The 72,089-nt window shown below is 32.6% G+C and overlaps 1 pseudogene; it reads right to left on the bottom strand.

The window, feature by feature from the left end:
- Positions 1 to 11,641: 11,641 nt before the first annotated feature.
- LOC107845213 lies at positions 11,642 to 19,112 on the bottom strand (annotated as a pseudogene).
- Positions 19,113 to 72,089: the final 52,977 nt, after the last annotated feature.

Raw genomic sequence — 72,089 nt, forward strand, 5'->3', positions numbered from 1 at the left:
TAAGAAAGGTTGTTGGATTTGATATATCCTCTAGTTTTCCTTTTTCTTATCATCTTATGTCTATCTATCTATCTATATCCCTCTATCCTTTACTTTTTGTATTTTGATTTTATTAGTTTTTAGTTTTTGTGTTTGTTTTATCGTGTTCGTATTTAGATTCCATTATTGTAGTGAGAATCGTATCATGATGTTACTTACTTAGCCAGAAAGATTGTATGGCTATAAAAAGGAGTGGCAAGTTTCAAAGGAAAGACAGTAGCCGCAGACAAGCTTGTACAATTGAAGTTTGTCACAAATATGGGAACCTGGACACTTTATCAGGGATTGTCCTCACATCAAATGTATTATCAGTAGTATCTGAATTCAGGGGGCAGGCAAAGCGAAGAAAAAGGACCAGGTTGCTAATAAATCAAGAAGGAAAGTTGTAGCTAACTATATGGTGAAGCAAGAACTAGCTGTCTGGGAGATTCCTCAAGTGAGGCCAAAGATACAGAAAATCCTGAAGATGCAACCAAGATAATGAAACCTCCTATAACTCACTTTTTGCTCTTATGACTAAATAAGATGATAAAGGAGAGAATGAGGTAACTCCTTTTAGTATTAAGCATAACCTAAATAATTACTCCCCTAAAAAGTTAAAGAAACTTGAAAATATCTTGATAGACTCTACATGTGAGCTTAATGCTGTGAAGGAGTTTCTTGAAGATAAGGTAGAAAATTTAGAACATGAAAAACTTGCACTGACTATTCAATTATCTGATATAGGAGAACGTACTTTAAAATTGAAATCTAAAAATAAGGATATAGTGGAAAAATGAGAGTATTAGCTGAATCTGACGGTAAGGGGAAAAAGAAAGCTACCACGTTGCAAATTGAACTTGAAGAAAATTTTAAAAACTTTTAAAAGCTCCTTATGACTGCTCTTGAGAAGAATGATGAATTGAAAAGGAATGAGGAATTGAAAAGGAACCTGATCCGCATAAAAAAAGATTTTAACAAATCCATAAAACAGACCACCTCTTCATAGATTCTTACAAACATAACAAGTCAAGGTGTCAACAATGGTAGAGGTCATGGGTATCAGGACAACACTCATTCTCTTAAGCCCCACAGCAAGTATGTTTCTATTACTAGGAAAAATTGCAATAATTCTCTATGCACTCATTGTGGTAGAGATAGTCACAAAAAGGAGCACTGTCGGGGATGGCTTTCAGTTAAAATAAATTCAGCTAGTTATGCTCAGAAAATGCAATCATTTTCCAAGGGATCTATTTCCTTGACAAACTTTAAGAAGAACAAACTAGCTAGCTGGACCAAGAAAGTTGTGATCACTCCTTTATCTTCCTTTTGGGAAATCGGACTCAAGTGGGTTGCCAAATTTAATAGATGAACTTTGTATGTAGGTAGGAGTAAGGAAAAACAATCAAAGTTGGTTCATGGAAAGTGTATGCTCTAAGCATATGACTGAAAGAACTAACTATTTTTTGTCACTCGAGACACTTCAAAGCGCAGGTGTCTCTTTTGGAAATGGAAAGAAAAGCTATATCCATGGTGTTGTAAAGATAAGAAAATCCTCAAATCATGTGATTGAGGATGTTTATTATGTAAATAGGTTAAAGTACAGTCTTCTATGTGTGTCCTAAATCTATGACAAAGGAAATGAAGTGAAGTTTTTATCTGATGGGTTCTCTGTTTCTAACTTGAAGATTGAGAAAGTTATTCTCAAAGAGAAAGGATGCAAGAACATGTATGTGGTTGATTAGACACAGTGGATGAAGATGATTGACTTGCTTGAGTTCTCAAAGTGACAATGTTGATCTGTTGCACAAAATATTGGGACATGCAAGTTCCTCTCTACTCAACAAGTTGATCTCAAAGGACCTGGTCTGTGGTGTTCTAAAGCTATAATTTTCAAATAACACAGTTTGTTATTCTTGTGTCAAAGAAAAAAAAATTGGATCTTTCTTTAAGAAGAAGAAGCAGGTAAGAACCACAAGACCTCTTGAATTGTTTCTCATGGACCTATGTAGACCTGTCAAAGTCCAAAATGGAGGAGGAAAGATATATGTGTTTGTTATTATGGATTACTATTCCAGATTCACTTGGACCATGTTCATAAGAACCAAAGAAGAAACTTATCAAGTACTAGTGATCTTTCCTAAGTTAATTCAGGTAAAACTGAATATCAAGATCTACAAGAAAGAGATGCTACAATCGAGACATTTTATTGAGCATTAGATTGAATGGCACGTGAGATAAGGTATAGTTTCCTTTTGACATGATAACTGGAAAGGTTTGGTTGATCTATACACTATTACAGGAGAAGAATCACAATGGGATGAGTCTTACAAATATATGAACGATGTAGTAAAAGATGAGGTCTGGGATGTGGAGGTGTTGAAGACTATAATTCTTGAAGATTTGGTACAACATATAATCAATAATATTAAGGTACCAAAACTAGGTTGAGCAATTGATAGGCCGTATTGGATGTTAAATGCCAACGGGAAATTTACAGTCAAATCATCATGGCAGTACATTAGATACAAAGAAGAAGAAAATGTGATTTATAAATGGATATGGATAAAGGGGCTACAGTTTAAAATTTCTTTTTTTTATGTGGAGAGTCTGGAAATTAGAGGTCCTAGTTGATGATAGAGTAAGAAGATGGGGAATTAATAGTCCATCTAAATGTTGGTGCTGTGATACACCATCCCAAGAAATATTGTCATAAGTGTTTCTAAGGTCGAAAATCGCTAACAAGACTTGGTCCTATTTTTCTTCTTGTGTAGGTATAAATATTCAAGGACTATCTTTAAGGGAGACAATAATACAGTGGTGGGGAGAACAAGTTAAGAAGAGCCTGAAACAATACTTTAAGGTGGTACCAAGTATTATAGTATAGGAACTATAGAGGAGGCGAAACACTAGCAATTGTGAAGGAAAGCAGGCAAATGTTCAAAGAATAATGCATAATGTGGTTAAAATAATGCATATGTTGTTGAAAGTCAGAAATACCAAAAGAATATTCTAGGAAAATTGACCAATAATTCGGCAATTGACCAATAATTCTTAGGGAAATAGGAAGCATAAAGCCTAGGGTGAAATATACTACAGTGTTGTGGGAATTTCCACCAAGATGATAGGTCAAGTATAATACAGATGGGGCATTAAAAGGTAATCCTTGGTTAAGTTTGTATGCCTTTTGTTTTAGAGATGAGCAAGGAGATCGAATTTGTGCAGAAGCAGCTAAAGTACAGGAGACAACAAACACAATAACAGAAGCTTTGGCGGTATTGAAGGTAACTCAACATTGCAAGTAAGAAGGTTATAATCAGGTACTTATTCAGACAGATTCCTTGCTAATTAAAAAGTTTTAAACAGGGAACGAGAGTGTCCATGGTGCATTACAGACATTGTAAAAAATATTGAAGAGAACATACAAGGCAAGCAAAAAATTATACAACACATTTTCATGGAGGGAAATAATTAGCATATTATCTAGCTAATCATGCTCTAGACACAAATAATTACAGCTACGAATATTTTCACAGGATGGATTCAATAGGAATGAGAATAGTCAAAAATAATAAATTACAGTGCCCTTACATAAGAATTTCATCCAACAAAGGATAATAGGGCAAAAGAGGCTAATGGATATAGTTTTTCACAATTGATTAATTACAAACGCCACGGAGGCCACAAAAAAGTGAAATCCTATCTAGCCTAGGCTATATCAGCCTTCAAAAGGGACTTGACAAAATGGAAGGCGATAGGGTCAGTTTGGAATATGGAAACCTAATTTTTGACTACACCACTATAGGGAAAAAGTGTGAAGATTCCCTTGTACTTTACCATAGTTTTACCTGCACAAAGATAGAGTCAGATGTGTTTGAAGCAATCAACATAAAATTAGAACATACAAGCTTACCCAGTGATTAAAATCAACAATCAATGATGAGAACCCTAAAAAAAAATGAAATAGGCATGGCCATCTACCAGAGAACACAGCTAAAAGGAAAAAAAAGATTAAATCTTAGATATTTAAAGGTTTAACAAAAAAGAAGGAGGTTTACTTACTCTGAAAGCTGATAGAGTACATGATGATGGATACAGAGGGATAACATTGATGATCCACAGCAAGAGAAGAACAAGAGTTAAGTTCAAATGAGGAGGCAACATAGCCCAAGAGAGGCGGATGATTTAGGAAACAACATGGAAAATAGGAACCCTATTTCTTTTTATATGTAATAGCAAGAATTATGTAGACTTGAGCTTAGGCATTGAGCCATCTGGTAGATTAGGTTTTATTTCTTGTTTTTTTTATTCTGGGCTATTTGGTCTGAGTTTATAAGTTATTGTCATTTTTTCATTAGCAATGAAGCCAAAAATTTTCTTAAAAAACAAATAACAAGATTGAAGGATTCAGATCTGATCATGGAACTGAGTTTGAAAATGTCAAAGTTGAAGAATTTTATGCTAAAAATGCCATTGGTCACTACTTTTCTACTCCAAGAACTCCACAGTAGAATAGAGTGGTTAAAAAGAAGATATGACACTGATTAGAATTTCCAGGACCATACTGATAGTGGTCTTTCAAAAAGTTTTTGGGTAGAAACTGTCAATACTGCCTGATATGTCCCCAACAGATGCCTAATTAGATCTATCTTAAATAAAATTCTATATTAACTTATTTTCAACAAAAGGCCAACAGTGGATTATTTCACACCTTTTGGATGCAAATGCTTTGTTCTATATAATAGGAAGAATGATCTTGGTAAGTTTGACTCCAAAAGTGATGAAGTTATATTTGTAGGTTGTTCCTCGACTAGTAAAGCCTACAGAGTCTTCAAAAAAAGAACCCTGTGTGTGAAACAAAGTATGCATGTAGTCTTTGGTGAATCGGGAATGTTGAAAAATCCTACTGGAGGTGAAAATTCTGATATGAAGGACCTTATTCCTATTCAAAGGGATGGTGCAGCTGAAGCTAATGCTCAAGAACAAAATGATACAGTAGTTGATGAAAAAGGAGGTATTGAATTAGGTCCTCAGTTGCTAAATCCAAATATAGATAAGGTATATCAAGAAAAACCTAATCAAAACACTTAAAGGCCTGGTCCTAGCAGACCTCAATCAAGAAGATCAAATTGGAAGCACAAGTCATCTCAACCCTTTGAAAATTTAACCTCTCCCTTAAAGTTTGGGATGCAAACAAGGGCTAAAGTTAGGAATTTTATGGCATTCTCAGATTTTTTGTCCCAAGTTGAGTCTAAAAATGTAAAGAAATCCCTTAAAAATTCTGACTAGATTAATTTTATGCAAGAAAAACATCAACAATTTGAAAGGAACAAAGTCTGGCATCTGGTCCTAGAGCCTATTGACAGAATTATTATTGGGACAATGTGGGTGTACAGAAAGAAGCAGAATGAACATGGCACTATTAACAAAAATAAAGCAAGGCTTATTGTACAAGGATATAATTAGGAGAAAGTTATTGACTATGATGAGACCTTTGCTCCTGTTGCAAGGATAGAAGAAATTAGGATTCTTATTGTCTTTGCTACCTATATGGATTTCAATTCTTCCAAATGGATGTCAAGAGTGATTTTTTAAATATTAATCTAAAGAAAGAAGTATATGTCAAGCAACCTCTAGGTTTTGAGGATGTTGATTTTCCACATCATGTGCTTAAGTTGGATAAATCTCTTTATGGGTTGAAACAGGCACCTAGAGCTTAGTATGTGAGACTGTCAAAGTTTTTTCTGGAAAAAGGCTTTAACATAGAGAAAATTGACAATACCCTATTTTTGAAGTTTAAAGGTAATAACTTATTGATTGTGCATATTTATGTAGATGACATAATCTTTGGAGTAACCTGAGAATCCTTAAGTGAAAAAATTGCTAAATTGATGGGAAGTGATTATGAAATAAGTATGATGGGTGAATTGAGCTTCTTTTTAGGGCTATAGATTAAAAAAATCCCAAGATGGAATGATTTTTCAAGAAAAATACATCAAAGAGCTACTGAAGAAATACAACATGGGGGATTCCAAGCCAATTGATACTCCCATTGGAACTAGCTCAAAGATTGGTAATAATGAATCTGGTCCCTCAATCAATGAGAACGTGTACAAAGGAATTATTGGAACTTTGTTATATCTCACTGCAAGCAGGACTAATATTGTGTTTAGTATGAGTATGTGTGCTAGATTTCAAGCATGTCCAAAGGAGTCTCATTTGAAAGCAGCTAAGAAAATTCTCAGATATCTGAAAGGAACAGGGGACCTGGTTCTGTTCTATCCATATGGAGACAGTTTTGATCTAGTTGGTTATGCTTATGATAATTATGTTGGGTACTTGGTGGATAGAAAGAGTACCTTAGAAATGACTCACTTTCTTGGTTCATCTCTTATCTCTTGGGTTTTAAGAAGCAAAATTTAGTTGCTCTATGTACTGCTAAAGCAGAATGTATGGTTGCAATTTCTTGTTGTACTCAATTACTATGGATAAAGTAGCAGCTGAAGGATTTTGGGATAGTCTTTAATACTATTCCACTCTGTACGACAATACAAGTGCTTTAAATATGGCAAAGAATCCTGTGCAGCATAAGAGAACTAAGCACATTAATATAAGACATTATTTTTTGAGAAACAATGTTGAAAAGAGAACTATTTTTATGAATGTTCTATAAAATAGAAGACTAAGTGGCTGAAATTTTCACAAAGGCTCTTCACAGGGAATAGTATGTGAAGAATAGGTTGATACTAGGATTGAACAAAATGAATTGACCTATTTAGTGGATTAATTTCCCCATTCTGTGGCTATGATTAGGAGACAGATATTCTTGTTGCAATTTGTACATTTTGGTCTAACTCAGTACCATACCTTTGTAGGTATACACGCATGGTGAGCTACTTTGAAGGAGAACAGATAAAACAGACACAATTTAGAATTCCTTCAAGCAAAGAAGGGACCTGGTCCCATCCTATAGGTCAGTATCATTCATATGTGTTTTAAAATTACATAATTTTTTATCTGAAAAGTCATGTCCTTTCCCACCTGTTAGATAGCTATCAAATCCCCTGAAAAGTGAAAAGTTGCACCTATTAGGACCAGACATATCCCATGCCTTTAATTTTAAACATTGCACCTCTTCTCTTCTTTCAATAATAAAATCAAATCCCTTATTTCACTTATTTTTGCAAAAGTAGTTCTAAATCTCTCTCAAAAGAAAATCCTTCCTTCCCAAAAATTATCATTCCTTGTACGACAGTATTCTTCCAAAATACCAAATGGTAAATAAAACATCATCCTCAAACCCCACAAACGAAATTGAAAATGTTTAAACTTTTTCACCCCAATTTGAAAACCCACATATTGTGTCTTCTTCATTACCGGTCTCCATGGAGTCCGCCATGGATAAAACCCCCAAAATAGTAGAACCCACCACTGAAATGACTATAATCATTGATAATAGTGAAGGGTTTGGGTCAGTAATAGAGGTTGAGTTTTCTCAAACCTCCACTCCATCAGAAAATCCTGCCATGGATGCCCTTTCTAAAACTCATCAAGAACCAGGTTCTCCTACCCCCTTAGATTCAAACCCTATCTTTTTACAAATCTTTGAGGAAGATTTCACCTATGAAAAATTGAATCCTTCTAGAAGTTCATTATTATTGGAAGAATAGGTGGCTGAAAATCTAATATTGTTAGCCAATGACCCTAGAGAAAGCTTTGTAGGAATGGATGAAACTATAGGTGATGACCACTGTGTTCCACCATCAGACAAGACTGCTAAATCTACAAAAAAGGGCTTCTTTATGCAACCCTCTGTGGAAGATGAGTAGGTTGATGAAGATAAATTACCCTTAAGGTGGTTTGTGTAAAGACAGAGATAGCAAAGGAAAGAAGAACATGAATGAAACTGAAAATGTGACCAAATCTACACAACAAGGAGTGCAGAGAGAAAACTCATGGTAGACGCCATAAAGGCAAGTAAGTCTAAAACTACTAAAATAAAAAGTTTTAAAAAGGGGACAATAATTGATGAAGAGAATATGGAAGTGGTTGAGATTGGAGAAGGTGATGAAAAGATTGATATTGATATTGTGCTGCAATAGAAAAAAAAGGCTCAAGAAGGAAGGAGGAATAGTTTCTCTTAACCAAAATCAAAGAGTCCAACTCCTAAGAAACACATTGCTATGAATAAGAAGGTGATCGAGGGATCTGGTCCCAAGAAAAGAAAAGTTTCTAAAGAAGAGTCTGATAGTGGCTTTAAGAGAATGAAGATGAAGGAACAAGGAAAATTCAAACAAAGGAGGAGAGAAATAAGATACTGAGATCTCAGAAAGTCCTAACAGAGAGAGTATTTGATTCTAGGATTTTTGAAAAACCTAGAATAAGGGATTTAGTGAAATATGCAAGGCATCAAAGGTTGGTTGCATCTTTTAGATGAACTAGTTCCTTCTGTTTTTTAGAATGAAGTGAGGTAGTTTTTCTACACCATGAAGTTCTTTGATGATCGGTTGATTTTATCTACATTTGTTCAAGGAAAGAAAGTAAAGCTAGATGATAAAATCTTGGGAAAGATTCTCGATATTCCTGTAATTGGGTGAGGTCTGTTCTGAAGAAAAAACCCTCAACAGAATTTATGGTGGATGCCTCAAAGATAGGTGAAACATCTGTTATTGCTGGTATGAGAAATAAATTTCTCAAGGGGGAATTTTAGTTGGTCTTTGAGTTTGTAAACAAAGTGCCCTTACCTAGGACTAAGAAAAAGGCAATAGCCTCAGTTGTTGAACTATTTGTGATTGATTGCCTGAGTAAGTTTGAACTTATCAGTCTGCTTGCATTGATGATAGAACATATGTGCAAGGTTATACATGACAAGGAAGGAAAATATAGTATGCCTTATGGATATCTTCTTAAGAGGGTATTTGCTCATTTTGGAATTATTGGTGAGAATGTGCCTCCTTGAACTGCAAAATAGATGTTTACTTTGACAACTTTGATTGAGAATGGGTGTGTAGAAGGAAAAGTGGGAACCATGTCCCAAGTGTCAGAATTAATAATTGTCTAGGAGAAGTTGATCAAAGAGGTAGAGGAGATGGGAATTAATTTAGCTGCTACAGATGCTAAGATTCTGCACTTAAAGATAAGAAACCAACAACTTTCTACTGAAGGACCAGGTGCTGCTGAATTACTAAGAGCACAAAATGTAGAACTATAGACCAAGGTCATTGCACTCACAGAAGAGGTTCAAGGATTGAATGTGGAAGTAAAAGAAATCACCAGGTAGCCATTAAACTCTCATGCTGTAGAGAGTGCAAGGATGGAAATGTTGCTTAAATCCCTCTCTCCCAAACCTCTATCCACCTAAGCCTCCCTCTCGATTTCTAAAGTATCCCTTGTATCAATTTCTTTTTTTTTTCTATTGTGGCTTTTTAAGTTTAAAATTTTATGTTGTTTTATAATGAACTGTATGGTAGTTGCCTTGTGTCTATGAATAAAAATAATATTTTGTGTCTATCAACTGTCTCTCTTTTTTATAAGTTGTTCATTCATGTTAGTGTTTTTTAGTGGCCATGAGTTGACTTAAATATGCTTATTGTTATTTTGTTTTATTGTTCTTACTTTTTTATGATGACAAAAAGGGGGATATGATTTGCTATAGGTAGGTACCAAATACTAGGAGTGTTGATAAAATGGGGGACTGATGACATGGGTAACACATTGGCAGGGGGAACTTTGTGTATGTAATAGACTGAGGTTGTATATGTGAGGGTAAGTGATGAGATATTGTTGTTGATAAGGAAGATGCTTGAGTAGATTCTCCAAACTGATTCAAATTTGGGTGTCCTATGAACATGGTTTGTCAGCATAAAAAATGGGGAAACTGTTTTTCCATGTTTTAATGATGACTACATGATACTTAGGGACTATGTCCGTTCTTGTACAGCTGTCTCTAGAGGTGGGTGTTCGATATTCGGTTCGGTATTTTCAAAGTTTGAGTTCAGTAATTCGATAATCGGGATTTGAACGTAGATACCATATACCATACTTATAAACATCGATTCGGTAATCGGTAAACTAAATTTCAGTTCAGTACGGTATTTGGTAATACCATATTAAAGTTGGAGATGTACAAATTTATGTTTAAATTTCAAAAAGTATATTTAATAGAAACCTTATTTAGTGCTCTTTTTGTTGCTTTTTATGAATATATTACCAAGGTCCAAGAGATTTTTTGGGATGACTAATACTATTGTCTATTGGGATGTGTGTATGTGTATATATATATAAAATTCGATGTTCGATAAATACCGAATACCAAACGGTATTAATATCTTGTACCAAATCCAATTTTGAATACTGAAACATTGAAATTTTACTCCCAAATACTATACCAAATATTGAATTACCAAATTTATCGGTTCGATTCGGTTTTTCGATTTTTGATATGCCCAACCCTTACTGTCGCACTTTGTATAGTTTTATCTTGTAACACAACAATTGTGTAGGTTCACAATGTACCGGAATGGACACCAGGTCTAATCAAATTTCAAGCATATGGTTCTACATTCCAATATATACATAAAGATGATTGCAGCGTAATAGTTTTTGCAAATTCAAGTCTTCTAGTATGGCAGCAACAACCCTCATAGCTCAAGATTACATATTCATATTGTTCATAGTGTTGGTGTTCTTGAGTCAAGTCCTATAACTGATTTACTCTAAATATTGAGAGTAAAATTTTTGTTTTTGCTTTTGAGTTTCATAGGTAAAGTTACCTGAGGTTGTGCTGGCTAGAGTTAGTCAATTTTGAGAAAGTTTTTGACAGAGTTGTCAAGAGGAGATTGTGATAGATTTATTGCAATCAAGTGGAACTTAGATCTAAGTTCTAATGGAGTTTGTAATCACGATTCATTCTGATTATAATAGAGTTTAAGAGCCTGTGAATAGAGGCCGTGGTTTTCCTCATTTGAACAAGAAGGTTTCCATGTAAAAAGTGACTGTGTTCTCTATTTAAAGTTTTTCTTCTGCGTTTCTGTGTGTTGTCATATTTTATCTTTCAGGGACCTAGTCCCTTGGTGGTGGTTAATCCTTGCATTGAAACAAAACCAACTGGGAAAAGTTGATACATTCTACTCAAAATTACAAATTAAAACTTAAAAGCAGCGGTAGCACGGTAAAAACTTACCTATACTTGTGTATACCCACTTGGTATATTTTAAACATAATTTAGGTGCTTAATAGTCAACAACTTAAATTGAGATGTTTTTGGAAGCTTAATTTTCTACTCCAACTCCCCCACATTTACTATTTCTGGATTTGGAAGAGACGGTAATGGGTACTACGTTGTCTAGACTAGTCTCCTTATGTAATGACTCTTAATTATGTTTAATGAATAAATTCCTCACTAAACAAATAAAATGTAACAACTTCAATTGAGAGTCTAAATGAAAATACGTGACAACCTGTCATGTAACTTCCTTCTTTATTACAGGCATAACCCCCACCCCCACCACCACCCCACACACACTTATATAATCATCAAACAGTGGATCTTGAAGTTACAATAGCAAGAGTAACTTTGAACAAAAGCTCAAAATGAATGATGTAGCGTACTATCAAATGCTACCTAGGATTCGTCATCCTTAGCCTCCATCTTCATGAAATCAATGAACGATTTTCCATTAATTTTTCTTTTAGAAAAAACCTCCAGAGATTTTGCTAAGTTAGTTCTTCGAAAAATCAGAGGATTATTTGGTCCAATGAGGCTAAGTGCAGGTCCCAAATCAGAGTCGTTGTTAAAGGTATAGAATGTTGCAAGAGATAACCTTCTTTCATTTGAGTTTACAATTGCTCTGTGCACAATGCTTTTATAAACACCATTGCTCACTATCTGCGCAAAGTCAAATAACATGCATATGCAAACACTATTATAGACATTAGAAATGAGCTCTTTAATTTCTTACAAAAGTAAGATTATATAGCATCTATAGAAATTGCAACTTGCAAGTAGATGCTATAGTAATATTCATTCATCTTGACTTAATCCTAATTTCAATAACCTCCAATTTTTTCTTAGTAAGCAAGTTTAACCAAATTGGCCATATAAAAAAAAAAAAAAAAAAAAACCTATGTAATCCTACAAATAGGATCTACGAAGGGTAGTGTGCACATAAGACCGTCAACTCAAATATAACACGGTAAAAATCTCTAAGAAAGCGAAATATAGTAGTGAAGAAGCCCATACCAAAAAGGGGAGAAAAGGAAATAATAACAATTGGCAATAATAAAATTAAAGAATAAGATAGTAGGAGAGTAACAACAATAATAATACTGACAAGGAAACTCGACAACGCTCGACTACCTACAAGCTTTCTACCATAATCTTTGACCTACCTATCTAGGGAAATGTCCTTAGAGCATTTCAGTTACTCAACATGTTGAGAATCAGTGAAATCCTCACACTGGTTCTAATTGTAAAATCAATTTTGAGGAAGAAGACACAAAGTCGAAGCTAAACAAAGAGAAAAAAGGGAAGTCAAAATTAAATTGTGGTCGAATTCTCCTATGAACCTAACAAAGTTGCTTCGTGGATTATGTCAAAGCCGTAGATCAAAGATTGATAACGGTAGGACAAGGATTTTTTTGATAAAGTATATATTTATTATTTATTGCTACTAAAAGTCTTTATTATTGTAGTGATATTTACCTCCATCATATCGCCAATATTAACAGTCAAAGCATTTGGGAGGGGCTTTACGGGCACCCAGGTATCATCTTTTCGGACTTGAAGACCTTCAGTTTCATTCAAATGCATAAGGATGATGAGTGCATCACTATCAGAATGAGGGTTTAAGCCATATGTCCTGTCTGGCTCAGGGCAAGGAGGATAATAATTCATCCTCAGTAATTGCATACCATCAGTGTATAGATCTCTCATTTCCTTTTCATCCATCTTTAAAGCCTTTGCCATTTGATTCAGGATGCTTATTGCTAGGTTCTTGATTCTTGGCTGTGTGCTTCCAAGGTGTCCCTGCATTATATTAATTTCCAATCATATCATACAAATAATCATTAAAAGAGGAAGAGATCTAGTGAAGATCAAGCCACAATCACTACAACAGTAAAGATACTTTTAGCGACAATAAATATGCACTTTGACAACTGCTAAAACTTTTACCGACATTAGCTAATTGTCATTGGATCCAATGTCGCTATAAGTTTTAAGGGCATTTACAAAGATTGCTACCAACCGTAAAATTAGGGGTGTAGCGAATATGTGTGTTTGTTTTAGGTTTGAATCTTAATAATTTAAATCTCAAACATGAAGTAGGTTTCTTTTGCCGCTACTTACAACCATGCACTTAGCATATCTAAGAAACTCTGAATGATTAAAATCTACAATATCATTAAATGTCAATAAAAGAAGACATTTGAGGACTTTACCTAAGTGAGACAGGGAGCTTAGGAAATAAGTGAGGTTGTCTCAAATGGGCAGGGAGAGTAGTTATGTAAAACAAGTCAATCCAGTCTAACTTTTGCTCTTCAGAAAAAACTAAGTCGTGAGCAAATCCTTCAATTCTCCCTTCTTGTTGCTCAAACATCTTCTCTTCCAATGGAAGATCGAAAAATGCTTGGATTTCTGACTTCACTTTCTCCATCAACGATATACTCACCCCATGATTCACAACCTGCATGCAAGAGATCGACACATTAAGCGTACCGCTAATGTGACATATATTAATATTATTTTTCGGACTAACTAAAAAGTAAAGTGTGACTTTTAAATTGGAATAGGACTTAGGAGTACCTGGAAAAATCCCCATTCTTTGCAAGCAAAATGAAGTCTCTGAAGCTCTGAATCATGATCATGACCATGCAACAGTTGTTCCATGTCAATCACTGGGATTTGAGCCAATAACATGGAAGAACTATATGATGTCTTTTCTACATTATCTTGAATATATTGAGGAGGAATGGTTGCTAGTTGTTGTTTTGCCAGTTCTTGAACGTTAGGAGCTTTCAAAAGCCCACGTCCTAGCTTTCTCAACTTTGCTTCTTCCATCGATGACTTTCTTTCCACCTTCTTCTCGATCAAGAAAACTTTTTGATCGCTAAAATATGTATAGAACTGGAGACTAGTGAGTTTGTTATTTATTGGTTGCACTTTTAGATATCCAAAGGATGTATATATAAAGAACGGTGAATTTGTCAATTATTGGTTTTGCATTAAGATAACAAAAGTATGTATATGACCCTCCCCTCCCAACCCCCCCAACCCCCCACCCCACACACACACATATACACTTCCTTCGGCCCATTTTATGTGTCGCTATTTCTTTTATTTTCTGTCCCCAAAAAAATATCACATTTCTTTATTTGGTAACTATTTAAAGACAAAATTCCAATTTTACCTTTCTTGGTCCTACTTATAATAAGACTTCACTTAATTAAAAATAATAATCATATATTTTTTAATAAAGAATAATTTGATAAAAATCATCAAATTTTTTTTTATTTCTTAAATTTCGTATCCAATCGAATTATGACACATAAAATAAAATAGAGAGTATATATATATATATATGATCTAGAAGCATAAATTCACGTAAAACCCAACTACCCCACCTAGATATGCCCCTATAGCAACTATTTTTTTTTATTGAGATATAAAACTAAGGAGAAGTAGGATAAAATTCACGTACCGCTGATTATGTAATAAGCATTGACTCCTAATTATTTTATATGAAGTAAATAGTATTTAAAAAAGTTAATGAAAGCAAGAGTTACGTGAGTTACACCAACATAAAGAATAGGATAATGAAAGAATAAAGAATGAGTGGTTACAAGAAACTTATTTCTTCATTCTACCATCACTAACTATTGTAATTAAAGGCACATAAACCACAATGAAATGGGAGTTAGGGAGATGAAAAAAATACAACCATGCACGTGGGTTATAAGAGATAATTGGCATAATTGCCATTAAGTATAACTGTAGCACTACTAAAGAAAACTCCCACAATGTAATGCCTTAAAGTGCTATTATAATAATGAATTTTGCATTAAAAATAATATTAAAATGCTCACTCATTTTAATAGTAAATATAAGAGAGTCCACTAGTTGAAGGAAGACTACTATGCATAATGAAGGTGTGCTCTACATTGAACCTCCACTTAGTAAAACAATAATTTTTACTCTTGAGTCATAGTGGTCTCAGACTTGAACTATGACTGCTTAAGGGAAATAAAAAGTTACTGCTTACACATAATAGTCAAGGTATTGACATGAGCTTTATAGTCAGCACGTTATGGCCTTGTGTTATCCCGATTTTATGAGTGTTTTTGAGAATGAGCCTAATTCTCATAGGAAACGGCCTACCTCCACACTCACATAGGTGAAATCCGTCGAGAGTGTTCCTGTAATTTAGCACTCCACTCATAAGAACTACAGATTTTTATTAAGTGTTTTATAAACTCAACCTCACAATAATTACAGGCAAATGCACTCACACCATAGGGAGGGATAAAAAAATAGTACATTTTTCACAATAAGTCATCATGTGATTCATTTTTTCCATTGAACCTGATTATAGGATCTCTAGTCCCCATGTTGGGTTTCCTCACATATGACTCAAGATTTAATAGGCTTCAATCTCATCCCCCTCGATGTACTCCAGGCCTTTTCTCTTGCTAGGACCTTAGTCAATGGATCTGCAAGATTATCACTAGATTTGATATGATCAATATTAATGGTACCATTTGTCAAATATGATCTCACATTACTGTGTTTTCTCTATATAGGTCTGGATTTACTGTTGTAATAACGATTTGGAACTCTACTAATTGCAGCGGTGCTATCACAATGAATTAAATAAGAGGAATTGATTTTTCAAAATAAGGTGTATGAGATAATAAATCTCTCAACCAATTCGCTTCCTCACTAGCTGAAGCTAAAGCAATTAGTTCAGCTTCTATGGTAGAGTTAGCAATTATAGTTTGCTTTTTAGACTTACAACAAACAGCACCACCACCCAAAGTAAAAACATAATCAGTAATGGATAACGAATCACCTGATAAATTCTTCCAATCCGCATCACAAAAGCCTTCAAGTACAACAGGATATTTTTTATAGAACAAACCATAATTTTTTGTTCCAATTAAATATTTCATTACTCTCGTTATAGCATGCCAATGTTTATTACCTGACTTACTAGTAAACCTGCTAAGTACTCCTACTGCATATGCAATATCAGGTCAAGTGTAATCAGGCACATATCTCAAACTTCCAATTATGATAGCATATTCTTTTTGTTTTATTACATTATTTTCACTTTCAACAGGAAACAAGTGAACGCTAGAATCAAAAGGAGTTACAACATGCTTGCAATCAAGGAAATTATATTTTTTCAAAATTTTCTCAACATAATATGACTAGTCAAGGAAAATTTCATCACATGTTCTAGTAATTTTTATTCCTCGAATAAAATTTGCCTCACAAAGATCTTTCCTATCTAAATGGCTTCAAAGAATATATTTTAGTTTCACCAATAACATTCATGTTAGAGCCAAAGATCAATAAATCATCAACATATAGGCAAATAATAACATGCGGATTATTCCAAGACTTATGATATTGCACTTATTACACTCATTTGTTTTAAAGCCATTATCAATCATACAGGAATAAAACTTTTCATGCCATTGCTTTAGTGCCTGCTTCAAGCCATATAGGGATCACTCTGGGTGTTCCATGTAAATCTCCTCATTTAGGTCTCCGCTTTAAAAAAGTAGTTTTTACATTCATTTGATGAATTTGTAAATCAAAAATTGCTGCAATAGCAACTAAAAGTCTAATGGATGTAATTCTAGTTACCGAAGAAAAAGTATCAAAAAATTCTAGGCCTTCTAGTTATTTAAAACCTTTAGCCACTAGCCTAGCTTCGTATTTATCAACAGATCCATCCGGTTTTAATTTTTTATGTAAGATCCATTTACATCCAATTGTTTTACAACCCAGTGGTAAATCAACTAGCTTCCAAGTTTTATTAGAAACTAGTGATTCTATTTCATCATTTACAACCTTTTTTCAGAAAATAGCATCATATGAAGACAAAGCTTGTTTTAAAGTGATAGGGACATCTCTAATATTAAAAATATAATAATCAGGACCAAAATCTTTTTCTACTCTAGCTCGTTTACTTCTTCTTAACTCAAAATCATCATTTTCTTTATTTTTTTTAAGTAAAAGTAGAAGAACTAGGTGGAGACAAAATATTTTCTTTGGTCCTCAGACCCCCACTATTTTAGAATCAAAAGGGAATTTATTTTCATGAAAATAACATCACCTGATTCTATTATCACATTATCTTCAAGATTAAAAAACCTATAGGCCGTACTATTTGAAGCATAACCAAGAAAAGCACAAGTAGTAACTTGTTTACTCAACTTAGAGATTTAAGGATCCATTAACCTTACATAGGCTAAGCAACCCCAAACTCTTAGATATCCCAAATTTGGCTTATAACCTTTCCACAATCCAAAAGGTGTTAGTTTGGTCTTTTTATGAGGCACACGATTCAACAGATATCAAGAAGTCAAAAGAGCTTCACCCCAAAGATTTAAAGGTGCATAAGACTCAATTAATATGGCATTAGTCAACTCAACCAATGTTCTATTCCTCCTTTTCTCTACACCGTTAAATTCAAGAGAATAAGGAAGAGTAGTTTCATGAATTATACCCAGTGATCTAATAAAAGAATAGAATTCACGTGACTCATATTCACGGCCTCTATCACTTCTTATTCTTTTTATTTTTCTATTAAACTGATTTTCAACTTCATGGAGAAAAGTTTTAAAATTGTCAAATGCATCACTTTTATTTTTCATTAAGTAAACATATGTAACTTATGAAAGTGATAAAATATTTATTTCCTCCACGAGTTAAAATTTCACCAAGTTCACAAATATCACTATGAACTAATTCTAACAATTCAGTTTTTCTTTCAGCTTGAAAATGAGGCCTTTTTGTGATTTTGGCTTTACTACAAGCCTCACATTTTTCAAAGTTCTTTTTGATCACTGGAATTAATCCTAAACTACTCATGATTGCCACATAACGATCATTTATATGACACAAACGAGCATGCCAAAAATTAGTAGAAGAAAACATATAAATAGAAGTAGATGTTTTATTCATTTCAACAGTCAATTTAAACATAACATCACATGTATACCCCTTTCCCACAAAAATATTATTTTTAACAATTACATGCTGATCAGATTCAATAATTTGTTTGAAGCCTTCTTTATTAAAAAGAAAACTAGACATCAAATTTTTTCTTATAGAAGGAGTATAAAGTACATCTTTTAAGATTAATACCCTTCCAGAAGTAAACTTCAACTCAAAATCTCTCATTCTAAGTACTTGAGTTGTCTGTGAATCTCCAAGTATGATGGTTTTGGGCTCCTCAAAATTTGTATATTTCTTAAACCAGTCTATCATAACAGACATGACGGTTTGCACCAGAGTCAACCCACCATACATCAACATTCTCTACCATGTTAATATCTATTATCACTGCCATAAATGATTCTTCAATAATGTTTACCTGTGGTGTAGGCCCATATTTCCAAAATCTACACGATATTTTTTGTTGTACATGTTGATTTTTTGCTTGTTTTTTTCACCATTATTGTTCTTGGGATGTGTACCATCATTTTTCTTGAATTTTTTCTTCTTAGGCTTCAAAGTAGTATTTTTGTTAGATTTAGGGGTAGTATTATTTGAAGAAGTTAAATTTACCTTTGGTGTGATGTTGTTCTATTCTGTTTGTAAAAGTGCATCTTGGCCCCTTGCTTCTTCTTCCATGTGGATTCTTATTATCAAAATCTCAAGAGAGCATTGTTTTTTGAAATTCCTTCCACAAAGGTGGAAGTTTATCAATTATGCCACAAACAATAAGGTTATCTCCATTTTTGACTTCCTAAGACCTGAGCTCACCAACAATCATTATGAAATCCTGAGTTTGTTGTCCACCATTTGAAAATGGAAAATCTGCTAGCCGCATATTTTTTCGCTCCCGCCTTCTCAGTGTCATATTTACTCTGCAAAGCTTTCCAATTTTTTTTGCACTAGAGTAAGTTCTATCATAACAATCATAAAAATTATCAGAAATACAATTAAGTAAAAAGTACCAATACTTGTAGGAGTTACCATCGTATTTTTCAACTTTCTCTTGAAGAGATATAAGTTCTTCATCACTCATCGAAGAGTCATCTACTTTTTTTGGGTTCTTCTCAATTAACACCCTTCCACCTCTTGAAGTGAGTGTCGTTGAACCGAAATGGCTTGTTAAGATCTACCATCTTGACATCCGCGGATTTTTTAGTTGTTGCCATTGAATCTCCTTAAAATTATTGGTGAAATTACAATAAACTTACAACTGAAAATTACAAGTGAAGAAAATAAAAAGACAATCTTTTTCTTCTTCGGCTGAGGCGTGGATATCTCGCTCTCTTTAAGGAGATTCAAGCCCACTGCAGCAAATGTTTCACAGGTCCAGTAGTAATCTTCTTGACTTATCCCCTCTAGGATACAACAGCCTTCTCGCAATAACTCAATAATCTAGACAAGAGTTAAGGTCAAAGCTCCACAAAAAACACCTCCCTTCAACTATTAAACTCTCTTTTTTGCTAACTTTTGTTAACTCTTTCTTATCTTATGTTTATGCCAAAACCATGCAAGACCACCTCTATTTATAGGAGAGGAAGTCTTCCATGCAATGAATAAGAAGAACTAAATGAGATAGTAAAGATGGAATATAAATGGCTTTTAGGTTACATGAGTTACACTAGCATAAAGAATAGGATAATGGAGGAATAAATAGCGAGTGGTTACAAGAAACTTATGTCTTCATTCTACCACCACTAACTATTGTAATTAAAGGCACATAAACCACAATGAACTGGAAGTTAGGGAGATAAAAAAATTAAAATTTACATATATACACTAAATAAAATTTTCTTATTACATAATATACCAATTTGGTAAAGTATTTACACATATCCCAAAATATTTACACAAATCCCTTTATTTTCAACTTTCTCTCTCTTAAACATTATACATCTCTAAAAAGGTTTTCTCTTTCATATTTTACTCCCCCATATCCTCCCACAACACCCAATATTTACTCCATAGTTGAATCCCCTTATTCCCGACAAAATTCAAGAATCGTGTATCTGGGGGTTACAATTTGTAAGTTTGAAGATTTTTATTTATTTTTTCTTTTTTTTCAACTTTTTCAATTTTTTAAATTGACCATATATTTGTTGTCGTTTATGTTTGTTTTTACCTTATTTTGCAAGTGTTTTCAAGTTTCGTAGTTTGATTTTTATGTTTTCTTCATATAATACATTTTCGATTCTTGGTTTGTAGATTTTTTTTTCAAATTTACTTATTTTTATATTTTACAATTTATTTTATGAATGCATGTTTGGTTTTAAGGATTTACCACATTTTTCTAAGTATTTTCAAGTTTCGTAGTTGATTCGGGTTAATCAAATTACTAAAAAATATTGTTGATGGATTCTTGTCCTAGATTTAGTTTAGGACTTAGTCAGTTAGATTCTAAAAAACAAGATATACCTGTTGGGTTTGTTCCTGGTACATTTGATTTTGAAGAACCTGATTTCGCAGAGAATCGTTCAAAGGATTGAAACAACCCCACAACAATGAAGAGATTGAAGGAAGCGGCCACTTCCAAATCAAAGAAATCAAGTTCAAAAACGGCCAGTAAGAAGAAGTTTGATGATTCCGGTAGACTACGTCTTCCGAAGGTATTGATTAAACATTATACTTTACTTACGTTGCAATATTATAGTATAATATAGTAGAACATACAATTTTGTGCAACACTAATGTATAATATTACTATTATGTTATACATTTCATTTTTTATACATTGGATGTTTTTATTACATATAAGAGGCATTTGAAACTGTGTATGCTATTATACATTCATGAAGTTTTCGTTTTGTATAATGTTTTATTATACATTCTAACAACATTACATGTCATATATGTTTAAGGTGAAATGTTTAATCTGACATTATACATTGCATATATTTGATTATTAATGTATAATGTTATTACATAAATCTTATTATACATTGCTTTCCATACTCTTATTATACATAACAGGCTTTGTATGATTTAGTTGATATTATACATTTAGTGAGTTTTAATGTGAATAACTGATATTTCATACATGTTTTTAATGTGAACTATTTTAGTATGCAACATTATACATTATTGTATCTCAAACATGTGTAACTTTTCCTGTAATTATTCTTTTTTTTAATTTCAGGGCATGAAATACCGTATAGATAAAGTCCCGTAGCACTCTTTGCATATTTTGAGCTTATGCAACCGTGGTTTTGCTGAAGACATAAAGTATTATTTTGGAGGCATTTAGAAATATGTTATTTGGGATTTTTCTTGACCTTCTGCAATGCAACTGGATTGGGCAGATTTCAAAATGTATCCTTATGCTAAAAATCCAACAAGATATTAAGGACGAGATACATGTGTGTGTGCAGGGAAAGATTTTGAAATTTACCATGCTTGAATTTTCCATTATCACCGGCCTGAAATGCACCGGTGATATTCATGAGTTTATGTATACTTCATCATCAAAATCCCCTTTGATATCGAAGTATTTTCCTAAATCTGGAGGTGGTATAACTAGGTCAAAACTGATAACACGTGTGAAGATGGGAAATTTCAAGAACTCTGAAGATGATTTGAACCTTGCGATATTATATTTTGTTCATACATTCATGTTATCTCAGCATAAAGAAGCACCAATCAGTGTAGCTCACTTCCAAATGGTCGAGGATGGTCCGTACATACACTTTTCATGGGAAAAGATAACTTTTGAAAAGTTGATCAACTCATGGAGGCAGGATTTCAGAGTCGCAAAGCAGTTATATTCTTTGGGTGGAATGCCCCACGCTCAAAATGTCTGGATATTTGAGTGTTGCTCTGCGGTAGATAAAAAAACTGCTTTGCGACATGGAAACATCACCCAAGAATACTTAACTGGTCAGTTGAGTGTACAAGTCCTAAGTATGAATCTTTTATGTATGGCATGTTCAGTAAGGTAATTGTATAATATGTTAAATATTTTTATTTTATACTCACTTTATCGAAGTTCTAATATTTCATTTTGAAAATAATTTTTTCAGTGTTCTTTCAAGAATTTACAGCCTACAAACGAAGAAGTTCGTACTTTAGATTTGTCTTTATCTGAGGATTTTGTGGTTTTTGATCCAATATCTGCTACTTCCACTTCTGTTGCTGCAAAAATTCAAACAGAAGGCGATGAAGATCAATCGCGTGTTGTCACTGGAGATGACGACTATGATGATTTCACCACTGCACCTACTCAAGAATTTCTAAGAAAAGTTTGTTTGGTTAAACTTGTATCAACTGAACAACCATCTAAAAGAAGAAAAATAGTTATGTTTCAGGAAGTTAGTCCAGCTGCGACAGATGGACAGAAATCAACAAGTTATCATTCAGTACGTCATGTGTCTGGTATGTTTTCTAAAAAAACAATTACAATTAATAGATAAACTACAAATTTGTGTGACTGATTTTGATCATAGTCATCAAGTAGAAATTGGTGTGTCTCCTGAGCGCGAACAACTCAAGTCTGTTCCATCGTCTTCCACAACCCCTGAGGGACTTCTAAGTCTAATTTAGATATGGAGCAGATAAAGAGTTACATCAAAATATATGTAAGTTAATTTTCTTATTCACAAATGTTAATTTTAAAAAAACTATTACTTGTTTCTAATATCTTATTGTTTATCTGTATATTATAAGGTGAATGGACAAATTGCTAAGCTGAAAATACTAATCTCCAATATACCTGATGAGGTCGTTAAAGCGTTGAAGAAAGAAGAGAATAAAGAATCTCCGGTATAAAAAAAAATTTCATTCAAATTTTTAATACTTTGAACAAATACTCATACATTAGTATTATTCATGAAATATAGGAAGAGAAAATTATTCATCAACAAGAAGGTGCAAAAGAAGGATCAAAAATAAATGTCAGTGTTTATAAGAATGATTTGCCGGTAATGTTAATCTAAATTAAATTGGCATGTTACCATAAATCTGTATATCTCCAACATCTTAACCTATTTTTGTTTGGTTCTTATACAACATGAAGATGAGTACACGGGACCAATCATTCACATAACAAATGATGAACCATCAGTACTTGAACCTTTAGAAACAGAGATCCAAGATTGTGTCCACATTCATACTGAATGTCCAACAATAGATGAGGTTCAATTCAATCAGAAGGTATATATATGATATGCACAAATATGGTTATACAATGTAGATATCAAATTATAAAAATATTTTCAGTCATCATTATATAAATTTGATTAAATGTACAGACATCCACTAGTCAATTTTTTATAGGATGAGCATATAAATGATCAAGAAGAGGTACATGAAGAAGAATCGAAAAACACGCACATTACTGATATGGAAGATATATTGGTACATTTTTGTCTATCATGTTGGTTAGTTCTTGGATGAATATCAATATTTTAAAACGCTTTACTTGTAGGCTATTACAGAATTATTACACATACATTTGAATGTATATTGATATGTTATACATCATTAATACTAACAGTATATTTCAGAAAATGAATAGTCTTTTATTTTGAGACTGTTTCAGTATAATTATACATTCAGTTGAATGTATAACATTATGTTATACATTAAATAATCATATAACAAATACTTATGCATTTATTATACATATTAATTTTAAATCACCGGTGCATATTTTTTTCATTCAACTACGTATCACTTTGACTAAGCTTTTATGGATGATGCTTGTTACTAAAGGTAGAAAGACCATAATGATGCAATAGAAGCATGTTGTACTGAAGATCTGAGCATACAGCATAGCCCTCAAATAAAACATTTAGAGGTACGTTTTTGGTTGTTCATATTGTTTATTAATTCAAAACTTACATGCTTATACATTCACATCCATGTCAACTACATATCAAATTTTATAAAAAAGTTTTCATTCACCATTGTATGGCTTTTCAAATTACTATTACAATTTTTTTTCCCTTGCACTATGTCTTACTTTGAATAATTTGCATTGTAATACTATCTTATTTTGATACTGTCTCAGTTTCATTATACAACCATTTGAATGTATAACATTATGTTATACATTGAAATGAATTTAAATACATGATGATTGTTACTGAATGTAGGATGAGCATAATGCTGCAATAAAAGCAGGTTGTACTGAAGAACTGAGCATACTTTTAGAGGTACTTTTTTGGTTGTTCATCTTGTTTATCAACTCAAAACTTACATTCTTATACACTCACATTCATGACTAATAGATATCAAATTATATAAACATCTTTTCATTCATCATTGTATGGCTTTTAAAATCACTATTACAAATTTTTTCCCTCTAGAACTATGTCTATCTTATTTTGAGACTGTCTCAATTTCATTATACATTTGTTTGAATGTATAACATTATGTTATACATTAAACCAGCATATAACAACTACATGTGCATTTGTTAGACATATCAATTTTAAATGTATAACAGTACTTTATACATTCATATTCAATTTTTATATATAGAGATTACAAAACACCTTGACATATTTATTTTCTTACATAATGATTTTGATTACAATAGGATGAGCATATTGCCTCAAAAGAATCATGTTGTGCTGACGAATTGAACAAACATCATAGTACTGCTGTGAAAGATTTGCAGGTATTTTTTTGACAATGCATATGTTGTTTTTTAACTAAAAACCTATCTACATTAACTAGCTGTTGTTTAGGCATCACTAACGTTAAACATTAATATGTTTGATTTTACACATAACACATCAATCTTTAATCTATAGGATGATGTGAATGCCACACTAACGGAGTCTGTTCAAGATACTTTAGGGGCACTAATATTTGGGTTGTCAACACCTTCGAATACAAAAAAATTTGATGTTGTTATACCAAATTTAGTGAAGAAAAATCAGTGGTTACTTCCAGATAGTCAGTTTCCACCTGACTTTCCTGATGCACAAGTAAGGGAGTTTGAAGCAGCAAAAGCACGTGAAGTAACACAGAAATCACCTGTAAAAAGAGACAGAAAAAAGTCAAAGATTTTTAGGTCACCATACATCACAAAATTTGGATCGAGCTCTAAAGATGAGGGCATTTCTGATAATGAAGAGAAGCAGAGGTATGCTTTTGATGGTTGTCCCATTTCCAAAGACTTGCCTAATCAATTGATCAACGATTATTCACAGTGGCTTAAAATTGGATTACTGAAATATCATGCTTCAAAATAAGTTATTTAGAAAGATTATTAAATTATTGAAAATAGTACATAAGAATAAACTTTGGTTAAGTCTAATGCTTGTTTATGTTACAGGAAACAAATAGACAATCACTATCTAAAAAATGCTCCAGGATTAGGTTATCCTCTTTTGAAATTTATTGTTTCACAAGCACTCTCAAAGAATTGGTTCTACTTGATGTCGCAACCCAAAATGTGTTGGAATGATGAGGTAAATTAAACTAAACTATATCATGCTTGTTTAAAATTTTACTAAAAATTTTTTAATTATTATAGAATACAATATATTGTATGATTACATATCATACATATGGTGTGATGTAGAATCACTTTTTATACATTTAATTGTAACAGCTTATACATTGATGCTCTTTGTTGAAAACATAATAATAACTAAAACATATGACATCGAATTTCTTTTATGACACAATTTCATACATGTAGTATGACATATAATCACATTTTTTACATGTTATGTTATCATATCATACATTCACGTCAATTATCAATACATAATAATAACTAAAACTTATGCATTAGAATCTGTTGTAAGATTAAAATACATAATATATAGAATCTATTGTATAATTACATATCATACATGTGGTGTGATGTATAATCACATTTTAAACAGGTAATGCTAATAGATCATGCATTCCTGTTCTTTGTTGCATGTAGTATTATTTTATAAGTAAAAATTATACATGTAGTATACATATAATCAGATTTTATACATGTTATGTTAACATATCATACATTAATGAACCTTCCCAATACATAATAATAACTAAAACATATGCATTAGAATCTGTTGTATGAATAAATATCATACATGTTATGAAGTGTATAATCACATTATATAGATGTAATGGTAACAAATCATTCATTAAACCTCTTGCGCAATACATATTAATGACACATTATTATGCAGTTTTCTTTTAGTGCTTAACATAACGTAACCATTTTAACATGTAGCACTTGGATGTGATATTCTACCATTTGAGAAAAAATCAAAGTTGCAGCAGTGTGATACATATAGATATACGACAACCAGCTGCTTCTTCAAAACATATATGGAAAAAACATACGAACGATATTTTCCAACAGTTAAAACAGATCAGATATCCACGCAAGAAGACTACGCAGAATATGTTGCTTGTGATTCTAATGAAATCGCTATAACAATATAATTAATGGATTTTGTATTCCTGCGGGTTTACCATGGCATTTGGTTGATGAGGTATATGTTCCTGTTAACTGTGGAAAAGAATATCACTGGGTATTGACTGTAATTATGTTAAAGAAGAGAACAATATGTGTGTATGACTCATTGTCAATCAACAAGAAAAGTGAACCACCAACTTAAATACGAAAGTTAGCAATCATGCTGCCTACCTACTTGTCGGACAGTGGTGTTTTTGAAAAGACGGAAAGAATTGACTGGTCAACACTTAAAGCATATGAAGGGAAGCTTGGTCTGCAAACTGGTGAGATAAGTCACAACCAATTTGATGTTGAATACGTCCAAAACATTCTACAACAAGCGTCTGATAGTTTGTAAGTGTCTCTTTCTTTTTAAATTTTCACATGTATAATCATGGTAAATTATAAAACTTATCGGTCTTTCATTTTATTAAAAATTCAGGGACTGCGGGGTATTTGTGGCTACATATGCAGAAATATTAAGTGAAGGGAAGCAAGTTCATTCATGTGAGTTTGAAGCTTCTAGTCAACGTGCACAGTATGCTTCGTTACTATGGCATTACGGAGTGACGAAGGCAAAGAAAGATTATAGGAGTGATAATGATGATCCTCCTCGACCAAAGACTACTTTTCTCCAATCACCTAATGAAAGTGCAGTTGTTACTTTGGAGTAGCTCATTCTAAAAAATAGACTAATTGCTTTTTTTTGTTGTTGATAAATAGTTAAACACAGTAATATTTTTTTTGAATGTTGATTTTTAGGCAACATTATATGGATGACAGTTTTTGGTTCTTATACATTTAGATTTACATAAACTCTTTTCTGATTATTCTATATTGTTTGTTAATTACTCATTTTACCCAACATAATATTAATAACACTGTATAACAAAAATTTACATATTAATAAATTATATATATGTAAAGCATTGTATTTTTTTCCAGCATTAAAGAAGTTAATACTATATTATGAGTTAATTATACATTGAACAGGTATAAAATTATTTTGAATAAATTCAGTAGATAACATCATACATGTTGAAACAATCCCATTTATTAATTGAAAACATCTTCCGTATTCAAAATTTTTTAAGAAGAATAACAGTAGATCGTAAATTGTAAATAAACTCAATGTATCAATCTTTAGACGTAATATTGATAACAAAACAAGAATATTTTTTATTATCATACATATATCTTAATGTATAATCCATAATCTTCACACAAATTTGTTTGCTTCATATTTTGGTAGTTCTTATACTTTTTAAAGACATTTACTTTAAAATCATATATGTTGTCAACGTATAATATCATACATGTTAAATGTATTATACATTATAACTACATATTACTACGCTGCAATAATGAGCAGTAAAGTTAGAAAATATAATAATTCAAAATTGTATTACTTTGTCTCCAAAATACCATACATTAAGTCATAATTAAATAGCACATAACAAATAAAAACATAAAATAAACTTCAACAATCAAATCAACAAAAAACAAAAAAAAAATGAGGTTATGTAGTTATATCCAAACGAACACTTAGCATTTAGAACAACAAACTAAAATCTTCAACTTTCTTTTGGGAAGAAACTGCACGTCCTGCGGTTGTGGCCTGCACGCCCGCATTTACCGTAATGGTTTGAACTTGTAAGTGATTCACTAGATTTCAAATGTCTTCCTTTTTTTGGCCTCCTAGGAGGTCTTCTGTATTTGGGTGGCAAAACTTCGTCGACATCAGTAAAATCTGGAATAATCGAATCTTTCATATCTGGCATAGGAATTATGGGGAGTTCATATGTCTTCACAATAGTGTTTGGAAGATACAATTCTGAACAATAATGTCCATACTCTTTCACATCAATATTTATACGCTTCAAAACCACAATTGCGTGTGCACATGGAATTTCATCAATTTGATACCAATAATAGTTACATGTGCCACGATTAATATCAACAATGTACCTCCTTCCTGATTCATACACACAGTACAGATAACTACCAACTGCCTTAACCTGTTAGCAATGACTAATTTTATACAGTTAAAAATATAAAAATTAATAACAAATATAAAGTAGATTCAACTTTCATAATGCATACCGCCATCTGCAACGATTTAACCCCATTATCAGTTAGTATTTCTTGAAATCTTCTCCTAAACGATGTGTTTGTATAAGATGTAATTTCAATGTTCTTACAATTCCATGCAACAAATAGAATCCTAACTTCTTCAAGGAAACCTAAAATAGGAAGTACTCTAGCCTCTACCAAACAACTGTTAATACATTCAGCTATATTAGAGGTCATCATTCTACCTCTATTAACAGGGGAGTGACATCGAGACTATTTATCATATTCAACTTCTTTCAGATATTCCTTAACCCTTGGATCAACCTTTCCAACCTTTGACATAAAGTAATCAAAATCTTCTTTTCTATACACTTTATCCATGGAATAATAAAGGTCACTAAGTCTATCTTTGCTTTTTCTAAAATATTTACAAACATTTTTTTTATAAATGCCAAATACATGCTAGATGGGGGATATTAGGATAAACAATGCTCACACCTTTTATGATACTCTCGTTTCAATCCGATACAATACATATGTTGTTTCGTTCTCCAAATGCTTCTCTAAATTGATGAAAAAATCGAGTCCACGAATTGTCATTTTCGAAATCCACTACACCATAAGCTAATGGAAGAATACATCCTAAAAAAAACAGCAATTGTATAATATATGTTCATCATTGATCAGGTCTCTAATTATTTTACATTTAGGTAATACATGACATCATACATGTTGTCCCACCTTTATCACTTAATTGAAATCAACTAAAATATATAACTCCACACATTTTAATAATGTATAACAATACATCATACATAGTAAACATACTATTAGGGATCTATAGATTTAATTATTAGTAAATGTATCAGACATTAAACGTAAAATTGATAAGAAAGTATGGATATTTTACAACATCATACATACACCATGAAGTATAATAGCTAATCATACAGATATCCCACAAAGCAAAATCTAATTACATTTTACTCTTTCAATTATAAAATGAAAATGAAATTTCTAAGATTGTTTAAACAGAAACTAGCATCTACTTTATAGAAAACATCAATAACACAAAATGAAAGGCGTATATTGGTACTATATGTACTCATTAAGCAAGTCCAATTTGTATTATACATACTAGAGCAACATATAATCAGCTAGAATGCATGCACAATACTGAAATACCAAATGTTAATATTTCAAAGTATAATACCTGCACCATCAAGAGTGATCGCCGGTAAAACCGTTCCTTGATATGGCCCGCTTAAATGTGCACCATCTACAACTACTACTGGACGACAAAATTCAAACCCCTTTATCATGGGATATAAGGCAATAAACAAGTATTTAAACTCGTTATCTAATGCCTTATGCATCCGAATGTATGATCCAGGATATACCTGGTTCAATATATATATATATATATATATATAACGGTGCATTTTTGATATCCATCAGCTGGTCCACCTCTAAGCATCACAATTTTCTTTTCTTTTACCCGCCAAGCCATCATGTAGTTAATATCAACACCGTAGACGACCTTCATCTGTTCAATTATGTCCGCCGGTGTGTGTATTCTCTTGTAATTAATTAACTTTGGTGTAGTAAACTCACTAACAAAAGCTGTTGTTACAACCAAATTATTCAGTATTCTATCACTCAGGCTGCAACTATATTCCGAATCAAATGTCTTTATCACAAAGATTTCCGAATGATTCATCAAATACGCCTTCAGGACCCATTTACAATCTTTGACACGACAATGTAACACATAGCTGCAATTATAATTTTAAAACAGGTCGTCAATTTATTAACATACATATAAAATCTATAATTTAAATAAAAATATCATAACTAAATTGTTACAGTTTTATTATACATTCGAATGAATGTATGATGGAATATTATACATCGTAAATGTAACTCTATTTTGTGCAAACAGCAAAGCCAGAAATTAAAGTCAATAATAAAACTCCTTAAACAAATGCTATTTTCACAGCATATACAAATAAAAAATAATAATTTATTCCGTACCTTTGTTTGTTAGATCGTTTAGTAAAGGTGTTAAAGCCTTTTGATATTGCATATTTTGCCATAACAGATACCAAAGTTGGCTTATCCTTATAAAGTTGGTTCACTTTTATTTCAGTGTTCTTGCAATCAGTAATGAAGTTATTAACTTCAAATTCTGGAACGTATAATGAATACTGATTCTGCATTTCAACAACAGTTAACGCAACCGAATCAAATTCACTACCTTCAATACACATTACAGCCCCAGTTTCGCTATCAAAATCGATATCCTTAATCAATTTGTTGGAAGTTATTATACATAGTGAAAAACTTATAAGCCCAGAACATTGTTTCTTCAACTCAATATAAACCTTCACTCCATTATCATTTCTTATGATAATTGGAGAAGAATTACCATCAACAATGTATTTTAATTTAATTTTTTTTCGAACATCATCAATACCCAATTCCATCGCGATTGTCGCAACCAATTTCACAAAGTTAATACTTTCTGAAACAACAATGGCATCACTTTTGTATGCTTTAAAACTTATTTCCGTCTCCCATACAGCGGAATGATGCAACAATATTGGGATGTTCATCTTTTTTCTCACAATAAATTACGAGCAAATATTTTTTTCCCAGAATAGTAAATCAGAAAAAGAAGACAATTAGAGGTAATGTTTAAGAGTTTTTGTTTTTAAAATTCAAATTTCAGTTACTATTTTAACTCATACAATAATTAATATCAGATAATTAAATGATGTAATTTAAGGAATAGAGATACATTTATTGATTCCTTATCCCTTAAATTTAGGTAAATCAGATTGATCATACATTCAGAGAATGTATAACAAACACCCAAATGTATGACAATATTTTGTATAATAGGGAGAGAGAAAGTATCAAGGAAAATTATGTAAATAGTTTCGCTTTATGCGGTATATATGTGGTTTATACATAAAAAAATGCAGCCCATGCACGTGGATTTTTTGTAAGAGATAATTGGCATAATTGCCATTAAGTATAACTGTAGCACTACTAAGAAAATTCCCACAATGTAATGCCTTAAAGTGCTATTATAATAATAAATTTGGTATTAACAATATTAAAAATAATATTAAAATTCCACTAAAAACAACATTCTTGTAACTCAACACATGATCAACTTTAATAATTTACTAAGTTCTTAATTAATATGATCTAATAGCGATCTCTACTTCAGTATTAATGTATGCATTGGGTCAAGTTTTAAGTTTCAACTCTTGCTATTGTTACTGGATTCAAATTACTCCTTAATCGTCGACATGTTTTTTGAGAAGAAGAAATAGATAGAATGAAAATTAAATAAGAATTAAAATGTCAAAGTCGATCAAACATAAATTTTTATCAAACAAAAAAATAAAAATACATAGACTAAAAGAAAAAAATAATCTAATTATTATTATCATCATTATTGCCAGCCGACCAATCTTCAAGCGATAGCATCAGTGTCCTTCTCAGCCTCCGTATCTCCCGGAGCATCCTTGCTCTCATGGCAGACAACTCCCATTATAGGTCATGAACCTGCGTCTGAAGTTCCCACACGGTGTCTTTTAAAATCGCAACGTCCCACACTGGATCAACCATATCTAGAACATGAATGAATTGACAACAACAACAACAACAAACCCAGTGTATTCCCACATAGTGGGGTCTGGGGAGAGTAATATGTACGCAGTCCATACCACTACCTCCGGAGAAGTAGAAATGTTATTTCCGATAGACCCTCGGCTCAAGACAAGGAATAATAAGTAAATCCGTAATAAAGCATGGAACAAACGCTACCCACAAGGGAAAATATAAGGAGTAGCACACAAATTCGTAATAAAGCATACAACAAGGTGGCATAACAAGAATAATACGCCTACCAAGTAGTGCCCTACCCCAACGACCCAAACTGACACTAGCCTTCTATCCTAATTCGCGTCCTCCAGATCTTCCTATCTAGCCTTCTACCAAAGCCATATACTTCATAAAAAAAGAATAGATATTCTTTTGAATAAGCAGATAATGTTACTAAATGAAAACACCATAACAAGAGCATGTGGCAATAGACGAGGTTACCAAATGAAAATAACTGTGATAAGAGAATTTAGCAATATTCAAGGATATTAAATTAAAATAGCCATGGTAAGAACATATAGGAGTACGCAAGGTTATTAAATGAAAATAGCCATGACAAGAGCACATAGCAATTGTTTCTTCTTCCTTTTGTCTCTTTTCATGCATGAACAAATAGATTCTAGGCTACCATTTATTCATAGCTATATTTTTTCACTACTTATGGACTGAACCCATGTGTCAGATTGATTGATCCATTGGGGCTAATTATTATGGAAGTGACCCAATCAACCAAATTAAATATGAGACTCTTACTTTATGCGCAACCATTAAGCTAGACGTGAATTCTTTTTAATTTTTTTTTTTTTTTGCATAAAATTAAAAAAAAACAAAGGAACATGGCTTTATGTATAATGCAATGCAAATTAGGACCAATTCATGTTTGTTACCAATCTTTTTATACATGTAAATTATTACATGAATCATGCATGTAATTGCATCCATATCATGTTAAACATATGTACAGAAAAACAACAAAAAAAAAAAAAAAAAGAAAGGAGGCCAAAGCTTCTAACAGTAGCCTATAATGAGATTATTGAGTAACAAATTTTAACGACAACTTTACCACTAATAAACTACACATAAAACATCTAACAGTAGCCTAACTTTAGCAGTACTTTGTTTAAATGAGAGATGCGGAAACAAAAGGGAAGAATCAAAGTACACTAGATCAAAAGACTTTAAACTAAGCAATTGCTTATCATGCCAACTAGAAGGAGTGAAATATAGACTAAAACTAAGAAATGTGTAATCTAACAACGAGAAAACAAGGCATGGTGGCAAGCAAAGAAGGGGAACTCAACCAACAATAAAATCAGAGAAGGAAAAAAATAAGCTTGAACTGCACACATTAAACATGACATATAAGTGGCTTCACTCCTTCGGAAGATAGACCCTATTTGATGATAGGAGTTTTAAAGAATCTTCGACTTAAAATTATATCAGTATCATCACGAATCAATTACTTCAACAAGATCATTATCTCGGCCAAACTAGCATAGACGACGCAAAGTTTTTAAACAAAAAGCAAGAAAAAACTTACCTGAGTCAGGGAAGAGAAAGTGGTTGAAGGTGCAATATGAAAGACCATATCCAAGAAATAAATTTAGTAGAATGAACGAGTAAGGAGGGACCTATTGAATTTGAATGAGTTAGGCCAAAAAGCGCCACTGTTCACCTCCATTTATTAATTACATACAAATTGGTGAATTTTTGATTACTTTGAAAAGTTATAACTTGACTAACTTTTTGGTTACTGTGATAAGTCATGATTTTTTAGCTTATTATTATTATTATTATTATTTAGTTCTTTTCAATAATCATTTTTATTGAGTTATGGCAACAGATTCTATATCTGTTGCATCAGATAACCTATCTATGACAACAGATATACCATCTGTTGCAACAAATCGACAACCTGTTGCATCAGATGATCTATCTGTTGCAACATATAATCTATCTTTTTTAATAATCATCATATCATTAATTCAAATTTGGTGACTTTTTTATTATATAAATTAAAAAAACAGATTTAAAAATAAAAATGGCGAAAAGTCACTACTTGTCGCCTATTTAATATTAACATCAATTATTCATATTAAATAACAATTTTTTTACAATTATAAATTGTGTTTATCATTTATTTCCTTATTGTTTTCTGTTAAAAGAAATGACTTAATTAAATCAAGCTGGTGAATTTTATTATTATTATTATTATTATTATTATTATTATTATTATTATTATTATTAATTAGTTCATAAATTTAAATAACTTTTTTCTCAATTAAAAAATCGAAGACTTCTCACCTTTTCAATAATCGTTTCTTTAATAAAATAATAACTATTTTTATTGAGTTGTGGCAACAGATTGTATATCTGTTGCACCAGATAACCCATTTGTGGCAACATATATACCATCTGTTGCAACAAATCAGCCATTTGTTTTAGGAGCTTTTTTTATTTCTTCTAACAACTGATTCATTAGTCGCAATAGATGGGGAATTTGATGCATCTGTTGTTTTGAATGTGTTAGACAAAAATTGACAATTGTTCACCTTTTTTTTAACAATCATCATATACCTTAATTAATCCAATGTTGTGACTTTTTAATTATATAATAAATAAATAATTTTAAAAAAAAAATTTAAAAACAAAATGGGGAAAAGTCACGACCAGTTATTAAAATTAAATAATCATTCTTTTACGGTTATAAATTATTTTTATCATTAATTTTCTTATTATTTATTTACTAATCATTTTCATATTAAATAATTGAAAAGTCATGACTTTTCACCCTCAATAAAAATAACCTTTTTTTTTATTAATAATCATCTGTTGCAACATATGGTTCATCTATTGCCATAAATGTTCAATTCCTACCTTCAACCATCGACATGTTGAGAGTAAGGAATAGATAGAATGAAAATTAAATATTAAATAAGAATTAAAAATTCAAATTAAAGTCGACCAAATATAGATTTTTGAATCCATTATATACAAATATATACAATAAAAAAAATACCCTTGGGTAGATCCAATATAAAAATAAAATATAGCTAAAAGAAAAAACATAACCTAATTATTATTACTACTACTCCTTCCGTTTAAAAAAGAATGACCTACTTTCCTTTTTAGTCCATTTAAAAAAGAATGACCCCTTCCCTTTTTGGCAATACATTAATTTCAACTTTCCACATGGCATGTTTAGGACCACAAGATTAAAGGGCATTTAAGTACATTTGACACAACTTTAATTTAAGGCCATAAGATACAAAAGTTTTCTTTATTTTCTTAAACTTTGTGCCAAGTCAAAGTAGGTCATTTTTTTTGAAATGGAGGGAGTATATTATTATTATTATTATTATTATTATTATTATTATTATTATTATTATTATTATTATTATTATTATTATTATTATTATTATTATTATTATTATTGTCAACCAACCAATCGTCATCCGACAGCTGCGGGGTCCTCCTCAGCCTTGCTCTGAAGTCGCCTAACTCCCTCTGGAGTTCATGAATCTGCCTTTCAAGTTCCCGCAAGGACTCGAGATGAATCAACTTGTACAAATCTGGATCAATCATAACTAGAAGTGGAGTAGAATGAATGAGTAAGGAGGGACCTATTTATAAAGGATTGAATTTGAATGGGTTAGTAGAAAACCCATGACTGTTCACCTCTTTTTTAATAATTACATCCCTTAATTAAATAAAACTGGTGACTTTTTGAATATGTAAATTTAAAAAATAGATCTAAATAAAATATTTTATCTTTTATTGTATTTCGGAAAGAAAAGAAAATTGCTTTAAAATAAATATAATAAATGGGTAATCTGTTGTAAAATATAATCTGTCTGTTTGATAATTTACAACATATTCACAATCTGTTGCAATAGATGGATATATTGTTTCATTTTTCCAATAGATAAGACATATGTTGCTACAGATTGATCATCTGTTGTAACATATGTCTATTATTGTTTGATAATTTTAACAAATGTGTCATCTGTTGCAACATGTTAATCATCTATTTATTCAAATTAAGCCATAGATGTGCTAGGAAGAATAAGGTGCGTTCAGATGGATGAATCCACTTTCATGTGTGGGAGTAATGTATTACTGATAAGGTCAAAAAGACAACACACATAAAGTACAATGATTTTGTGAATGTAGTTTTTAAACGATTAGGCATTGATCATTCAAACAAGATCCTGCATTGTACGATTTAGTTTGATAGGTTCAAATTGATGAATTCAAGGGTCCCATGAAAATGGTGCCGATACCCTATTATGAATTAATGACGATTGTTGCTCATGTTTATGTGTGTCAAGTTTTGAGAAGCGATCAATATTTGTTATCATTGCAGAGATCCAATAGCAATTGAACTTAACTTTAAATGTGCATTGGACTCTAAGAAGTCCTTCGAAGTTTCACACTACATCAAATAAGAATGGAATACCAATAGAAATTCCCCTCGCCCAAATTTATATGGAAGGATTGTTCTAGAAGATGATTATATGTCAGAAGGAGCCGTAGGAGAATACCTGCGAGGGAAAGGGGAGTTGATGAATGACTATATCATCTAAGAGCTAATTAAAGAGAAAAACATAGGGTAGCAAGGAACTTCTAGCGAATCTGGCCAATGAAGCTGAATTAGAATACGAGAAATCTGAATCAAGTGCAAATATAAAAGTGCATCCAAAAATGAAAATCCATTTATTGTCTCTCTCAAAGAAAAATAATGCAACTGGGCACTTTGGTAGGGAGCTACGACTAGGTAGCATGGTCGGAATGACCACCTACATAGAAAATAGCAGAACACCAAGAAAACAGCTTTACAGGCACCGAGAGCTAAAATAATGTACAATAATTCAAGATGACTTGCGCCAAGAACAACTGAGGTTAAAATAAGGAATCAAGCGAAGGCAATAATTTCTGAATTTTAAATTGCATCCCATGCCTTCTTTTTTGTATTTTCGATTATGTCCACTGCTACTAACCTGATCGGAACCACAAACAAGATTGAAAGATAGATTAAGTATCATTACTTCCTTAGAAATATGGATTAATTGATTGTGTTTTCTTGCCTTAGCGTGCTTTCAACATATCTTGGAGAAGATCAAACGCTTGTTGTAGCTCCCAATAATTTTCAAGCTTGCCTCCAGTTTGCTGATTTGGTCTTCAAGTTTGTCATTGCCATCTTTGAGGTTAGTATAGAGTTCTTAGTCTTTTGTGATCTTCTCAATGAGGAACACTTTCTTCGAAGCCGTGGTTCAATCTATCTTTCAATCTTGTTTGTGGTTTCGATCAGGTCAATAGCAGTGGACCTAATTAGAAATACAAACAAGAAGGCATGAGATGCAATTTAAAATTTAAAAATTACCGCCTTCACTTGATTCCTGATTTTAACCTTAGCTGTTCTTGGCACAAGTCTTCTTGAGTTACTATACACCATTTCAGCCCTCGATTCCAGCAAAGCTACTTTCTTGGTGTTTTGTTATTTTCTATGTAGGTGATCATTCCAACCACGCTACCTAGTTGCAGCTTCCTAGCAAAGTGCCCTACAGTATTTTTTTAGAGACACAACAAACGGATTCATTTTTTGATACACTTTAATATTTACACTTGATTCAGATTTCTCGTGTTCTAAGTCAATTTCATCAGCTAGATTCGCTACAAATTCCCCTTTATCCTATGTTTACTCTTTAATTAGTTCTCAGATAATATATCTTTAGCAACTCCCCTTTCCCCGTGCAGTTATCTTCTGCTACATCTTCAGACATATAATCATCACCCTGATCAACCTAACTATATAAATTTGGGCTAGGCCAATAACTATATTGATTTCTGTTCTTGTTTGAAGCAGCAGGAGGCTTCGAAGGCCTTCTCAAAGTCCAATGCACCCTAAAAGTTAGTTTAATCTCTATTGAATTTTTTTACAATGCCACCAAAACTTGATCACTTCACAAAGCTTGACACACAAACATGAGCAACAACCGTCATTAAATTTTAAAAGAGTATCAGAACCATATTCATGGTCCCTTAGATTTATCAGTCCGAACCTATAAAACTTAACTGTAAAATTGCATATATCTTGTTTGAATGATCAATGCCTAACCGGTAAAAAACAACATTCACAAAATCAGTGTACTCTATGTGGGTTTTCACGATAACACTATCAGTAATACATACCTTTCACATATGAAGTGGTTCCATCTGCAAGCAGCTTATTCCTCCAAACCAATTTTTATTGTAGCCTCTTGTGTTGGTCGGGCAAAAGTTGATTAACTTTCATTTCCTTATATCTACAAACAAGATTAAAACAATTGATATCAAACAAGAGAAGAATAGAAAGAATATTATCCATCTGCTGCAACATATTACCTCTCTGTTGCAATAGGCTCCACATCTTTTGCAATAACTTCCCAGTTGTCCAATAGATTATAAATTTGTTGTAATAGATATTGTGCCTATTTCAACAAATGTGGAGTCTGTTACAACAGATGTGTAATCTGTTGGAATACATCAAACCAGCCTTGCTAGTGGTTTGATTTATTCCAACAGTTGCTCCATCTGTTGTAACATCAACAATAGCATTAACAAAAAAGAAACAACATCAACAACAACATGAAAAACAAAGAAACAACATTATTTGTTCCAACACCATCAGCAACAACACGCCACAAGTTTTAACAACACCAACCCCATCAACAACATCAATAACATCAACAACAAAGAAACAAACATAATACATACAAAAAAATAATACTACCAACAAGGAAGATAAGAATGAAAGAGCAATAGTGAATCATACCTGCAATGTCAAAAGCAAGGGGATCAAAGCAACAATTTCAGTCGAGAAAAGATATAGATCGATTGAGATCTGAAAGTATTCTTATGAGAAAGAGGAGAGAAAAGAGAAAAAAAAGACGACTATGATAACCCTAAAGAGAAGAGAAAGAAAAAGAAGAGAGATGAATAAATTTAGGGCTAAAGGGGAGATAATACTGGAGATGGGTTTAAATATTCATTATAAGTTGAGGGGCACGAGGAAGATGGGTGACATTGAAAAGACTAGACAAGACTGCTCAAGGAGGAGATTTTTGAGTGAGAAAATTTGGAAGAATACCTACTTTGAAAACTTAATTTGGAGAATAAATACTAAATTTCTTTTTCATTTATTTTTTAGGGTTAGGGTTTGGAAAAGACAAAAAGTGGGTCAGGGTTGCGGGGTCATGGGCCTCTTTAATATTTTTAAAAGTTGGGGATAAACTACAACTTTATAAAAAATATAATATGGTCCCCTTTTATATTTATTATTTTTTTCAAACATTTATTAAAATCATTTAATAAATTCAACAAAATTTCTCTCTCCTCAAATCCTCTTCTTCTCCAAATTTTTCTTCATATTCTTTTAAAACAAAAGTTTTGCTCGACTTTTTTGCTCTCAAGTCAAAATTTTTCAATTTCTCTTGCTCAGGTAAGTTTAATCTTCTTCTCCAATCAGTTTAGATCTATTTTAGAATATATTTTTTGTTTCCATTTTGTGTTGGGGTTTTTCGATCTTGACAAAAATTGCACTGTTCGCTAGTGAATTAGTCAAAATTTGAGTGTTTTTAGTTAACATAGTCGATTCCGCATGTTTAATCGTGTTTTGCTTTGAGTAATGACTAGAAAATTTTATATTTTTGTATTTATACTGCGTATTGATTTTAAATTTTTTGTACTGAATTAGACCCATTTTGATGGTGTTCTTGTTGTTGTGAATTGCACTGCCAATATTTGAAGAAGTTGGAACTTGATTTGCATGTTTGATCTGAGGTAATTTTCCATTTTTCTTAATCGACCAGTGGTCAATAGATCGACCACTACCAATTTGTTTTTGCTGCATTTTCCATTTTTATTATAGACTAGTGGTCGATAAATCGACCACTACATTTTCATATTTGGTTGTAGATCATAAATGGTAAGAGTTCATAGAGCAGTTAAAAGGCCCGCTCCACTGCTTCTAGCAATAGGAAGCAAAAAGTCAAAGAAGTTTTCAAAATTTTTGAAGAGGAAAAAAGACGTAGTCGATGAATTTGAGTCGAAAACTAAATAAAAAATTCTTGCTGATATTTTTTAATATGACGAAAGTAGTACACATGAAAGTAATGATGTTAAGGATAGTGAAGATAAAAGAGAAGGGGAAAGCGAAGAAGAAAGTGAAAGTTATAGAGGTGAAGATGAGGACAGGAGAGAGTGGAGATGGGGAGGATGATGATCCGCTGTCCTTGACAATTTGTGCTAGAGATATCTCCGTTGAGTTGTATGGCCTAACAACTTAGATGGATGAGCTAGATTCTTTTCCTACAAATATTTTCGTAAAAGCAAGAATGATGGTTTATCAAGAGTTTAGAAGGATGCTTGTTGAACAAAAGTTGTATGCTAATTTTAAGAAGACCTATTTCGGACACTTAAGGATATGCAGGAATATTTTAAGTTTAATGGACAGATGATCCATTATGTATTGCTGCGATGTATCAAAAATAATAAAATTTTTATGAAATTTGATTCTGTGTGAATGGTAAGCCGACTTGTTTTGGCTTAAAGGAATTTGCTCTTATTGCGAGGCAAAATTGTTCAGCATATCCCCTTGAATTAAAAATGAACAAAGTCCTCCAAAATGGCGAACGCTTTCATTTTAAGGTGATGAAGAACAAGAGCATTACTGCTGCAAGGTTGATTATCCCGATCAAAGGTAATAGGTTGACTAATCAACAAAAGTTGAAGTGCGCTTTGGTTTGGTTCATACACTCGATGCTACTGGCAAAGGAACCATCAAAGAAGGTGGATTTAGACCACATCAAAAAGGCAGCTGATTTAGATTTCCTTGGGGAGTATCCATGGGGAAAAGAATCATTTGGGTTTCTATTGAGATATTTAAAAAAGAAGATTGATTTGACCATGCAGAAAGAAGCATTTGTGAAGAGGAATAATGCATGGTACGTGTTATATAGCTTTCCCTGGGTATTTTTGGTACTAATAATCTACCATCTTATTGATTTATTATAGACTCTTACCTATTTATGTAATAATACATAGACCATGTAGATTTACTTATGCTTCTATTGATTACAAGTTTGGATATATGAGGCCTTTCCTCATCTGGAAAGGTATGCTGGTAAGTTGTTGGATTCTCCTTTGCCCATTCCCCGTCTTCTTAGATTGCACACATTAAAGTGCGATAATATTATAGAAGGCAACCTATTTATGTACAAAGAAAACAACACAAAGGTAAAATTATACTTATTATAATATGATAATAATATTATGATATTAGTGAATATCACGTAATTTATAGTTATTTTTTTATAGATTGTGCAACCGTACCTTACCCCAACTTTCCGTGATATGAAGTAGAGATACATGAAAATATTTAAGCCATACATGGACGAAGTTAAGGATACATTCATTGATGCCTTGAAGGTGCATTTAAAAGGCATGAATGTCCTGACTTTATCAGTTGAGGTCGCGGATGAAGACAAAGATTTGAGTGGTCACAATTATGTTCCAAGTAGAGCACGTACTTATGATCATGCTGATTCAAGTGGACTCACAACTATACCAAGCCCTTCTAATGAAGATGACCTGCGTGAGCGTGTTGCTTTTCTCGAGAAAAATATTTTGGATATTGCTTCTTTTGTTAGAGATGAGAGGTTAAGGAGAATCGAGAAGAATAAGAAGAAACAACAAGATGAAGGTAAACTAATTTGTTTTTTGTTCTTTCAATTTAATTTTCTTGCATAATTTTTTTAATATTTTAAAAATAATATAGTGCACCTCAACAATCCCCATCATAGTCGGCATCAAGTAAACCTCGAAGATCTTGCCGTCGTAGTGACTGACATTGCTGCAGCAGGTAAAAAAGTTGAAAAAGAGAAGAAAGAAGAAGAAATAGAAGAGGATAAGGCAGCAGATTAACAAGATGCAAAATAAGAAGAAGAGAAAGATAAGGAGATGACAGCTGAAGAAGAAGCAAAAAATAAGGCAAAAACAGAAGAGTATGGTGAAAAGAAATCAGAAGAGAAGAAGAGAAGAATGAGAAGGCAATTGATAAAGAAGGAGTAGTTGAACAGGAGGATGAAAGTATTGAAGACGAGAAGAAATTAGAAAAAGAAGAAGAAGAAGAAGAAGAAGAAGAAGAAAACAAAGAAAATGAGAAGAAAGAAGTAGAAGAGGAGAAAAAGCATGAAGAAAATGAAATGGGCATTGTTAAGAAACTCAATGATGATAACATGGAGTTTGGTGGTTGGAACAAATAATTTTCTTAATGATTTGTTGTTTTTAATGATTTATTTTTTATGGATTATTAATTAGATATATTTGGCATGTCAATGATGACATTTATTGATGAAATTATGTTCAGTTATTCCATTGTTTAGTTATATAAAATAGTTGATTGCATTGCGTTACTAGTTCAGCTATTGTCCTAATTTATAGAGGTCAATGACAAATATTATAGAAGTTGTTCTCTATAATGTATAGACCGCACGCACGATCGATTGAATAAATCATATATTTACAATGATGACAAACAAGTTTACTATTATATGTTGCATTATGTCACCAATTCAGTAACTATCATGGTTTGTAGAGGTCCATCGATTATGTCCAATGTAAATCATAGACGCAAAACCTTGTCAATAATATATCGTATTGGTTTATTCCTTTTGTAGCATATTAGAAAAAAATAAATAATTAATTAATAAAATAATAAATAATTAAATTTTATGCAATTAAATGAACTTAAACAAGTCATGTGACCGTATGAGAGTCCATGTAAATTGTAGAAGGTAATCAAAGATGTGTGAGGATGGGTAGTGGTTGTACAACCAACATCCTTAGGGTAATGTTTACCTAAAGCACAAGCATGTTGTGGGGAATTTATTTGTTCAACCACAACTCATCATTTGTTCAACCCCAACTCATCACCTCGCATCTTTGATCACTACCCTCTAACTTACAGAGACTCTTATACGACCACATGAGTTGTTTAAGCTCATTTAATTGCATTAAATTTAATTATTTATTATTTTATTAATTAAATAATATTTTTCAAAATATGTGCTAGTCATGGTCTTTAAATAAATATAATTGTCTAGTTATTTAATTGTGGAAGTAGTTCCCAGTCTATTATAGACTATATCAGGTCAAGTAAATAACTAACCATAGTCTAGCATAAACTATGGACTACTTCATTAATAAATGCACTAGACGAGGATACATATTCATAGACCATAACTAGCACATATTTTGAAAAAGATTATTTAATTAATAAAATAATAAATAATTAGATTTTATGCAATTAAATGAGCGTAAACATGTCATGTGATTGTATGAGAGTCCACGTAAATTGAAAGTGGTGATCAAAGATGTGTGAGGCGATGAGTTCCGGTTGAACAACCAACATCCTTAGGGCAATGTTTACCAAAGCACAAGTATGTTGTGAGGAATTCATTTGTTCATCCACTACCTATCCTCACACATCTTTGATAACTTTCTCCAATTTATATGGACTCTTATACGATCACATGACTTGTTCAAGAATATGATTTACAAGTGTGGTATATTATTGACAAGGCTTTAAGAATATGATTTACAATGGACACAATATATGACCTTCAAATCAATTTCACTTATTTAATTATTTATATTTTTGACTATATACTAATTTTTTTTAACTGTTGCATCAAACCGTATATACCTTAGCATTGACCGAGTATGGATCTATACGGTTTATCATCTACCCAATGCATGAGAATGCATTGATTATATTTAAGGTCACCACAAGAGGTCCAACAGTATGGTATATTAGTGACAAAGCTTGCAGTTTATGATTTACAATCGACATAATTTCATTTATTTAATTATTTTGTATTTCATCAACCCACATAATGAAATCCATCGATTACGTAGACAGTCACATGTAGTTATTGATCTCGGTTAATCATATACTATATAGACCTTGCAATTAATTTTGTAGAAATTCACATAATCGTTGATAGACCAGATTCATTATTCATTAGCATCTATGAATTCGTATATATATATATATATATATGATAGACCATTAATTTTAGTTTGGCAACTATTTCATTCATCTTCTAATTGGGCAAATTGCAAAATTTCAACCAAGAACAAAATTGTGTAATTAATGTTGAGACAAACAGAAAGGGCATTGCAACAAAATTTCAAACAGTAAACACTTCATTTCATAAGTTCATTGCAGCAATGGTTTAACACCATATTTACAGTAAAATGAGAGCAAAAAGGGCAAAAGAAAGAAGCTTTCATCTAAAAAATTCCCTAACCATGAAAGCTTCTTTGCAATGGACTTAAAACTACAACTATAATAGAAATTAAAACCTAAACTAAGGGAGTTGTGGGGGGGGGGGGGGAGGGGGGGTAATGAACTCCTTGGGCCGAATGTTCAGCCTCTCCATGACCACCCATAAAAAATAGGTGATACACCAGAGTTCACGGTGGAGGTGCTCCCTGTCTTGACCCAGACCATAAAAGAGACGATCTAGGTTATTTCAGTGGAGGAGAATATTGTGGCTACATTGCAAACGAACCCACCTTCATAGTCTGAGTGGAATGCTCGGTATCTGGTCGTATTTATCAATTTTTTGGGCTGAAGAAGATAAATATTGTTTATAAGTTATGGTTATTTATATAGACAAAAATAGAAGACTTCGGTCTTCCCGATCAGTTGTAAGTAGATGCATGAGTTGGTAGAATTAGAGGAGATAGCATATACCCAATCCATATACCCAATCGACCCAGGGTGTGAGTAGACATGCAATAGCTTTTTTGATGTGTCATAAATGCTCGACTGTTCATCTGTTCGTTTGAATAATTAGTTTTTAAATAGACTTGAAATAGAATCGATAATACGCTATGTGTTATATATAGAATACTCCCAATTGACTTAAAACACAATATATGCAATAACTTAAAAGGTCAATATATAATAGACACAGAGTAAAATCGATAAGATGAAGAATCTGTCCATGCATTCACACTTCTTCGCCCGCAACATCCACGTACAACTAGGACAAACGTATTTCACCTTAAAGAATTTGCTTCAGCTCTTCAACATACCATAATCAAAAGAATTTTCTTTGACGCTACGTCTAACAACATTTTCAGCTCTTTTTTGCTGCTAAATATTTGATTTACATAAAAATTAGTTCCATCGAAGAAGGTGTGGTTGGTTTGTGATCCCAATCCGCACTCTTCTCTCTTTTCTTAAAAGAAATTTGGATCTTATGATTCCCTTGAATGATCTTTCGTATTCATTGGATGGACATCCAAACTCTCATCTTTAAATAAATCATGTCCATCGATTGTCAGGGGTAGTGGCGGGATTGTCGGAGACCCAGGGACGACATTTATCCTTAGTAATGGCCTAGAGACATCGACAGGGACATCCAACATATATAAGGACACATGCCAATCATTCTTTATGAATGTAGGATGTATTTTACCCCTCCCATTCATTATATAGCTAATCACAATGTTCTTTGGCTCACAATCTAATTTTCTTCTCTCAATTACGCTTCAAACCATGTCGTCGTACAAATCAATGCGATACAACGAGATGGGAACTGTCTCTTTTCTAGATGATTTCCACTTTTAATAGTTAGAATCCTCCTCCCACACACCCTTATAATCACCATCCGTGATAACTACCTCAACTACTGCCATTATAGACTCACTAATCGATAATATATTAAGGTATTGGTCTATAAATGGTCGATGATTGGTTGATCATTGGTATGAAAACCTCTGTTCAAAAATGGGAATGAACGAATTTGGATTGAATCGATGCCCTCCTAGCACTGGGATGGAGAAATGTATGTGTACGGGTTATAAACTACTAAAATATATCTAATGACAAGGTATTGAGTGGATTTGGAAAGCTTTTCAAGCTAGTAAAATGGTGAAAAAATATTTTTTGTAATTTTTTTCAGAAAAGATGAAACAATAATAGAGGCAATGACCAAGAATAGGGATTTTTAGTTGTGATGAGCAAGATCTCTTTGGAAAAATGGTCGGAATAAAAAAATATTGGTGAAAACGTGAGCTCATATTGGTGGTTTCTTGGATAATTTTTTAATTAAAATAGGAAAATATAAAAAATGGTGGAAATATAAAAAATAATGGAAAATATTAAATATTAAATGGATGAGGTGGGGAACTAAAGTATAAAGTTTAAAACTTGTGTGCTAGGGTTGTATATAAGAAGTGGAGATGTCATCCTAGTGTCTAAATACTTAATTTTTCAAGACGTGTCTACAAACCCAAAAAAAGTTTTCAAAGTGTCTATTTTGCAAAATGGAGTTATCCAAGAAATATTTTTACTGCCTTAGTAGTATTTTATCTTTATTCTTTCAGACAAAAGATTGTTTTAAAATTAAAATAAAAAAGATTTTCAAAAAGATATGTCATCTGTTGCAACAGATATCAGTATCTGTTTGAAAATTTTCAACAGCTCAGTTATCTATCGCAATAGATGCAAATGTCTATTTGATCATTAAATCAGATAGGTAATCTGTTGCAATAACTCTCAATATATATTTGAAATTTTCCAATATCTCAGTCTTCTGTTGCAACAGATTTCTTTGTAATTGATTTAGCTAGAAATAGGGATCAGTATACAAGGTCAACTACAACTTCAATTGAGTCTTTGTAATTACATGATATTGGTATTGTGTTCCTCCTGACCCGAGTCGTCGATCGATCACTCTGAGTTGAAATGATTCATATTAACTTAATGTTAAGCTAATAACTAAATTGACTTAGCTAGCATTAGAGATGAGTACATAGGATCAACTACAACTTTAATTGAATCTTTGCAATTGCATGATGTTGGTATTACGTTCCTTTCGCCCCGAGCCATCGATCGATCACTCTGAGTTGAAATGATTAATATCTTTTAAAATAACAAAAAATAATCAAGATCAATTTGGACCAAATTAACAATTTCAAAACTTGTCATTCTTTTCCAAAAATACAAATCAACCCATACAAATCATCCATTTGCGAAAAAAACATTTCATCATTTCAAATCTCGAGTTCTCGCTCTTTTCCTTCTCTCTCAACAATACAGACAACAACTACACAACATATTGCTCAATCCTTCAAAACAAATCGATTTTCTTCCCATTTCCAACCATATAGTTATTATTTTTGACTTTATTCTCACATGTATCCATCGTTTTCTCTATCTTCGCAGGTAATAGAGTTTTAGAAGAGTTCTACATTTTTTCTTTTTTCTCCTTAAAATTCTTTAATTTTGTTTATGAACAAAAAAATATTTACATCATATCAGAGCAGTCATGGAAAAATTGCTACCTCTACACATAACACTATTGCTGAAACAAAACATAACTCTGAGAGTCAGCCAAACTCAAGAAACTCCTGATATCTGATGGAGATACGAGTCGAGGACAGTTTCTTAGGGCTTTAGTCTTTTGAGGATCTACTCTAATTCCATCACCGAAAATGATATGAGCAAGGAATGCGACTGACCTTAGCCAAAATCCGCACTTACTGAATTTGGCGAATAAATGGTGATCTCTGAGAGTCTAAAGAACAATTCTAAGATGGTCGGAATACTCTTGCTCACTGCGGGAGTAAACAAGGATGTTATCTATAAAGACTATCACGAACATGTCTAAATACTATTTGAACACCCGGTTCATCAAGTCCATAAAAGCTGCAGGGGCATTGGTGAGACCAAAGGACATAACTAGGAATTTGAAATGACCATACCGAGTTTGGAATGCTGTCTTTGGGATGGCACATTATCTAACTCTAAGTTGATGATAGCCAGATCTGAGGTCTATCTTAGAGAAATAACTGGCACTCTAAAGTTGGTCAAATAGGTCATCAATTCTAGAAAGTTGATACCTGTTCTTGACTGTGACTTTATTGAGCTGATGATAATCTATGTACATCCTGAGAGAACCGTCTTTCTTGAGCACGAATAAGACTGGTGTGCACCACGAGGAGATGTTGAGTCTGATGAATCCCTTATCTAAGATATCCTTTAACTTCTCTTTTAATTCTTTGAGTTCTGTTGGTGCCATTCTATATGGTAGAATAGAGATGGCTGGGTGTCCGAAAGAAGATCAATGCCGAAGTCTGTTTCCCTTTCGAGAGAAATGCTTGAAAGATCTTGGGGAAAAACATTTGAATACTCATTCACAACTGGGACTGATTCAAGACTGTGAGTTTCGGAACTAGAATCCTAAACATGAACGAGATGGTAAACACATCCCTTAGATATAATTTTTCTTGCCCGAAGATAGGAAACAAGCTGACTTCTGAAAGATGGAGTACTACCCCTTTACTCTAAGATGGGTTCATTCAGAAACTGAAACTAGACTATTCTATTTTTATAGTTGACTATGGCATAGCAGGAATGAAGCCAATCCATGCCAAGAATAACATCAAAATCAGTCATCTCTAACTCGACTAAATCTGCTGAAGTGACTTTCTGAAATACATAATCAGGCAGTTCTTGTATACCCACCGAGCTATGATGATTTTTCCCACTGGGGTAGAGACTAAAAAGGGCTCTGCTAGAATTTTGGGACTGGCTCCAAAATCATCTGCTATATAAGTAGTAACAAAAGACAAGGATGCACCTGGATCTAGCAAAGTGTAAATATGCACATGAAAGATCTGTAACGTAATAGTAAAGACATCAGGAGAATTTTCCTGATCTTGTCGGGTCTGAAGAGCATAAAGTCTGTTTAGGCATTGCCCACCCTGCTGATTTGAGTGACCAGACTGAGCTACGAAATGGTTTTGCTAACCCTGATAACCTAACTGGGGACAATCTTTGACTCTGTGGCCTGGGTTTCCTCAACCAAAATAGACATCGCTACCAGCTCTGCAAACACCCTTGTAGTTCTTACCACAAGTCCGATATAGGGGATTTGTTCGAGCATTGCTGACACTGCCCTGAGACTTAGAGCCTGGGGCTCTATCTCTAAACTTAGGAACTAGAGCATTGGCTAAATAAGGAGTTAGAACTGATGGCTTAGGACGTAACTGAGAATGGTTTCCTCCTTCTGATTTGGGTTGAGCAAAGTTGAAACTACCTGTCCTTGCTCTCTTATTCTGCTTCTCCCTCACATTAATATTTTGATCTTCTATTTGCTAAGCATGATTCATAAGCCTAGATAAATTCATGTCACTATTCAGCATCGCATACCTATACTCAATTACCACACTATCATTCACCCCTGAAATGAACTTGCTCATCTTAGCCCTACTGTTTGTAACCATATTAGGGGCATATCTGTCTAATTGAGTAAACTTAATAGAATACTCTTTCACCATTATATTGCCCTGCCTGAGGTTGATAAACTCTATCACCTTAGTCTCCCTCAGCTCTAGAGGAAAGAATCTGTCTAAGAATGCCGTGACAAACTTCTCCCACTCTATAAGACCTGCATCATCTGACCTCTCTGACTTTTACTGCTTGTACTAAGTATGAGCCATATCCTGCAACTGATATGCAGCTAATTCAACACTCTCAACAGTAGTGATACCCATGATATCTATCACCTTTTGAATTTGATCAATGAATTACTGAGGGTCTTATCTGCATTAGACCTGAATAAGGATGGAGGATTCATTTGGGTAAAGTATTGAATCCTGGATGCAGCTGAATTGGCCATTGGGTTGGCTGGAACAACAGCTGGTCAACTAATTAAGAAAGAGTGGTGAATGTGGCCCTGAACTCCGCATGAGAAACATGATCGCCCAAAGGTTCTTCAGGATGACTGATTTCTGTTTCTTCTTTTAGGAGGCATGTTCTGTAGAAGAAAGGGAGAAATGGATTAGACTGAAAAATTGACTTGATATTATACTCACTGGCATGATATGAATACTGAAAGAAGGGAAACTATTCTTAAAACATCATATAGCCTCTTGCACATAAATGTGGCGCACAACAAACTCACGTACAAAACCCTACTATATATGGCTTTTAGATTTCCTAGGACTCTATTGAACCTTAGGCTCTGATACCAAGTTTGTAACGCCCCAAATTCGGTACCCAGAATGCTACACGATGCCCATGACCCCAAAGGACCATAAGCTAACCCATAACTAATATTTGTACCTGTATACTACATAATATAACATAATAATGCTGAAACATGCACTGAAAGGCCATAAGGTTCAATACTGAACATAATATGAATAATAATAATATCTAAATAAAGTGGTATCCCAATACCAAAAACAAAACTGAAAATACTAAAGTCTGAATTAAGTCTGAATCTAGTTTACGTCTAGTCTGAAAGCATCTACTGTTTGAATAATCTGAATAAGGAGTTGATGGGATATTTCCCCAACTAACTCAAACTACTGAACTAATCAATGAGAAAAAAGAGAAATAATCATGTCCTCGAAGGATGAGGACTCACTCTCTTACTATGGAGACTGGAATCTACTGCTGATCTGGAGCTCGTGTCTCTGAACCTATGGTATAAGACACCATAGTGCAAATGCATTAGTACTTTAAATGTATTGGTATGCATGTGAGGTAGGCTGAATGCATGGGGCTCATATGCATGAATAATAATTATAACTGACTAACTATCATGAGCGTGAGAATACATACATGAAACATAATAACTGACACTAATACCGTGATAACATGATGAATGAATCTAAATACGGATAACATAACATACTGATAATTGATATAAATGATAACATGAGCGACTGTATCTGACAGTCCTGAATCTGATGAAACTATCTGAGTCCCATATTGTATCTGACAGCCCTGATATTCTGAAGAACTATCTGAGTCCTTTATTGAGACTGTGGGAAGTAATTATTTAACCGACATGCCCCATATATGCTATTATAGTTGAGCTGGGGTCCAATCTCTTCCCTGATTGGAAGGGTGTCAATATCGTGCCACTGGTAAAAAGAAGTTGTAGCTGACCCTCATCTGATAGTGTCCCCAATAGAGAATAGTGGGCCCCTCATCTGACAGCACTTATCCACCTCATCAATCCTCACCTGACAGTGTTGATGTCTCAACCTATGCTGGATCCATAGTTTTGGAATGCAAGGATGACTTTTTAGAATCACACCCTCATCTGACAGTGTGTGTTCCCATCCTTGGGTTCACTCGGTACTAATTTCTACTCCCATCTAAATAGACTTCTGAACATAATTAACTAAACTATACATGGACTGATTTTACTTAATTCCGTCGACTAACAGAATACTACTGATATCTGATAACTGACTGAGTTCATGAAATTACTGAGATTTCCTGAGTCACATGAATGAATGAATTCTACTAAACGTGGCTTGACTGAGGATGCCGTGAAAACATGACACTGGCTTTAGGCACATAGCTATATTTTTTGGGTATAATTACCCCCAGGATTCGATAGAAGAATACTGATAAAACATGACTTTCTTTAATACATGACAATCATTAACAATCCATAGTACATAAGAATGGGGATTTCATGGAACGCATGCTTATCATAATCTTATACATGGTAGGAATGCATATAATCAAAGTCATAGATTCATCAATATAGTTTCATGAGCATTCCATCAACTATAATAACGCACAATAATATCATGAAAGCTATATTGATCATCAAGAATTATCATGTATTCATCATTGAGGTCATAATTTAGCTATAGGGCATGGTTTCTAATCTCTTAGGCATTTGAGCAAACACTTTGCATGCACAAACTAGAGCATAGGTATGATCATCAATCAAAAACAATAAGATTCCACAATTTGGCCTAGTTGCATGGATTTTAACCCTATACTTCATGGTTTTCATGAAAAAATGGTAAAGATTCAATCTTGAAAGTCATACAACCATATCAACATGAACATAATAAACTAACCACATGAATATCATAATAGGTAATTTAAAAGAGGATTCTTGAACTTCATGGATGAAATAAATCCATGAATGAACACTATGCATACCTTAGTTCTTGATTTCATAAAGTTTTGACGGTTGAATTTCTTGAACCTGAATCCCCTATGAAAGCCCTAAGGTATTCTTGAGATGATTTTGAGAAAAGAAGTATATTTTACTTTAATTATGGATAAATCCCATGTTTGGGAGTTTATATATGGGTGGAAAAAGGACCACTTTGCCCTTAAAATAGCTCAAAAATGGAGTGTTTATGTCACTGGGTCATAGGGTATACGGCGCACACCATATCACACAGTCTAGGTTGTGTGGCACACACTTTATCGCATACATTAGGGTGTGCGGCGCACACCTTATTGCATAAGTTAGGTTGTGTGTCAGACAACCTATGGCATACCCTTTCCAGTAGACTTAGGCGATTTGTTAGGCGATACACTCCTCTTTGGAAAGCCATAACTTCTTGCTCGGGTGTCGGATTTTGGTAAAATTGGTATCGTTCAAAATCTACTTAGATTCTCTAAAAATTTATAGGTCTAGATCTTACAAAATACCACCTAAACAACATGTTATGCTTGTTCAAAGATGATCCTTATGGAATCTAAGACTAAAACTTGAGGGATTCACAGGCTCTTGGCTTGCCTTACTCTAAGTGACTCTTATCAACATGCTTAACACCTAATAAGCTCTATTATCAAAAAGATACTCATTGTAGGTCATGCACTCAAGTATGAATCACAGGATAGGAGGTTTCATTCATAGAAACAATAGTTTATTTTCTAGCGGAGAAATATACGGGGTATTACAATACTATCATGGAGGGTTGAATAGCATGAAGTTGCCATTACTATTTATAGAATTTTACACTACACATTTGTTGTATTATACCTGCTACTTCCCTTTCCTTTGTCTTTGTCTAATATCTTCTATTGCTTTAGGAGTTGCAGTAATTTGTGTATCATTTATAAAAGTTTGTGTTCTCTCTATTGCCTCTGGTGAGTTCGACCCCTCTTTATCACATTCAGTAGTAGTCATCACCTGTAAGTTCTTTGTCAGCCCTTTCTTCTTAAATTCTATAGTAGGCACTCTTGGATCCTTTGCCTGCCACTCTTGTTTAGGTGGTTTCTTCTTTTGAGGCTTAGGCATTTGTTTCCTAGGCAGCTGCTTCTCCTTTTCTGTATTAGAATATTTGTACCAGCATTCAACATCTTTATGTACATAAATAAGACATGTATTACAAAACTTTGGCCTTCAATCATAATCAATATATTGATCCTAAGGTCCTGCACCAATCTCAATATGTATACATTTAGGTAGTGGCTAGGAAACATCAACCTCAACAAGAACTCGTGCATAGGAAATCTTATCAGCATTAGTTATGAAGCTATCAGCTCGAATAGGCTTCCCTATTGCACTAGCTACCTTACTAAGGTCCTCAGTAGACCAATATCCAACAGGCAAACCAGGGAATTTGACCCATATAGGAATCATACTGAGCATGTCTTGATCAAATTCGAAATCTAATTCCCAAGGCTTAAGAATAACAGGTTTGTTATTGTAATAGTAAGTCCTTGCTTGGCTAACTAAATCCTTATCCTCCGATGAATTAAATTTGAATATAAAATACCCATAATCATGCACTAGTACCTTTGGCTTAGTGACAAAGCTCCAGATTTTAGTTACATAATTATCCGACTGCTGTTGTTGGGGTGTATCTCTAATAATATATCCAATTAAAGCACTTTTCCAGAGTTTTACCTGTTGTTCAATGTCTGCCTCATCTATTATCACAGTGAGGACCCCATCCTTAATCGATGGAGGGATATACATTAATAGCTTGCCCTCATTCCGATTCCCAATTCCTTCAGATTTTATCAGAGTAGATAGTGTGGGTTGTGTGGACGTACCAGCCTCAGAGAATTGCAGTTGTCAAGCTACTGAGCTTCCATCCACCTTCACCGTCTTCAGTTTATATCTTCCTCCAAGATACTAGTATTAGTTTCCTCTTGTATCGATTGAAAACCTAGAGGAAGAAAGCTACCAAAAGTGTTTGGTTGTCATTTTTGGGGGATTTTATTTGTGAGTAGTATTTGGGTTAAGTCGCGCTTGTCTCCGACGAGCCATTGCTAATTATCAGGCACAATGGATGTTGTGCTATTGTGCATCGAGAGAGAATTTATGTTTCTATCATGCGCCTCCCCCTTTTGACATGCACATTTAATCTTAAGGGTTAACAATGATAGGGGATTTTACGGATTTGGACTGGTTCATTTGTTCTTTATTCTGAAAATTAGGGCTTTTTAGTTAATGATGAAAAAGAAGACTTTTAGTTATATTATCTTTGAGAATGGATTAACAATTTTGAGTTGTGATGCTAAAAATGTAGAAAGAATGCGAGAAAACCCTAGTTTTTGCTGTGGCATTTCATTGACTATCGTGGTATTGTTGGATGGTATTTGTGGTTTTGTTGGTGGCTTTTGTTGTTGGTGTCATTATTGGTGTCTTGGTGGTGGTATTGCTAGACTTGGTGTTGTTATTGGTGGCATTGGTGGTGGTGTTTGTGGTCTTGGTGGTGGTACTAGTAGTCTTGGTGGCATTAGTGGTGGTGGTGATGGTCTTGGTGGTCTATCTATTGCAACAGGTGGAACATCTATTGGGAGATATTAAATAAGTCTTCAAACAGATTCCCTATCAGTTCCAACTGATGGGTTATCCGTTGGAGTATTTTTTTGTAATGTGGCATATAATAATTTATTAAAATTTTTCTTATCTATTTTTAAAAAATTATGTAGACATCAAATGTAATGTATGTTTTGTTTTTTCTATTGTTTGTAGTTAAAAGATGTCTCCCCAAAAAAATAAACTTAAAGTGGATCAACTTCTGACCATCCAACAAAAAAGGCTAGAGTAAAGATGGATTCGGAGGAACTTCTTGAATCAGTTATAACAAATTACTCTTCTACTGCAACTGGTGCAACAGATAGTAATCTGTTACGACAGACGATCCATATTTTGCAGCAGATTAACCATCTATTTATCCAGTTCTCTGAACTCGACTCAACAGATTACCTATCTACTGCAAATTATGTAACAGATAGGTAATCTGATGCAATATATTATTAATCTGTTGTGACATATAGATTAGTTATTGCAATAGATAGATCATCTGTTGCATAAGTTGACTATGTTAACATGGAATGCAACTGACTACAAATTATTATTATATGATTTAAATGTATCTATCTTTTTTATAGGTTGTGCATCCTTGGATCGTGCCTACTGAGCAGGAGTTGGGGATGACTTCTTTTATTACTCTAGATTTTGTTGATATAATAGAAAACCTAATGGTAGAGTTAATAAAGAAGGAATTGGAAATAACAACAACCATAAGAAGAGCAGTTAGGCAAGGTCAGCCTAATGTTGAAGCTCTTCATGATCAACCTATTGAAACAAATTCGGCTGTTTCTTCTGGAGGTGTTGCTGGTGGAGTTGTTGATGTTGGTGGTAGTCGTGATGATGAGGATATTGATGCTCAAGAAAAATAAATACGTTTGAAATCACCCCTTAAACAGGTCTTTCTCACCCTTACACGGCTCTTTCCCACCCTTATAGTGGTTCCTCTCACCCCTCTTCACTCTTATGTCCTTATTGCAAATGCAAAGTATGCAAGGAAAGATAGGATAAACTCCTTGAAAAACTAGAGGCTATTTCTGAAGCTATCAAGGAGTTGAAATCCAAGTTGAAATCCAAGATGGGTGTCATACTATCCAAGAAGGCGAGGAGCCATACACTCCTACAGTGGGGGTTAGAAGGAAGAATAGAAAAATTAGCCAAATACTCTCTAGTCTAAAAACAAAAAAAATTGCAACCCCTTCCACTCCAAAAGTTGTTGAAGAAGTATAGGGGCTATTGAAGAAGGTGGACATATACGCAACACTTGGCACTGAAGAGAAGAAAGAACTGCGAAGGACCATAAATGCCAAAAATAAACCTGCACAAGAATACACCATGCATATCTTTGACGTCCAAGACTTCAAGAGTATGAAAAATATGCATAAGTGGTACGTGTATTGGGAAAGTTTACTTTTCCTAACCTAGCCTTCTAATCTACTCCATGAAGAAGAAGCTACGAAACAGATATGTCATCTATTGCAACAACTAGGTATTTTGGTGCAACTGGTAGTTATTCTGTTGTAATAGATTACATATCTGTTGCATAAGTTGCGTTAGCTGGGTAATTTGTGAACAGATTCAGAGAAACCTCTGCAACAGATGGACCATCCGTTGCATCTTTCCACTATGTTTTTATTTTTTGCAGTTACTAACCTATTTAAAAATTGTTTTCTTATATCACAGTATGTTGATGAAATTCTCTTACTCATGAGGGGCAAACAATTAGCGTACCCGAATTCTTATGATGCTGCCGATAGGATAATGGACCTCAACTTCTACAACAATTTCAAGAATAGGTACAATGAGCTCAGCAAGCTAGCGTCAAATCCCGGTGGCCCGGGATTTGATGCATTAGTTTCTAGGTTACAATGGGATGAAAATATGATTAACTACATTACAAAGAAGAGGTCAAATCTACACAAGAAGATATAGACCAAGGAAAAGAGAATTTTTACAGTCATGAACGTGGAAGTCAAACATTTTTTTGCTATTGAGATACTTCTCGAGGAGGGAAATATTAAGGTTTATGACTGCGACTTACTTTTCTTCGATGACTATAATTTTTTTACCCATATGCAGCCACTCTTGGAGTTGCTCCCCAGCTTATTGAGGCAGAGTAAACTAATGGATCATTTGCCAGCAGAATTGTTGATGAAGAAAGCATGCAATTTTAAAGATCGAAACAAGGACATGGACCTTAAAAATTAAAATCAGTGCCGTGTGTGGGCCGTACGCACTTGCATACAACGAATGTTTGCTAACCGGCACAAAAATGGCCGATTTATGCGATGCCATTGTGGAAAAGATGCAAGAGGTCTGGGCTTATAGGGGTACTAACTAGATTCTTGAAGCCTGTGTATAAAGAAGATGTACAAAGACAAACACCATAACAATTTTTTTATATTCAAGCCACTTTATTTTACATGTAGTGGCAATTTTTTATGTTTGATGAAAGTTAAATTTTTTATAATACAATGGATTGTCTATCTATTGTAACAGATAGTATATTTGTTGTGACAGATTGATTATCTATTGCAATGAGTTGGTCATCTGTTGCATTATGCAGATGTTTCTCAGTATATCTGTCGCCACAGATAGATAATCTGTTGCAACATATAGTCTATCTGTTGCAACTGATAGGTAATCTATTGGAATAAATAAAAACAAAAGGAAGACCTATTTGATAATTTCTAATAGATAACCTACATGTTGCAACATATGTCTAAATCTTTTTGATAATTTTCAATAGATATGTCGTCTGTTGCAACAGATATTTTATCTGTTGTAATTTTTGAATCTAATATTCTATTTCAATTAATAAGTTCAAAACTAAGGATTAAATTTTAATCATAGACGACATAAAATAAATCGAATCCTTTAGAAATTACATGAAATAGCTCAACAAATAAATGAAATGTAAAAATATTGTTATGCGTACAAATGATCTACTCTATGAACAAATCAACAATTTAACCTTTGGTTCCAACAATTTCCAAGGAGTAGTTATTACTTTGATAGAATCAAGCTATAAATATCTAATCAATATGGACAAGTTGTTCTTCATCCGGTGCTATGGAATTCGGCTTTGGTCGTTATGGATCTTTAATGTCGCTTGCGTAGAGTTTCTACGCTTTCGCTTCTCCATATTTTCATAAAAGAGCAGCATATCTTTTGCGGAGTAATCTGATATCAAGTCCATTATTTGGTACTTGTAATCCATATCGCTCAAACACTCGGCATAAGCGGCTTCAAAAATACCGCAATCCGAGTATTTTAAAAAATGGATAATCTGTATCTTGAAATTCATGTAAACGTTTTGAAATTGATGAAATGAAACTAAATCATGACACTTATAGGCTACCAATGGGTTGTTAAGCAATTCCTTCAACATATTCTACATCAAATGGATTACCCATTTTATCCCTCTATGCTTCAATCGTCAATCAATCAGTACGAATCTTTTGGTCCAAAAAGCCACTCATATCAAGGTAAGTAGACAATGTTTTGACCATCTTTTGTATCTCAGACGATGGCTCAGAACATCGCATTTGCGACATTGAGTTATAAATTCGGATGCGCCTATCTTTTAGAACGACGACATCCTACACCCAATGGAATTCATCACCATAATTGACTAGGATTTACACTTAGTCGGCCAAATGCCAAGGTAAACCAGCTAGAATGCTAAAACCTTTGATAATGTTGATTAAGCATTCCTCATTTTGGAAAACTTTTGGCTGTTGTTGACAAAACCTATCATAGACATTATTGATATAAACTTTGTACAAACAATTGTCTGTCATGTATCTGTATTGTTCATGTGTTTGCAACTTGACCTTTTTTCGGAGGTAGTAAAAAATGACATCGATGTGCTGCCCATATTATCAAATATTTCAAATTATGTGACCATAAAATTAATACATAAATATAATTAAATAAAGTATTAATTAATAGTAATATGTATGACATTTAAACCTCATCATTCCATCAAGTTTGGGGCTGTGACATCAATTAGAACTAATCCTTGATTCCGGAATGTGCAACAACAAATTCGAACATATCAAAATCAAGATTCAATTCGTTCACTTTGTAGTGTTCGTCATTTTATTTTCTACATGATTTATATGTGTTAATTTCATGTTTTTACAACAAGAGTTGTATAAATTGATATCTTTAAAAATAATTTATGTACCTGCTGGCATGATGCTTTAACAGCCCATCGATAATCTATTCTGAATAGTCGTTGATCAACTTTATTTTTTTTGGAGCCTCATCCGAGATGTTGAACCCTTCAAATGAGTAATTTTTTTGTTCTTCCAAACTGACAGACTCCACTTTTTCTTCTTCCATGGAAGTAGTTGATAGATTATCAAATATGATATTATGTTGTTCAGCAGTAGCTTCTACTGTGACATCCACCTGGAAAGCCATAATTGTCAATCCTAATCACAGATATACAATAAATTATTAATGTGTTGCATCAGATGAATCATTTGGTGGGATAAATTCGAACAAGTAACACAGAGCTGCACGATAATTTCTAACAGATGACTCATATGTTGCTATATATGACTCACTTTTGGTACAAATTAAAATAGTACAAAGACCTTGTTTGATTTGCTGAAACAGACTAACGTATGTTGCAACAGATAATGCATATGATGTAATAGGTTAGACGACAATTACAATAAATGTACATATCTGTTTGATAATTTCAGCAGATGTATCATCTGTTGAAACAAATATGTGTCTGTTTGTTTGTGGGAACAAATGATATACATTCACCTTCTTCGGCTCATGATGCTCTCCTGTGGCCCTTGTACATTGATCAAAGGTGCAAGACAAATACAGAAGAGTTGTAATTTTGCTTTTTTCGATGCTTGATAATGTCTTGGAAATTTCTTTCCTTCTCCTCTTAGCAACCTTGATCTCTAGTGAAGCGTATGGATATAAAATCCCCTTTGATGGAATGACACCCCTCTTAGATATTATTTTCTTTATAGAAGTAGTTAATGCATTAATAACATTAATCACTCCACCATGCTTCACCTTGCAGTCTTAACATTTGTATGCCAAACATTTGCTAGAAGTGACAAAATCTGTATAACCAGTATGATGTAATCATAATGGTTTGTTATTTCAAAAACTGTAGGAGGAGAATCATTAGCCCCAACAGTAGCACCACTACCACTATAATCATCATCAACAACAATCCCACCCTTCAAAATTATTTTTGTTGTGATGGTTGTTGCTCCAAACATTTTCTTCTTTATTCTATAAATGAGCTTAGAATCCGATAAAGTTTGCACAGACTGTAAAGTAAGAAAAAATGACATCTTTAACTCTCAATTGGTCGGAACAAGCCATGGATGGACAATCTAAAATAAATCAGTACATATATTTGAATGATGATGAAATCATTTTAAAAAATCATTAATTAAAATAAAAACTTAATTAGAATTACACTTACTACTTCCTTGGGGGGTTGAAGAGATCAAGAAATTTTGCATTTTTATCAGTTTTGGCCGACAACCATCTCAGAATTCTTGGACATGAAACTTCTTCGTGGTAGTTCACTTGTTGTCTCAACTAAGGAATGGTTTCAAATGCCCAATCCTATAAAATAACGTCAATAAATCAGAAGCATTAATGAATAAAAAAATGAATCATGTCATAATAAAAGAAATATTTATCATGAAAGCCCATGGAAAGCCATATAAGTTGACTGTCTTTGGCGTTAACAGAGTCAACAAATATTTGACAGTCATTTTGAAGCTTTCATAACCCCAAGGATAGCTGTTAAATTCCTAAAGATCCTCGGAGAGCTTTATCAAATAAAGTGGTATGTTGCTGTTAACGTCTCTCGCCCAAAGAATATTATGTACAAAACAAACCAAGCACAATGATTTCTTATGCTTCTTTGAAAGTCTTTTTCCTTTCAATGCTTCTATTAAATTTATGTTTTTGAATCTTGGACAAATAATGGACACCAGGTCATCACGATCACTCGACTTGCCTTTGCCTTTTTTGGGTGTGCGAGATGCTTTTTTGGGGTTAGAATAGGTATAACTTGAGAAGGGAGAGGATAAAATTTTATTCCAGTAACTATGGCAAACTCCCTACAACCAAAACAAATAGGCATGCTACAGTAATTTATCAATACCTCATCCATCTTATCTTTGTTTTCAGACATAAACCTATGCTTGAGAATATTATATACTATTTTCATTTGGAAACAAGCATTGTTGTCCTCCATCAAATCAAGATATTTCCCAAAGCAGTTGCCCTAAAATAAGCTTCCAAATTTTGTTCTCGAAGTATTTTTCTGAAAGCTTCAAAAGATTTTTTCATGCCTGACTTAACCACGAAATCACCCATTAAATTTGTGGCACCATCGCACTGCATTCTCATAGGATAACTATCAATGCTGAAGGTTTTGACCAAGTCTTCGATGAAAGGAATATTAACATTTGGATCATCTCTTTTGAAATATTCCTCCTTCCCATGTTCATTATTTTTCGCTTCTGATTGAGATAACGTTTGTAAAGTAAGCTCATAGAGTTGTGGATGTAGCCTAGCTGCTTCACTTGTTCCTTTACTTGGACTTGATTCGATTTCTTTTTTTTGGGAGACATATAATCTAAAAATAACAAGAAAATAAAGTAGATTATAATTGATTAATGCATCGTTAAAAAATGATAACAGTATATCTGATATGTGCAATAGTAAAATAATAGTTTCAACAGATCACACATTTGTTGCACTATGTAGGTTATCTGTTGCAATATATAACTAACCTGTTGCAATGGATGATTAATTTGTTACAATAATAAAAATAGATCACTCATCTATTGAGACAGATGACTAATCTGTTGCACCAGGTATGTTACATGTTGCAATACATAACCAATCTGTTGCAATATATAACCAACCTGTTACAACGGATGAGTAATTCATTGGAAATACTAAAAAAAGAACACTCATCTGTTGCATTAGGTAGGTTATCTGTTGCAACATATAACTAACTTGTTGCAACAAATGAGTAATCCGTTGGAAACAGTAAAAATAGATCACTCATCTGTTACACCAGATAGGTTATCTATTGCAACAAATAACCAATCTATTGTAATAGATAAGAAATCTGTTGGAAATAATAAAAACAGATCACTCATCTATTGCCAAATGAGTTATCTATTGGAACTGTTATCAACTGTCAATATTGTTTAGGTTTCTTCCAAACAAAAGAGTCGTTTGTTGCAACAAATGAATGATATGTTAGATTATTCATCTGTTGCATCAGATTTTCATTATTGCATCAGATTTTAATTTGTTGCATCAAATTTTCATCTGTTGCATCAGATGGTTCATCTGTAGCATCAGATAATTCATCTGTTACAGAAAAAAAAGTATCAAGATTTTGTTTAACAAAACAATAACACTATCGTTGTTTAATATCCAATACACCATTTTTAGTAACAAAAATAATAAATCAACTCAACAACACCAACACAACACACACACTAAGAACATTAACGGTGACTAAAAATCACCAACATTGTTATCTTGTATTTGTACAAATACAAACAACAAAATTAACCTTCAAAAAACTCAACACATACCAACAAATTGAATCAACAGTTCTACGACAAGAACTACAATAACAACATAAAATTATATTTCACACCGAAAAGAGTAGAGAAAAAATGCCCGAAATTAGGATTTTCTTCAGTCCACATTTTAAATTTAAGTAAGAAATATTGAAATTATTAACTAATACTAGAAGAGAAGTTGACTCAAGTTACTCTTTTTCATTATAACAAAAAAGACATAATTTTTTACCTGCGAAAGAAGAAATGGAACGACGAAGAACTCGAAGTTGTTGTCGCCGGAGAACACTGTTGTCACGTCGCTTGAAGGTTGAAAGTTAAAAAGGAACTCCCCCAACTATTTTTCGCTGGAGGTTGAAGTCGCCAGGGATTGAAGAGAGAAATTTTGCAGAACTGTTGGTTGGGAGAAAGAGAAGAAAGAGACGGTTGATGATTTGGAGATGAGAGGGGTATGGGTTGATTTGTATTTTTGAAAAGATTAGAAAGTCTTAAAAATATTAATCAAGTCCACAATTAACTTAATCAAATCACCAATCCTTCATTCAAGACTTAAATGACACATTTCCTTCAATTTTCTCCGGAATCCAGAAGAGTGAGCTATACAAATCTCAATTTACTCTTTTCTTATAACTAGTTTAAGTGTACACGCTTCGTGCGTGTACCTCACTTTATCGAATTCAAACGTTGTACTAAATAGGATATTTGTTCAAATAATAAAGATGAATACAATAATTAAATTCAACATCTTTTGTAGATTTAATTAATTAAACCTAACTTTACCAAAAAAAATTGTCAAAGCTGATCGACATTCATCTACCACTTGTAAACTGCAACAAAATAATGCGGTGATAGAGACATCAAAATAATATAATTAAATCTAACCTTTACACAAAAATTTTCTCAAAGCCGTCTGACACTCATCTACCACCTATGAACTATAATAAAATAATACGATAATAAAGATATCAAACTAATACAACTAAACTTAACCTTTACACAAAAAAATTCTCAAAACATAGATATACATACAATATAATTAAACCTAACCTTATCTAAAAAGTTTTTCAAAGTTGACCGACATTCATCTACCACATGTAAATTCATCTACCACCTGTAAATTCATCTACGACGTGTAAACTCTAAATATATCTTGATTACTAAATAAACATGCCTATTATACTATAAATATATAATCATAGGATTAAAATTCTACTTTCACTATTTTTAATCTTATTTTTGGATAAAATTATTTGATATCATTAGAATTCAATTCAGTTAGTACTTTTCTAAAAGTAAGATTGTTAATTTAACTAAATCTCCTAATATCTCATGTGGATAAAAGAAGAAAAAAAAGATGAAGAAATTCATATACAATTAGAGTGGCTAACCAATTTTTTATGACGAAATGTAATCCAAAAAAATTGGTAAAAGTTATAAATAAGTCAATTTTAAATTATTTATTATATATAAGTCATTATAAAAAAAAAAATCATAAAAAAACATCTCAATTATCAATAACCTATTCAGAATAGATAATAATTTATTATTTAAACTTCAAGAACATACAAAAATCATTAAAGAGAACTTCTCAATTAGTAGAGGACTAACAAAAATGCATGATAATTTATTTTATAACATAAAAAACATACTAAAATTTTATAAAATTTACCTCAAATCACAAGAAAAATTATCTCTTCAATCATAAATACCGTTAATATTTCACTAAAAACTTCTCAATTATTAGTAATTGTCTATCACGAATACATGATGATTTGTTATTATAAACTTCAAGAACATACTAATTAAAATTTTTAGAAAACTACCTCAAATTACAACAAAATTTATTTCTTTAATCATAGATATTATCAAGATTGTAACCATCAAAAACAAAGTTTTAGAAAACATACCTTAAATTCAATCAAATTTATGAACAACAATAATAAAGAAAAAAAATATTTGAGAACTATATTGTCAACGTATTATTGTAGAAAGGAAGAATTCTCAATTTATAAGAAATTTAAGGTATAGTTTACTTTCCTTCTTTATCAATTCAATTTGTATTTATTTAATGTAATAAATTAGCCTTTGTGATTTTTTTGTTTTCATGTTCTGTTTAGTTTTTTTCTTTTTTCTTTCTTCTTCTTTTTTTTATTCCATTTTTCCTCCACAAGTTTTCTTTCTTCCTTTTTAATTAAATTTAGATTTATTTCCATTTATTTATTTCCTTTTTTTTTTTTTTTGCTTTAGACATTTTTTTCATTATTCTTTTCAATTCAAATCAATATTATTTTTCATTTATTTAATTTATTAATAAATTGCATATAAGGTAAGCTTTGAATTGATTTAGAACTTTCTTTCCTAACTCAATAAGGATTTTAGTTAATTTCAAAGTTTTAATATTAATAATAATTAAATAATAATTTGAGGAAAATAGTGCAAAAACGATTTTGTCTAAAAAAGAGACTTTTAATTTTTTAATAAATAAAGTTTGTGTAAAATTATCTTTTCAGAAAGAACATCATCAACTTGTAGAAATGTTTTGGTATAAATGAGCAGAAGCAGTAACGAATTAACGAATGTTAAAGCAATAATGTTTAGGAGGCTGAATAAAGAAATTCTCATTTCGATCGAGTTTGCTAAATGAGTAGGCATATATTTTGACATTCAGTCATTAATTGTGTTTGATGTTAAGATGCATTTATTTGTTTTTTTTTTTTAAAAGAAATTAATAGATGTGAATGAGTTTGATCACGAATTGGTTCTTCTTATTTTTTTCAAGTTTTTGCTTGGATTAAAGATACGTGTTATAATTTAAAATTAATGATTGAGATACAATTAATTAAAATAAAGTCGTAACCATAGTTAAAATAGTTAATTATTTCCATATATTTAGTCATAAAATATTTTTCGAATCCAAAAATTCTAAATCTATATAATATCTTAGCCTAATATCTTTCCTAAGTATATAAGAAACTTTTTTTTTCTTGCCTCGAGTAAATTATTGCCATCTATCAATTTTTTAAAAAAATTGTTGCTACTTTTTGATATACTTGAATATGCTCACGTTATCATTCAACAGTACAAAAAGAGAAAAGACATAAAGACAAGACTGAGTTTGTCCAAGATTTTTAAAAAGACACTTTAGCTTTGCGGGTGTCCTATTACCCCTTTAATAATTTTAAAATAATATCAATACACCTTTTTTAATTTCGTTGAATTTGAATCACGAGAAAAAGAGTAAATTCACGCACTAATCATTGTCTGCCACGTATTAACTACATTTAATTTCATATTTTCTTTATATTTTTTAATAAAGTTTTATTTTTTATTTTATACCTTCTGCTCTTTTATTTATCACTCCCCCCTCCCCACCTCTATCCCACCCACCCACCACCATTTCCATCACCATCACCATCACCACTATCAACAAAACACACACTCACTAGATTCCTTAAATTAATTTGTTTCACCTTGCTGCAAAAGCACAATCTCCCCCTCCCCCCTCCTGCTCGTTCGACGTTGACTCATCGTTCCGAACTTTCAATGAAAACATTATTATCTACTAATAAATTTTTATTTTCTATTAAAATAGTCAAATTTAATTTATCAACAAATTTAAATTTATAAATCAAAAGCTCTACACTAGCGATGAGATTGAAACTCCATTTAATGGAGTTTTATGGTTCTTAATAAAAATAGATAAATAATCACTCAATAAACAAAAAAGAGCAATCTTGTATTAAGGAATAGAATCAAGTAGAAAAAATAATTTTTAAAGATAGAGAAGAATATGAGTAAAAAGAGAAGTAGTATACAGATGTTCAGCCGAAGAAGAAAATGATGTTTTTTGTGTGCGTGGGTGGAGGCTGTTGGGGAGGGGACAGGAGAGAGGGTAAGGGATAGTTGAAAAAGGTAAATAAATGTGGATTTTTTTTAAAAAAAAAAAAGAAGATAGATTTTATAAAGAATAGACAAAATTATTTATACGTGACACTTTTTAATTTGTTGTTAAAGTTTTCTCCTTCATGCACCTTATTTGCGTGGAACATAAACATTGGCTGAAATTCAATCAAAATGATCTATTTACACTGGTCTTTATAACTTTTGTGGGATAATAGATCGTCCACAAAGTTAAAGTGTCTTCTTGCAAATGTCAAACAAGTTTAGTGGAGACTTAATTTCTTTTCTCATAGAAAAATGATAAGTAAACTTCAATCAATCAATAATAATAATTTTAAAAATTACAAATTAATATTTCCCAAAGAACAGGTATTATACGTTATCTAGACCAGTCTCCTAATGTAATCACTCTTAATTATGTTTAATGAATAAATTCCTCATTATCAAAATAAAGGTAACAACTTCAATTGAAGTTTCTAAATGAAAATACGTGACAGACTTAAAAGAGTTGTCACATATTTTACTTCTTTATTATAGACTTACAACCATCAAACGTTGGATCTTGAAACTACAATGGCAAGAGTAACTTGTAAAAGTACATAATGCCACGGGATATAAATATGCGCATAACCATCCAGAGTATAGCCTCTCTGGTTCCTCGATTCTAACATAGAGGCCAACGATAGACAATAATGTCTCCCAAACACAGCTTCAAATGTTATCTAGGATTCGTCATCCTTAGTATCTATCTTTATGGTATCAATGAACGATTTCCATTATTTTTTTTAGAAAAAATCTCCATATATTTTGGTTAGTTCTTCGAAAAATCGAAGGGTTATTTTGTCCAACGAGGCTCAGTGCATGTCTCAATTCATAGTCGTTGTTAAGGTATAGAATGTTGTAAGAGATAACCTTCTTTCGTTTGAGTTTACTATTACTTTGTTTTCAATGCTTTTATAAACACCATTGCTCACTATCTACGTGCCAAGTCAAATAACATATGCAAATGGTATTATAGACATTAGAAAATAAAATGTTAACTTTTGTAAATTACCTTTGACTGTTTTTTTTTTTTTTTTGAAAAGTTAACTTTTTAAGTAAAAAGAAAAGTTTTTGGTGCATAAAATTATGACAAAAATGAAAGAAAAGTGGAGAGGAAAAATATATTGTATAGTAGATAGTACTATAAATAAAATGTTTAAAATAGTTTCTCTTTTTCATTTTAATTATTTTGCTGCTTCTTTAACCATGCATCTTTTAAAATCTCATTACACCTTTATATTTGATTTTATTCTGTCACATGAAGAAAAAGAGAAAATGGAGATTGTCAGTGAAAATATAATAATATTACAATTGAAAAAATTATAAGTGAAGAATAAATAAAAGTTATCTTCTTCTTTTACGGCCGAGGTGTCGATAACTCGCTCTCTTTAAGGAGATTCAAGCCCATTGTAGCAAATTGTTTCACCAGTCCAGCAGTGATCTTTTTGACTCGTCCCCTCCAGAATACAACAACCTTTTCTCAAAGAACAACTCAACAACTCTGAACAAGAATTGAGTTCAAAGCTCCACAAAAAGAACACCTGCCTTCAACTAATAAACTCTCCTTTTTACTAACTTTTGTGAACTTTCTATTATCTTGTGCTTGTATAAACATGCATGCAAGGCTACCTCTATTTATAGGTGAGAAATCTTCCATGCAATGAATAGGATGATAAATGTGGTAGATGAAAGACATAGAAGTTACAAGAGTTACAAAGGTTACAACACATAAAAGAGTAGGATAATGAAGGAACAAAGAATAAAAATTACATGTAACTTATATCCACATTCTACCATTACTAACTAATTGTGTTTAATGACTCAAAAGTTACAAAAGAATGGGAATTAGGAGGCTGAAAAGTCAGATTGGTTGCTGACATAACAGCCATGCATCGTGTGGACATGCCAAATAATGGCATTAGTAATAAAGGTAACAACCATGAAATGTAACAGCAATAGTAATGCACTATAATGCTGCATAGCTTTCAAGAATCTTGCATTATACTAATATTAAATAATAATAATATTAAAATGCTAAAAAAACATCAATCTCCCACACATTTTAATATTAATAAGAGAGTCTACTAGTGAAGAAAGATTATCACGCATAATGAAGCTGTGCTCTGCATTGAACCTCTACTTAGTAAAACAGTAATTTTTACTCCAGAATCGTAGTGGTCTCAGAATTGAACTATGACTGTTTAAGGGAAATAAAAAGTTACTACTTACACATTATAGTCAGGACGTTGACATGATCTTTATAGCTAGCACATTACGACCTTGTGCTATCCTGATTTTTCATGAGTGTCTTTGAGAATGAGCCTATATCTCATAAGAAGTGGCCTACCTCTATACTCACATAGATGAAATCTGTCGAGAGTGCTTCCGTACTTTTAGCACCCCATTCATACGAGCTAGATATTTTCATTAAGAGTTTTTTAAACTCAACCTCCCAATCATTACAGGAAAATGCACTCACACTATAGAGAGGGATAAAAAAAAGTAGTGCATTTTTCACAACAAGTCATCGTGTGATTCATTTTTTCTATTGAACCTAGTTATAGGATCTTTAGTCCCCAGGTTGGGTTTCCTTGCATATGAATTAAGATTCAATAGGCTTTAATCCCACCCCCCTCGATGTGCTTCAAACCTTTTCTCTTGCTAAGACCTTAGTTATTGGATTTGCAAGATTATCATAAGATTTGACATAACCAACATTAGTGGTACCATTTGTCAAATATGATCTCACATTACTGTGTTTTTTCCTTATAGGTCTGGATTTACTGTTGTAAGAATGATTTTGAACTCTATCAATTGCAGTGGTACTTTCACAATTAATTAAAATAGGAGGAATTGATTTTTCAAAATAAGGTATCTGAAATAACAAATCTCTCAATTAATTCACTTCCTCACTAGCTGAAGCTAAAGCAATTAGTTCAGCCTCTATGGTAGAGTTAGCAATCATAGTTTTATTTTTAGACTTTCAACAAATAGCACCACCACCCAAAGTAAGAATATAACGAGTAGTGGATAAGAAATTACCTGATAAAGTGTTTCAATCCGCATCACAAAAGCCTTCAAGTACAATAGGATTTTTTTTTATAGAACAAACCACAAGTTTTCGTTTCAATTAAGTATCTCATTACTCTTGTTATAGCATACCAATGTTCTTTACCTGGCTTGCTAGTAAACCTGCTAAGTACTCCTACTACATATGCAATATCAGGCCTAGTGCAATCAGTCACATATCTCAAACTTTCAATTGTGCTAGCATATTCCTTTTTATTTATAACTTCATTTTCACTTTCAACAAGAAACAAATGAACACTAGAATCAATGGAGTTACAACATGCTTTCAATCAAGGAAATTATATTTTTTCAAAATTTTCTCAACATAATGTGACCGATCAAGAAAAATTTCATCACATGTTCTAGTAATTTTTATTTCTAGAATAAAATTTGCCTCATCAAGATCTTTCATATCAAAATGGCTTCTAAGAATATCTTTATCTTCACTAATAACATTCATGGTAGAGCCAAATATCAATAAATCATCAATCTATAGGTAAATAGCATGTGAATTATTCCAAAGAGTTATGATATATGTACTTATCACACTTATTTGTTTTAAACCCATAATAAAACATGCAGGAATCAAACTTTTCATGCCATTACTTTGGTGCATGTTTCAAGCCATATAGAGATTTAGTAAGTTCACACACTTTGCTTTCTTGATCAAACTCAACAAAACACTCGGGTTGTTTCGTGTAAATCTCCTCATCTAGGTCTCTGTTTTAAAAAGCAGCTTTTAAATTCATTTGATGAATTTGTAAATAAAAAAATACCGTAATAGCAACTAAAAGTCTAATGAATGTAATTCTAGCTACCAGAGAAAAAGTGTCAAAAAATTCTAGGCATTCTAGTTGTTTAAAATCTTTAGCCACTAGCCTAGCCTTGTATTTATCAACAGATTCATCCAATTTTAATTTTTTATGTAAGACCCATTTACATCCAATTGTTTTACAACCCGGTGGTAAATCAAATAGCTTCCAAGTTTTATTGAAAATTACTAATTTCATTTCATCATTTACAGCCTCTGTCAAAAAAATAGCATCATGTGAAGACAAAGCTTCTTTTAAAGTGACAGGATCATCTCCAACGTTAAAAACATAATAATCAGGATCAAAATTTTTTGCTACTCTAGCTCGTTTACTTCTTCTTAACTCAAAATCATCATTTTTTTTATTTTTTAAAATAGAAGTAGAAGAACTAGATAGTGACAAAATATTTTCTTTTGTCCTTTAACCCCCACTATTTTTAGAATCAAAAGAGAATTTATTTTCATGAAAAATTGCATCACCAAATTCTATTATAACACTATCTTCAAGATTAAAATCTATTGGTTATATTATTTGAAGCATAACCCCGAAAAACACAAGTAATAACTTTTTTACCCAATTTAGGGATTTTAGGATCCATTAACCTTACATATAGGTTAAGCAACCCCAAACTCTTAGATATCTCAAATTTGACTTATGACCTTTCCACAACTTAACAGGCGTTAGTTTGGTATTTTTATGAGGCACACTATTCAACACATAACAAGCAGTCAAAAGAGTTTCACCCCAAAAACTTAAAGTTGCACAAGGCTCAATTAACATGACATTAGTCAACTCAACTAAAATTCTATTCTTCCTTTTCGCTACACCGTTAGATGCAGGAGAATGAGGAAGAGTAGTTTCATGAATTATACCCAATGATCTAACAAAAAAATTAAACTCATATGACTTATACTCGCGGTCTTTATCACTTCTAATTCTTTTTATTTTTCTGCCAAACTGATTTTCAACTTCATGGAGAAAAGTTTTAAAATTCTCAAAAGAATCACTTTATTTTTAATTAAGTAAACATATGTAAACTTAGAAAAATCATCAATGAAAGTGATAAAATATCTATTTCCTCCATGAGTTAAAATTCCTCAAGTTCACAAATATTAGTATGAACTAATTCTAATAAATCAGTTTTTCTTTCAACTTGAAAATACGACTTTTTGTGATTTTGGCGTTACAACATGCCTCACATTTTTTAAAATTTATTTTGATCACTAGAAGTAATCCTAAACTACCTATGATTCCCACATAACGATCATTTATATGACACAAATGAGCATGCCAAAAATTAGTGGAAGAATGCATATTATAAACAGAAGTAGATCTTTTATTCATTTCAACATTCAACTTGAATATACCATCACATGCATACCCCTTTCCCACAAAAATATTATTTTTCACAGTTAAATATTGATTAAATTCAATAATATATTTGAATCTTGCTTAATTAAGAAAAAAACTAGACATCAAATTTATTCTTATAGAAGAAGTATAAAGTACATCTTTTAAAATTAATACCTGTCCAGAAGTAAATCTCAAATCGACACCTCCCATTCCAAGCACTTGAGTTGTATGAGAATCTCCAAG

Source organism: Capsicum annuum, chromosome 10 (genome assembly GCF_002878395.1).
Source record: "Capsicum annuum cultivar UCD-10X-F1 chromosome 10, UCD10Xv1.1, whole genome shotgun sequence".
Classification (NCBI taxonomy): domain Eukaryota; kingdom Viridiplantae; phylum Streptophyta; class Magnoliopsida; order Solanales; family Solanaceae; genus Capsicum; species Capsicum annuum.